Genomic DNA, 69,221 nt, shown 5'->3' with positions numbered 1-69,221 from the left:
TCTGCCTGCTCCCTCTCTCCAGCCCCAAGCCCCCCTGCTTCCCAGCTGGGCGTCTGATCTCACCGGCCCAAGCCCCTCCACCCCCCCGTCCATTGTCTCCTCTCCAGGTAAACAGGGTCCTAAACAGGGTCCCCTGGGCCTCCTCTCCTCTCTTCACAGCCCATTGTCCCCCCACTGGCCAGACTGGGCTGGGACTCCTGAGCCAGGTCACCAGTCGCTGGGGTCTCCATTCTCCACGCCTGCGGTTGGGGTCCCAAGTTCCCTCCCTGGTCCTCTGTAACAACAAACTCCCTCTCCCATCACCTCGTTAAGCCCGTAGCACCGAGGGAAACTGAGTCCCACCCCCTCTGCATGCAACCCATTCACAAAACCAAGAAAATCCCCCATAGGAAACAAGGAAAAACAAGAAACTCCCCCACTTTGTCACACCGCGTGGGCCGGGATTTCCGAGTGCAGACGGAGCTTGAATCCCAGCCGCCCCGAGCGAGAGCTGGTGGCTGCAGCGAGACAGACTCAAAGGGGCTAATTTTAACCGGGAGTAACTCCCGCTGGGATCAGCTCAGCCAGGGGCGCAGGGGATTCTCCGCAGAGGCCGGACACCCCGTTCTGGACTTAGATCGGGAGCGATGGGCTCTCTGCGGGATGCACCCGACGCCCTGTGTGAGCTGGGCCCGGTCACTCTGTATCGCTGGCCTCAGTTTCCCCATCTGTGACCCAGGGACAATGGCCCAGCCCTGTGGCAGAGGGTGATGGGATACGTGTGTTAGGGATGGGGAGGGGCTCAGGTCCTGCAGTGACTGGGACGGGCAGGGGCCGTAGATGTACTGGCACTTAGACAATATCCTGCACCGTTTTTCCTCCCTGTCTCTCCCCCAGGGATCCACACCCTGCAGCTCCACGTGAACTGTGCGCTGGACGGGGACACCCCCGTGCGAGGCCACTTTCGCTTTGCTTTCGACGGGCAGGATTTCCTCGTCCTGGAGAGAAACCAATCCACGTGGGTGCCGCTGGCGCCCGGAGCCCTCAACGAGACGCTCTACTGGGACGCCGGTCACAGCTGGACCCTGTTTGCAAAGGAGTTCCTGCAGGAGGAGTGCGTGGCCACCCTGAGGAGCCTGCTGCGGGGCGGGACGGAGGCCCTGGGACGGCAGGGTGAGTCCGAGCAGCCGGCTGCACGGGCCGGAGGGAACCGCCGGCTGATGATGGAGCTGTGAGCGCCCCTCTCTCGCTCCCGTGGCCGCGAGTCCTCAGGGCTTTGCAGACTGCTCCGCCCTGGCTCAGGGCTGATTGCACCCCACTGACGTGTTCCCCACCCTCCAGTCCCCCCAGGGATGTCGGTGACCTACAGAGACACTCCCCATGGCTCCACCACCCTCTCCTGCCACGCCAGGGGCTTTTACCCGCGTCCCATCCGCGTCTCCTGGGTGCGGGACGGGGCGGAGATCCTGCCGCCCAGGAACGCCAGCGGGATCCTGCCCAACGCTGACGGCACCTACCAGATGCAGCAGTCCCTGGAGATCCCCCCGCGGTGGGGCCACGGCTACGCCTGCCGGGTGGAGCACAGCAGCCTGGGGGAGCCGGGGCTCACCACGGGTAAGGGGGGCAAATGGCGGAACTCGGGGGGGGGGGGGGGGCAGGGATGTCCCCTGTGGGGCAGCGCCCCCCAGGAGCGGGCGCTCCACAGCGGTGTCTGTGTGGCTTGATTTGCACCAGACAGCGCCTTGCACCGGTGTGAGTAGTGCCCTTCGAAAAGCATCTCCGGGAGCCCCTAGCGTGGATGTCCTGAGACGGGGCTCCCCACCGCCGCCCCCCCTTTGGGGCTGCAGCCGAGGGCTAAGCTGGGGAAGCCCCTCGCTCCCCCGTGGGGTGTCTCCGAGCCATGCCAGGCCGAAGGTGCCTCTCCTCCTTGGCGGGTCAGTCCCCCGGGGGCAGTAACGTGGTGAAGACAAACGTCCGAGGCGTGGACGGAGTCGCTAATTGTGCCCCCTTCCGCCACGCCCGGGGTGGTGTTCGTGGCTGTGATGTTCCCTTTCGCTGCTTCCGCTCCGCGGGGCTGACAGGGCAGCTCATGGTGCTAAAACCGTGGGGCAGTCACGGCCCGAGCGCCGGTTCTGGGGGCAGCGGGGCCGCGAGGGGAGCGGGGCAGCCCGGGGCTGCAGGGCTGAACCTCCCTCGGGGTCTGGGAGCGGAGCTACATCCGTTCCCCCCTTTGCCGGCCGTTCGGCTCGGTATAAGGCCGCTGGGACGTGTCGCTCTCTAAGCCTTGGGTGTAAACACGTCCGTGTCCTGTAACCACTGAAATGGGGGGGTTGGAGGCGGCGCGTCCCCCTCGGTCCAGGCACCAAGGACTTAACAGTCAGAGCAGAACAAATTTACTGTGTGGCCTTTTCTCTCCCCCACGCCCGCCCCGCCCCACAGGTCTCCCCGAGGTCTCGGTTTCCCGCAGAGACGCCCCTGACGGCTCCGCCACCCTCTCCTGCCGCGCCAGGGGCTTTGACCCACATCCCATCCGCGTCTTCTGGGTGCGGGACGGGAAGGAGACCCCGGCGCCCCCCATCAGCGACCCGTCCCAGCTCCAGAGGTCCGTGGGGATCCCACAGCAGGGCGGGGACGGGCACAGCTACTCCTGCCGAGTGCAGCACCGCGGCCTGCAGGAGGCGCTAGCGACCACGGGTAATGGGCTCTCTCGGGGCAGGGGTGGGACCCCCGCTGGCACCACCCCCCAGCGGGTCTCCAGCGTGAGCCATTGCTGAGCACGTCCGGCTGATCTCCAGCCCGGGGCAGGTACCGGAGTGATGCCCACGGACCTGGCAGCCGGAGCCAGGCCCCCCCATCGCCCATGGCCCCCACGCTGTTCCCACCCACCTACCCCCATTGGAGGTTCCCGACAGCCGGGCCTCTCAGGGACTTGGACGCCGGCCAGGTTTGCTCCCCAGCTGGGGGAATGAGACGTCTCTCCCCGCTGCCCCAAACCGCACGGGTCTGTGCCCCCGCGAGCAGCCTGCAGCAAGCTGGGTCCAGCGTCCCACGGGTCGGAGCCTCGGGCTGCAGGGGGGCTGGGACGGCTCCTTCCCAATGAACAGGAGCCTTTCACCCCGAGATCTCCAAGCTCAGCCCCCACTGGGCAGGGCTTGGCCATTACCCTGTCTCACGTTACCCGCGGGGGGAAGGCTTTTGCCTCCAGCCTGGTCGAAACTGGAGCTCGGTGTTACGTGGTTAGCCAGGAAGGAGGGAAGCTGCAGGAGTCTCTGTCAGGCACTGGCTGGGGTTCCCTCTCCCCTCGGCCGGCACAGCTGGGGCTCCAGGGCTGGGTGCTATAGCATTTAGGGGCCCAACTCCCATTGACTTCAATACCGTTACCAATCAGGGCTCAGCCCCTTTCCCCCAAGTACACTTTGCTGGCTGGACCCACCAGCTGGGAGCTGCCAGGTGTGAGGAAAAGCCGGAGGCCCGCAGTGTCTGTCAGGGACATGTACGATCCCCCTTCTCCACCCAAGATGGGGTCACATGCTTTGTTTGGGGCTCGATCCCTGTGTCCGTTCCTGAGCTGGGGCAGGTCTCTGCAGCGCGGGGCCAGCCCTGTCCATCTCCACCTATCAGGTGCTGATTTTCTACATCGCTTTTTGATGAGACATGTTTAAGGTTCCTGGTGGTTTGAGGGAATCTCTCTCGTATTCCACACGTGGCATGGAAAGTGTCTGTCTCCCTCTCCTCTGTCCCCATGGCTGCGTGTTTGCTCCTCTCTGGGGTCGGACGAGAGCTGAGCAGGAAACCATTCTCCCAGCTTTGGGGAAAAACGCTGAGATTTCCACATACTCCAGCTTTTCATCCTGCTGCAGGATGGGAGAATCTCAAACTTTCACAAACTGAAAATCCAAAGGATCTTTCTCTTCAGGTCAATGGAAACACTTTGATTTGAGAAATTTGAAATGTTTGGTTTCAGTTTTGACCTTCGATTTTTTTTTTTTTTAAAAACATTTATTTACTGTAAATTCACTTACTTGTCTCGCTGAAAAGTTGTTTTGAGCTGAGAAAGGGGATTTCACACAAAAACACTGAAACAGGACGTCTGACAATTTCAAAACTTTTCCAAAAGGGGAAATTGGTTAAAACCGACCCTTTGCCCGGAACCGTTTCTGTTTCGCAGAAGTGACGCTTTAGGATGGAAACAGTTCCAAGCAGTTCCCATCTGTGCCTTTCAGCGGAGGGAGAAGGAAACATCACATGGATGAGGGACTCTCCCGGTGTCCCTGCAACACACATGATAGGAGCAGCAGGGAGTGGGTCCAATCCAGCCCTCAGGAACTGTCCCAGGTTCCCAGCTGGGCTCTGCCCCGGCCTGTCCTCAGTGACCCCGTTGCTGGCCCCCGAGCACCCTTGGGGCAGCCCCGTGGCCCAGCTCCCCCCGACCGGGCCCTATGACTTCGGCCCCCACCTTTTGCGGCTACTGTGCGTGGGGGGGCCGGCTGAAGTCGGACTCTGTGGGGGTGTTGCCTGCCAGGGCTGCCCGGGGCTAACGGCCCATCCTGGCTCTCCCGGGGCCAGCTCAGGGCCCTGCCAGCCATGGGTGGAGATCCTAGGCCAGGCCGTCTGGTTCCAGCGTGACCCGGACCCTGGCCCTTGTCCCCCTGCCCGGGGCGGGGGGTCACTCGGCCCCCCATGGGCAGCGACACAGAGTGGGGAGGGCCCTGAGTCAGACGCCCGGTGAATCCCCCATTCGCCCCAGTGACCATCTCTCCTTGTCCCTGCAGCGCCCGGGGAGCTGGGGGGCCTGGCCCCCGGGATCCTGGCCACCCTCAGCCTTGCTGCGCTGACTGGGGCCGGTGCCGCGGTGGCTGGTTTCGTGGTGTGGAGGAAAAAGCGCTCGGGTAAGGGAGCGACCGGGGGCGGGGGAGGAGGTTCCCATCAGGCAGAACCTGGGGAGGGGCACGGAGAGGGTGCCAATCTCCTCTGGGAGGGCGGGGCGGTGCCAGGTCACGGGGCCATGGGGTGGAGTGGGTAGCCCCAGGGCAAGGGGCTGTGGCGTGGGGTGGGGCGGGTTCCTGCCTCGGCAGAGATGGGTGATGGGCTGGGCTGGGGTAGGTGGGGTCAGGATCACCGCGGGGCGGGTGTCCTTGGCTGGCTGGGGGGTAGAGTTGGGGGTCACTAGGAAGGGGGGTTCAGGTGGGGCAGGGATTGCTGGAGGGGGGCGTCCTTGGCTGGCCGGGGGCGTGGAGATGGGGGTCACTGTGACAGGGGGTTCAGGTGGGGCTGGGATTGCTGGAGGGACGGGGGGCCCCCAACCATTTCAGCCCTCCCCCCCCCGTGCCCGGTCGTGACGCGCTCGGGCTCTCTGCTTCCATTTCAGACTCCGGCAGAAGCGGCTTCACCCCGACTGCCAGTGAGTGACCCCAGGGACACAGGGACCGATTCCTTCCCCCCACCCCCGGGGACTGCCCTGCCCCAGTGCATTGTGGGTACACCGGGGGGTGGCGGGGGTCCCTCGCTGGCTGGACCCTGCCCCTGGTCTACTGGTCCCGATCACCCGCCTCATGCAGTCACCTCCCTAGAACCCAGCAGGGGCGGCCAGTCCCTCTGTGCCCACCCGGCGCCAGGCCGGCTGGGGCTGGGCTCGGGGTTAGCAGCCGCCGGAGCCGTCGTCCGTTGGGCAGGGCCCCCAGAGACTCGGTCTGGGGCTCCGGGAGCTGGGAAACCCCACGGGGTGGTGGCGAAGGGGGGTGTCACACCGTGAAATCGGGAACACGGAATAAACCTTCCTCTGTCTCCCCAGGAGAGGACCCCGCGCCCAGCCCGGACCCTGCTTGCCAACCTCAGACCACGCCTGTGTGACGGGCCGGGCGCCCAGTCACCCCACAGCCCCTGCCGGCCCGGACCCCGCCAACCAGCGTCGGACCCTGCCGGTGTGAGAGGCCGGGCGCTGCTCAGCCGGACTGGAGATAAGGCGCCAAGTTTTGCCAGTGAGGGGGATAACAGAAGCGTGGTGGAATAGTAGTCATAACCGGAGTGCGGGTATCGAAGGGTAGGTGCTGTTTAGGAAAGACCGAAACGAAGGTAAAGGTGGTGGAGCAGCATTGTACATCAATGAGGAGGTCGAATGTAAAGCAATACAAAGCGATGGAATGGATAAGACAGAGTCCGTCTGGGCAAAAATCACATGGGGGAAGAAAACTACTCGAGCCTGCCCTGGGATAGTGCTTGGGGTGTGCTAGAGACCGCCGGGATTCGACGTGAATATGGATCGAGCCCTCTTTAATGTTTTTAATGAAGTAAATACTCATGGAAACTGCGTGATCATGGGAGACTTTACCTTCCCAGATACAGACTGGAGGGCGAGTGCTAGTAATAATAATTGGGCTCAGATGTTCCTAGATGCGATAGCTGATGAATTCCTTCACCAAGTAGTTGCTGAACCAACAAGAGGGGATGCCATTTTAGATTTGGTTTTGGTGAGCAGAGAGAACCTCGTAGAAGAAATGGTTGTAGGGGATAATCTTGGTTCGAGCGATCGTGAGCTAATTCAGTTCAAACTGAACGGAAGGATAAACAAAAATAAATCTGCGACTAGGGTTTTTGATTTCAAAAGGACTGACTTTCAAAAATTAAGGACATTAGTTAGGGAAGTAGATTGGACTGAAGAACTTATGGATCTGATGGTAGAGGAGGCCTGGGATTACTTTAAGTTAGAGCTGCAGAAGCTATCGGAAGCCTGCATCCCAAGAAAGGTGAAAAAATTCATAGGCTGGAGTTGTAGACCAAGCTGGATGAGCAAGCATCTCAGAGAGGCGATTAAGAAAAAGCAGAAAGCATACAGGGAGTGGAAGATGGGAGGGATCAGCAAGGAAAGCTACCTTACTGAGGTCAGAACATGTAGGGATAAAGTGAGACAGGCTAAAAGTCAAGTAGAGTTGGTGTGACGAAGTGGGACTGTTCTTAATGTTTCCTCCGAATATTGTGGGGGTGCCTCAGTTTCCCCTATGCAGTTCTTAAGTATCTAGGGGGTGGGGTGAGGGTGTAGGATCACTGCAGAGCCCTAGAGGGCAGGTGTGTGCAGGGGTCTGGACACAGAGGATGGCCGACACCCTGTTTCCTGGCCACTGATGGCCTGGGCCCTTCCCCCCTGCAAGGTGAGAGCTAAAGGGCTGGAGAACAAAGGAATCCGGTGACCTCCTGGCCTGGGAAAGGGACAAAGCCCAGAGGAGGAGGGGCTGGAGGGAGTTTCAGTTTGGGGCTGGCTGGGGACATGAAGTGAAGTGCAGACAAGGTTGTCTGGCTCACTGCCCCCCAAAATGGACCCAGCTGAGGGGTCCTGTTCTCTGCCCTGCAAGCTCTGTGTTAGACCATGTTCCTGTCGTCTAATAAACCTCTGTTTTACTGGCTGGCTGAGAGTCCCGTCTGACTGCGGAGTTGGGGGGCAGGACCCTCTGGCTTCCCCAGGAGCCCTGCCTGAGCGGACTGGCTGTGGGAAGCGCACGGAGGGGCAGAGGATGCTGAATGCTCCGAGGTCAGACCCAGGAAGGTGGAGCCGGGTGAGCTGTGTGTCCTGCAGACAGGCTGCTCACAGAAAGGCGACTGCCCCAGAGTCCTGACTGGCTTCATGGGGAGCAGTTCCCGAGCATCGCCCGGGGACTCCGTGACAGTTGGACTCTCCACTGGGCTACTCCGGAGGCCCGAACCGGAGCGGCTATCGCTTCCCTGGAACTGCAGCTGCCTCTGGGCTGGGGGATCTGCCCTCGCCCCCTTTGCTGCCGGCCCTAGTAAATACCCCCCCCCCCCCGAGCCCTGTGTCTGAGTGTTACTGGGACGCCCGGGGCTGGCTGCGGTGCTGGGGTACAGTGGGTGCGGCTGGCACCCCAGGGCTCGGGTTCTCCGGCACTGAGCAGCCTCAGTCGTTACACGTGTGAGGAGGGGGATGTCCCCCCTGCTCTGTCCCAGCCTGGGGGGTTCTGGGATTCATGGTAAAGCTGCATTTCATGCCCTGGAACCAGTGTGGGAAATACATAATTATTCCTGCCCCCGCCTGTGGGGAAGGAGGATGCTGCACGAGTTCCGACCAAGGGGCTTAGCTGGCCCCCAGGGCCCCATGCCCCGCATCCGTGCTGCCCCAGAGCAAACCAATGGGTACAGCTAACCCCCTGCACCCCACTCCCTGTCTGAGGGGATAGAACCCAGGAGTCCTGGCTCCCAGCCCCCCCCCCCCCCGCTCTAACCCACTAGACCCCGCTCCCCTCCCAGAGCCGGGGATAGAACCCAGGAGTCCTGGCTCCCGCCTCCCCCTTCTCTAACTCACCAGATCCCACTCCCATCCCAGGGCTGGGGGCAGGGGACATGGTCTGGATGGGTCTGATCCAGGCAGGCTGGACCTATGGGGGAAGGGGAATACTGGCCCGGCTGGACCCTTTGGGCTCTGCCTGCGATGGCCCCCTGGCCCTGGCAGAGCTGGCTGCCTTGCAGGTGCAGGGGCCCCATCCTGACCCCTCTCTCCCCGGTTATAAATTGCTCTCAGGCCTCCAGCCCAGCAGCGATCTCCCCTCCCATGGTGCCCGGTCGTGGGAGTTGGGCGGGCAAGGGTGCCAGTCTGCTGGGTGTTTAACCCTGCACCCGCCATGGGCAAGTCTGGCACTGGGGGGTGGGGGGTGTCTATGGCCTGGTTCAAAGCCCTGGGTACGTGCTGGGTTCTGGTGGCCCTGGGGTGGTCGATGGGAGGGAAGGACCCTGGTTGTGGCTGGCTGGACCCCACATGCAGCCCGTAGCCCCTTCCCTGTGACGCAGCTGGCCCCTGCCCTGAGCCCCCCAGCTGCCCCCTGTCCCCTGCTGGCAGGTAGGGGGTGAGATGGGCAGATTCTCTGCTCTGCTGTTCTCCGATCCCGCCCCCAGGCTCAGCTGCAATGCAGGGGGCACGGGGCTGGCACAGCTTCTGGGGGCAGGAGGTGCCCGGGGTGAGTGCCAGGGTGTGGGGGAGATGCAAGGGGTAGCCTGGGGGGTGGGCCCTGAGCCTGAATGACCCTCCCTCTGCCCCAGCCCCCTGTGAGCCCCCATCCTTCCCTGGAATCTGAGGGACCCCCCCATGCTGAGCCCCCAGGGAGACAGGGCCCGGGTCCTGTGTGCTGTGGGGGGCTGTTGGGGTTCCCCTGAGCAGAGCAGTGTGGGGGTGGGGTAGTGCACAGGGGGAGTCACGTGCGGGGAGCCCAGCCCTGAATTCCCCCCATCCCTCCTCTCCCTGGGCTGGTCCCTTCTGACTCCCCACCCTGACTCCAGCCGCTCTGGCCAGCAGTGGCCCTGGCTAGCGACCAGCCTGGGTGCAATTTTAATAGTGGCGTGTGGTGATTTTTTGGCCCCCTTGCGTTTGTTTTTGTGGGTTTTTTAGAACATTTGGTTTGGTGATGGCCTTTGCACTTATTTTTTAATACACATGTTTTATTCACACACAAAACAGGATTGATTTACCCGGAGCATTTGAACAGGAGCATCAAGTTGCAATGCAGGAGAAAACAATCATTCCATTCTTTTACTTCTTTCAAAATGCTAAACCTACAAGGAAGTGGTGACCCAAAAGGTCTGTCACTGCCTTGAAATCAGCTTCAGACACAAGATTCTGGCCGATGCATCTCTACCAATGGCCCATTGGGCCATTCCTTCCTGCTTTCAGAAAGGGTGGCTGGCAGGATATGATGAAATCCTACATCAATACGTTTAATACGTGCTACATTGTTATTGTTTATTTTAAATTCTCCAGAATACAAACATAACATTTTACTACTCCATGTCCCCCTTTTGACCCCCCAGGAGCAATTCTTGAGTGGGTGATATTTTAGACAACTGCTTCATCGCAATATACGGAGAGGCCATTGGAGCTGGGGTGGTAATTTAATAAACATTTCTTTTGTTTAACAGCCCGTACGCCCCGTTCCTGGCAAGCAGACCCAGGACACTATTAACACAACCAGCCATGGGTGAGACATAATAGACAATGTGCCCTTAGAGGTCGGGGACCAGCCCGTAAAAACGTGGGACCAGGGAGAGGCTGGCTGTCTTTAGCACGTCTCCATTTGCACCTGCTCTTGGAATGACACGCTTTTTGGGGTTTGTTGTAAAAACGGAGTCACTTTGGTTTTTGACAATAAGTGATTAGATCGTGCCAATCCAGGCCGAGAGTGACGGAGAAATTCACCAGGGTAGCAGTTATAATGCTCTGTGCTTTTTTAATTTTGGGCACATAGTACGTGTGATTGCTGGTCTATAATACATTGGTATTACATTCACATTCATGGTTACTTCCTGGGGGTTGGCTGATACTTGCATTTTCCCAAAACACTGGTTCCCAGGATGTAACACACACGCTGTCCGTTGTACAAAACATGTGGTACATTCTCTAATTTGTCCCACAGACGTTCCCAATGAGGTATTTTTGCTACATGGTTTTGGGTAGGGACAAGCACACCCATTTCCGAGGGCTCCACTCCCTACACCCTCAGGTCTCCGATAATTTCTCCTCTTTCCCAGCCCTGACCCATAACCCGGGGTAGCCAAAGGGACCCATGGTCAATTTGGGGAGCAGGCTCGCCTGGTATATTTTTGTTTTATAGACTGTTGGTGAGCAAATTGAACAATAATTTTACCTAATAACAAATCAGGCCTGACCATGCTGGAAAGGCATTGAGGTTTGTAGGTATTGAACAAAGACCGTTTTTGTTGTTTTAAAAGCTGCCTTAATACCCGAACGTTCCCCGACATTACCCAACCCACTCCGTGTTGCCGTGATGCTCAGCTACGAGTGCGCGTTTCAGTGCATCCTCTGGCTAAGGCACTTTTACTTTTGACCGTTACTCGTTGTTTACACAGCAGCCAGGAAGTGGAGTTTAGCTACTGCCACGTGTTCCATGTTGCTTTCAGGTTCTTTCGATTTATTTGTGCCAAGTTTATAGGAGTATTTGCCTGCTTGTGAATGAGACTATTCTGCAGTTGTGACAAGGAACTTAACTTATTGTTAATTACCTTTAGGGTGATAGCGTTTATCATTTTGGTTTTAAAACCAATATTGTTTAATATGGTGTTTACTACGTTTTGTTTTGCTGAGCGTGGATGTGGTTTCATTCAGGCCGTTACAATAGGAAGGGAGTAGGGTGAACATTTAGATTCCAATTTAGACACATTTAGCTGAGTTTAATTTATACCAATTTTTATTTTTACTAATAGGGGATTGAACAAAACTTTTACTGGATCACTTTGGGTTACAAACAATTTGTTTGGTTTTTTATTTTAATTGGGGCACCTTTTTCGAATGCCTAGTTCCTGGTCCAGGTTCTGGTCCTTGTGTCCGGGAACCATAGGTTCCATTCACTACGGGGTATGGGAAAGTACCCCCCAATAACTGGTCGTATTGGTTTTGTTTTAATCGGCTTATTTTATTGATATGGTAATTGTGGGAAGCTGGACCTTCAGGTGCTATTCCCATCGGGCTCTTCTATTTTAACCCTTATTTGTTAGTGGTTTGGTGTTTTTGTGATGTTTATAAGGTGAACTTTAAGGTCCACTTCCCCTTCCCAGGCATATACCTTGGTATTTCCTCAGGGTTTTAAGAGTTGGCTGGTGTTTTTATTAGACCATTTCATGAGGATCCCTGGATTACGGGCAGGACTCCATGACTGGCTGGCAGGGAGTGAATTAGATTGGCTTATGAGGAAGGCTGCATTTTTTCCCATGATCACGCTAATTATCTGGGCACTGAACGTTCCCAGAAGCAGGTGACGCCAGACCTGACCCTGGAGTCTCATTTCCTGGGGGTTAAGGTGGTGATGGTTAAGCAGCACCTCGTGCTCAGGTTCCGGGAAGTTCTTTTTTTGCAAAGAATTTAAACATTATTATTTCTGTAAACAGTTGAATTGGTGAAACATGGACCCCTTTCAGTTTTCCATCTTTTCCACTGCGGTATACCAACGGGCTAAGGCAGTCCACTGCGGAGGAAGGGCCTATCCATTTTGATTTTAGTGAGTGGTTTCTTTAGTTTTTTTATTTCAAGGTACATGACTTGGTCCCCTGTTTCCCATAAGGCTGCCCCTCACCGCGGTGGTGTTACCCACCCAGAGCATTATGGGTACACGAGAGAGGGGAAGGATGCTGGGCCGCGGCTCCCCGTCCCCCCCGGCTGGGGCGGGGTTACAGCACGGCTGGTACACGGACACTGTGCGCGCACTCAGCCCACGTGCGCTCACCCACGCACTCACACGCAGCTCGCACGATGGCTGTACGCGCTCCGCAGCGCGACACCTGCCCCGGCCAAGCTCACCGGGCCTTTGTCCCTTCCTCTCCATCATCAGCCGGGCAGGCTGCAGGGGACAAAGGGCAGGAAAGCCCCACCCCACAGGGAGATCTCTGCCGCGCCCGGCCTGCCGGGAGCCTGGGCCGGGACCCGGCCAGCGAGGGGGAGAGACGAGGTGTTGAACTAGAGGGACTGGAACGACGGCTCAGCACGCGGCTGGCTCCACGCAGCTCGTTGACACTGGGCGAAGGTGAAATGGGACACGGCCGAGCTCCCAGGGTCTCCAGCAGCAATGTCCCCTCCCGAGGGCGGGCCCGAGACCCCGGGTTCGATTCCCGGCTCTGCCACAGGCTCTGTGTGACCCTGGCCCCGTCACGTAACCTCTCTGCGCCTCTGTCCCCAGCTGTGCCATGGGGACATGGCCCTGCCCTGCCCCTCGGCGGGTGCGGGGTGAATGAGACCGAGGCGGGGCAGACGCAGAGACTGGTGCGGGGCCGGTAAGCACCTGAGCAATGTGAAACGTCGCCCAACGGCCAGCCGGCAGAGCGGAGCCGGCCAGGTTCCCAGCATGCACTAGGGGTGTGACTCTGACTCTGGTCCGGTCGCAGGAGGGTCCCCTGGCCAGCATGGGTCTGTTGGGCAAGGTCAGGGATGAATTCTCCCGCTCCCCTGACTGGGGTCTGCCCAGACCCCAAAACTGCCTCCCCAGCGCAGGGCTAAGAGCTGCTCCCAGCGCCGCCCTGGACCAGGCGGCTCCGTCCCTGCCCGGGGGCTCTGCAGGGGCTCTGGGGCTCAGTGCAGAGCGACCCTGCCCCTGTACGGAGCCTGCCGGGGCCTCCTGCTCCTCTGACTCGGCGTGAGCCAGCCGCTCTTGGTGTGAACGCGGCGCTCAGCCAGGCCGTCTGGACAGGCCGCAAGGAGAGAGAGATTCAGGGCGCGGGGGGCTCGGCTGCAGGGCCAAGGCGCACCCCAGCGAGTTCTGCAAACGAAGGGGGGAGCCCAGCAGTTCTAGTTGCTCCCCTTATCCCGGCACAAGGGGAAGTGGTTCGGGACCAGCCCTGGGGGATGAATGCACTAAAGATTGTGAGGTGCCCTGGTCCTGCAGGGTTAGAGATAAATGCCCAGCTCTGTCCGGCTGCTGCTACGCTCTGGGCTCCGATGATCTCCTGTGACAGGGAGTTCCACAGGGCGACCCATGGTGTCGCTCCGCAGGTCTCAGGGGAATTGCTGGGCAGCAGGGACACGGCCCAGGTACGCCGACACAGGTCTCTGGACCCGGCGGCGTTGGCCCCATCTCTCATGGCAGGCAGGGGGGGCCTCAACGGCTGGGTTTAAAGCACTGACGAGTTTTATGTAAATTGGTTGGTCGATTAAAGCTGCCTGGAGTCCCGGGCTGTTTGTTTTCAAGGTGAAGTCAGAGCAGGGCCTCTGGGAAGGGAGCTGCGGGGGGAGCAGAGGATCCCTGCCCCACAGCGCCTGGCTCAGAAGCTGTACAAGGAAATAGCTGGCTGCAGGGGGGTGGTGGGGGGCGCTGGCAGCAGGGGGTGGGGGGGCACAGGGAAAGCTGCGCCCTACGAGAAGGGGCTGAAAGCTGCATCCCACCTGGCCCTTCCTGACCCTTGGATCCAGGCCAGTGCTGTTCCCTGCAGCCTGTCCCCAGGCTCCAGCATTCACCGGCCCCAGCCCCGGGCACCCAGGAGAGAAGCTGAATTTGCATTCGGGGCAAAATTTGTCAGAGTTTGACATGAAATTTCCTAACTTTTTTGGGGGGGAAATGTTTGGGCAATGGAGCAGCCGGGGGAAGGGGCAGCCAGGGGGAACGGGCAGCCGGGGGGAAGCTGCTCTCCATTATCCCGTTACCCCCTTTTTTCTAGTGGCGAGAAAAGGTTGATAACATGAGAAAAGGTGATTTCACCCCCCCCCCCCATGAAAATGTTCGTCCAAAATAGAAATATTCACAGAAAACTCTGAACCAAAGAGAACAGGTTCATTTCCGCTCCAGCGTTTCATGAACATGAATACCCCTCCCCTGTCAATGCACCAGTCACAGCCCAGCACAGCCCCCACCCCGGGGAATGGGGGCTCCATTGCCCTGGGATGGGCCGGGGGGCTCTGGGGTCTGTGGGGGGCTCAGAGGGGCTGGGTCACCCCATTGCTCTGGGATGGCTCATGCCCTGCTGGGATTCCCCCCAGTAAAGCTGCAGTCTATTGATGAGACAACCCTTCATAACTGTCCCTGCCCCAGTGCTGCCCCGTGCCTGTGGGGCAGAGCGGCTGTTGCAGCTGAGGACACCAATAAGCCCATCTAACCTGGTCTCCCTCCTGCCCTGCTGGCCCAGGTGGGACCAACGGGCCCAGGTAGCCCCTGCCCCCTCTCAGATCCCACCCTGGGTGCAGAGACGCAGTGTGAGTGGAAATATCCCCCTCGTTGCTCTTTGAGGGCACTGGGGGCTAGGAGCCAGGACTCCTGGGTTCCGTCCCCAGCGCTGGGAGGGCAGCGGGGTTGAGTGGGTTAGAGCTTGGGGGGTCTAGGAGCCAGGACTCCTGGGTTCTGTCCCCAGCTTTGGGAGGGCAGCGGGGTGGAGTGGATTAGAGCTCGGGGAGTCTAGGAGCCAGGACTCCTGGGTTCCGTCCCCAGCTCTGGGAGGGCAGTGGGGTTGAGTGGGTTAGAGCTCGGGGAGTCTAGGAGCCAGGACTCCTGGGTTCCGTCCCCAGCGCTGGGAGGGCAGCGGGGTGGAGTGGGTTAGAGCTCGGGGGGTCTAGGAGCCAGGACTCCTGGGTTCCATCTCCAGCCCTGGGAGGGCAGCAGGGTGGAGTGGGTTAGAGCTCGGGGGGGCTAGGAGCCAGGACTCCTGGGTTGCGTCCCCTGCTCTGGGAGGGCAGCGGGGTTGAGTGGGTTAGAGCTCGGGGAGTCTAGGAGCCAGGACTCCTGGGTTCCGTCCCCAGCGCTGGGAGGGCAGCGGGGTGGAGTGGGTTGGAGCTCGGGGGGTCTAGGAGCCAGGACTCCTGGGTTCACCCTTTGTCGTTGGCTCACCGCGTTATCACTCTCCGGCTGGTGATATTTCTCCACCGCTGCCCACGCTGGCTACCTTCCCCCAGGACAATGAACCTGTCAAGGCTCAGTGACCGGCCCTGAGAGGCCTGGCTCGCCCCGCATGGAGGGCTCGTCACCCCACGGCCCGGGGCAGCTCAGCCGGGCCGACCCCCTGTATGTCCCAGGGCAGCAGAGCCGCTGAGCCCGGACCCCCGTCCCCAGCGCCCCCAGGCCGCCCCGGCCCCGGCGCCAGCTGGCTCTGGCAATGGGGGGCTTGTTTGTGCCCCCCCAGCTCCTCCGGGGGCTGCTCCAGCCTCGCCCCTCGGAGGGTCCGCAACCTTCGTCTGCTTCCCAGCCGGGGGTCGCTCCTGGGCCCCCTTTGCGCCCCATGGTGCCCGGTGCCCTGCCCCAGAGCGGGTCCAGCCCCTCCCCGAGTCCCCGAGTCCCCGCCCCGCCCGCAGCGCGGCCCCGGCCCCTCGCACCCACCCCCAAGTATGGGGCCCGCGGTCTACCCTCGCCCAGCCCGGCCTGCCCGGATACCGATGACGAACCGCCGCGGCCTGCGTCCTGATTGGACGGCCCCGGGCAGCGGCGAGGCTTGGGACCGTGCCGGGGAGCCCGCAGGTCTGCGCCCCGCTGCCCGGCTCTGCTGGCCCCGCTGGGCTGCGCCCCCCGCGGGCCGGGTGACCCCACGCCTGGATACTGGGGGCTCCGTCTTCTCGAGGCGCCCATTCCCCGCCCCCCGGCCAGGACCCATGGCCTGGGGGCTGCTCCTGGCGCTCTGCGGGGCGCTCCTGGCTCCAGCCGCGGCGGGCGGTGAGTTCCGGGGGGCTGGGGGGGCAGGGTGAGCCCCGGCTGGGGGTGCCACCGTGGCAGGCCGGGCATCGCCCTCTGACACCGGGGGGGCGCGAACTGGGGGGCGCGACCCTCGGGGTGGGATCCCGCTGCCATGAGAGCGGGCGCAGGGTGGAAACGGGGCGGGAACTGGTGTGGGAGGGGATTCGATACCGGGGCCTCCCGCGCTGGCCCGGCCAGCAGCCGCCGCTCTCCGGCCGCCCAGCTCTGAAGGCAGCACCCGCCCGCAGCCGCGCCCCGCCCGCAGCCGGCCGATAGACGGATTAATGCCGACTACCAGCAATGGGGGGCGGGCGCGACGGGGCGAGGGGGCAGCCGCCCGGGGCGCAAAGGTGCAGGAGCGGGAAAACGGGGCGGGAACTGGTGTGGGAGGGGATTCGATACAGGGGCCTCCCGCGCCGGCCCGGCCAGCAGCCGCCGCTCTCCGGCCGCCCAGCTCTGAAGGCAGCGCCCCGGCCCGCAGCCGCGCCCCGCCCGCAGCCCGGCCAATAGATGGATTAATGCCGACTACCAGCAATGGGGGGCGGGCGCGACGGGGCGAGGGGGCAGCCGCCCAGGGCCCAAAGGTGCAGGAGCGGGAAAACGGGGTGGAAATATGACGAAATAGCCAGGTAGGGGGCACAAAGACGCTTGCTGGCCACGGGGCACTAAAACGGCTAGTTTCCAGCTGGGCGTGGGGATGGCGGGGGGGCACCCCATTGGGCGGCCATTGGGGGTGGGCTCCTTGGGCTTCTGCCTTTGTACAGACCTGGGCAGCCAGGTCCTGGGCCAGGAGGCCAGGAGGCGTTGGGAGCTAGTTCAGATGATGAATGGTCCCGTCTGGCCTTGAAATCTACAGCAGTCCAGCCCCTCGGCTCTGTCTCCTCCGTGGGCCTGAGCCCACGAAGTGGGACTGTTCTTAATGTTTCCTCCGAATAGTGTGGGGGTGCCTCAGTTTCCCCTATGCAGTTCTTAAGTATCTAGGGGGTGGGGTAAGGGTGTATGATCATTGCAGAGCCCTAGAGGGCAGGTGTGTGCAGGAGTCTGGACACAGAGAATGGCCGACACCCTGTTTCCTGGCAACTGATGGCCTGAGCTCTTCCGCCCTGCAAGGTGAGAGCTAAAGGGTTGGAGAACAAAGGAATCAGGTGACCTCCTGGCCCGGGAAAGGAACAAAGCCCAGAGGAGGAGGGGCTGGAGGGACTTTCAGTTTGGGGCTGGCTGGGACATGGAGTGAAGGGCAGACGTGGTTGTCTGGCTCACTGCCCCCCCCCCCAAAATGGACCCAGCTGAGGGGTCCTGTTCTCTGCACCTGCAAGCTCTGTTTTAGACCATGTTCCTGTCATCTAATAAACCTCTGTTTTACTGGCTGGCTGAGAGTCAAGTCTGACTGCGAAGTTGGGGGGCAGGACCCTCTGGCTTCCCCAGGAGCCCTGCCTGAGCGGACTCGCTGTGGGAAGCGCACGGAGGGGCAGAGGATGCTGAATGCTCCGAGGTCAGACCCAGGAAGGTGGAAACTGGGTGAGCTGTGTGTCCTGAAGACAGGCTGCTCACAGAAAGGCGACTGCCCCAAAGTCCTGACTGGCTTCATGGGGAGCAGTTCCAGAGCATCGCCCAGGGACTCCGTGACAACTGGTGGCAGCGGTGGGATGTACTGCACCCCGTGGACGGCGCTTCCTGCAGTAAGTGACTGGGGAGCAGTAAAACGAAGGGGGATTGACGGGGCCCAGGCGTGCTGAAGATTCAGAGAGAGACGGTTTCAGGGGGTGGTTAACTCCTGGAAGTGTGTGACCAGAGAGAAGGACTTTTGCAGTAACAGGGTCCCCCGGGGGATTGCAGCGAGCGATCCCAGGGGCGGAGGAGTCTGCAGCTCGACCCTGGCAAAGAGGTGGTGACCTCGAGAAGGGCTGGCACACTAGGGGTTCTCCCTGGAAACCGTGGGGAGCTGAGAGCACACAGGCCTGTGAGTCCACAACAACTTGGGAAGAGCGGAGTGATGGCCTGTCACCGTCTCCTTAAGAAGGACATTGTAACCCTGTGCAGAAAGAGAGGGTTGAGCATTGGAAAGTTCACCAAAGCACAGTTCATCGTGCAGCTGGAGGAGGATGACCGCTCTAAGGGACAGACTCCTGACCCAAATGGGGCTATAGCAGGATCTGGGAGCAGCTGGAGTGGGAGCCAGGCATCGCCAAGACTCCTGTCCCTGACTAGACGAGGGTCTTCACGATCGGGTTCCCCATCCGGGGATCGGAGACGGATAGGATTGGAGCTGAGCCCGAGAGAGCAAGAGGACTGTGAGAGACAGCGAGAGCCCGAGAAAGAGCTGCAGAAGCAGCAGCAGCATGAACTGGCGGTGGGGGAGCAGAGAGGCCTAGGGGACCTCCCAGGGGTGAGTGGGGATAGACCCCGGGGGGCCAGTTCCGCAGGGAACCTCCAGACTAAATTGCTGCCCCTGGTTAAGGAGGGGGGGGATGTGGATGCCCGCCTCACTGCCTTTGAGCAGGCTGGAGATTTGAACCAGGGGGACCCTGCGGAAAAGCCCCGGTGTCTAGCTCCCTTGCTGGGTCCCAAGGCCGTAGACTCCGTCAGCCAGATGGGTGGGGAGGTGGACGGGCTCCCACTCCTGGTCCCAACCTATATGTCTGTGTGGAGTTTCCTGGGGTCGGGCCCCTCGGACCCCCAGGGGGAGCGGAAGGTGATGGTCAATGGGGAGACATTCCTGGGGTGGTGAGATCCTGGGACAGAGAGAACTGTTGTCAGGCCCTGGGTGGTGCAGCCTCAGATGCTGAGGGGCTGGGTGAGCTGGGTGAGGGTCCCAGGGACGAAGCCCCTCGCCCTGCCTACGGCCCAGATCCCTGTGCAGACCCAGGAGGGGTCAGGCTGGCTGGTTGTTGGGGTTCTCCGGGATATCGGCTGCGAGACCCTGTTGTGGGGTGACTGTGTCTCTTTGGGACAGGATCCAGACCCTGCTCCTGTAACTGCCAAGGGTTTGAATTTGAATCCAGGGAACCAATCGGTGGAGAGGGAAATGGTCAGTGAAAATGCAGATGACCTGGCTGGCAGCAGGGAGGAGCGGCTAGGCTCAGGCTACCTGCCTGCCTGTAACCAGACCCCTGGGGCTGGGTGGGACAGAGAGATGCTCCCTGCGCCCTTGCACACTGGAGAAGGGGCTCACGCTGGCTCTGATGCTGTGAGGAAAGCAGCGAGCTCGCTGCCTACCCCCACTGGGACAGCAAGGGCAGTGCTGAGCAAGGGGGAAGATAAGACCCCAGCTGAGTAGGGGGAGACACAGGCAGGGCAGGGGATCTGTGGGGAGTGGCAAGGTGTTGGTAAGTGTGACGAAGTGGGACTGTTCTTAATGTTTCCTCTGAATAGTGTGGGGGTGACTCAGTTCCCCTATGAAGTTCTTAAGTATTTAGGGGGTGGGGTAAGGGTGTATGATCATTGCAGAGCCCTAGAGGGCAGGTGTGTGCAGGAGTCTGGACACAGAGAATGGCCGACACCCTGTTTCCTGGCAACTGATGGCCTGAGCTCTTCTGCCCTGCAAGGTGAGAGCTAAAGGGGTGGAGAACAAAGGAATCAGGTGACCTCCTGGCCCGGGAAAGGAACAAAGCCCAGAGGAGGAGGGGCTGGAGGGACTTTCAGTTTGGGGCTGGCTGGGACATGGAGTGAAGGGCAGACGTGGTTGTCTGGCTCACTGCCCCCCAAAATGGACCCAGCTGAGGGGTCCTGTTCTCTGCACCTGCAAGCTCTGTTTTAGACCATGTTCCTGTCATCTAATAAACCTCTGTTTTACTGGCCGACTGAGAGTCAGGTCTGACTGCGAAGTTGGGGGGCAGGACCCTCTGGCTTCCCCAGGAGCCCTGCCTGAGCGGACTCGCTGTGGGAAGCACACGGAGGGGCAGAGGATGCTGAATGCTCCGAGGTCAGACCCAGGAAGGTGGAAGCCGTGTGAGCTGTGTGTCCTGCAGACAGGCTGCTCACCGGAAGGCGACCGCCCCAGAGTCCTGACTGGCTTCATGGGGAGCAGTTCCAGAGCATCGCCATTGGACTCCGTGACAACTGGTGGCAGAGGTGGGATGTACTGCACCCCGTGGATGGCGCTTCCTGCAGTAAGTGACTGGGGAGCAGTAAAACGAAGGGGGATTGACGAGGACCAGGCGTGCTGAAGGCTCAGAGAGGAGCGGTTTCAGGGGGCGGTAAACCCCTGGGAGTGTGTGACCAGCGAGAAGGACTGTGCAGTAATGGGGTCCCCCTGGGGACTGCAGTGAGCAGGCTCAGGGGTGGAGGAGCCTGCGGCTTGGCCCTGGGAGAGAGAAGGACTTTTGCAGTAACAGGGTTCCCCTGGGGATTGCAGCGAGCAGTCCAAGGGGCGGAGGAGTCTGCGGCTCGACCCTGGCAAAGAGGTGGTGACCTCGAAAAAGCTGGCATACTTGGGGTTCTTCCTGGAAACCGTGGGGAACTGAGAGCACACAGGCTTGTGAGTCCACAACAACGTGGGAAGAGTGGAGTGATGGCCTGTCACCGTCTCCTTACGAAGGACATTGTAACCCTGTGCAGAAAGCGAGGGTTGAGCATTGGAAAGTTCACCAAGGCACAGTTAATCGTGCAGCTGGAGGAGGATGACCGCTCTAGGAACAGATTCCTGACCCAAATGGGGCTATCGCAGGATCTGGGAGCAGCTGGAGTGGTAGCCAGGCATCGCCAAGACTCCTGTCCCCGACCAGACGAGGGTCTTCACGATCGGGTTCCCCATCCGGGGATCGGAGATGCATGGGTTGGAGCTGAGTCCAAGAGAGCAAGAGGACTGTGAGAGACAGCGAGAGCCCGAGAAAGAGCTGCAGAAGCAGCAGCAGCATGAACTGGCGGTGGGGGAGCGGAGAGGCCTAGGGGACCTCCCAGGGGTGAGTGGGGATAGACCCCGGGGGGCCAGTTCCGCAGGGAACCTCGAGACTAAATTGCTGCCCCTGGTTAAGGAGTGGGGGGATGTGGATGCCCACCTCACTGCCTTTGAGCAGGCTGGAGATCTGAACCAGGGGGACCCTGCGGAAAAGCCCCGGTGTCTAGCTCCCTCGCTGGGTCCCAAGGCCGTAGACTCCGTCAGCCAGATGGATGGGGAGGTGGACGGGCTCCCACTCCTGGTCCCAACCTATATGTCTGTGTGGAGTTTCCTGGGGTCGGGCCCCTCGGACCCCCAGGGGGAGCGGAAGGTGATGGTCAATGGGGAGACATTCCTGGGGTGGCGAGATCCTGGGACAGAGAGAACTGTTGTCAGGCCCTGGGTGGTGCAGCCTCAGATGCTGAGGGGCTGGGTGAGCTGGGTAAGGGTCCCAGGGATGAAGTCCCTCGCCCTGCCTACGGCCCAGATCCCTGTGCAGACCCAGGAGGGGTCAGGCTGGCTGGTTGTTGGGGTTCTCCGGGATATCGGCTGTGAGACCCTGTTGTGGGGTGACTGTGTCTCTTTGGGACAGGATCCAGACCCTGCTCCTGTAACTGCCAAGGGTTTGAATTTGAATCCAGGGAACCAATCGGTGGAGAGGGAAATGGTCAGTGAAAATGCAGATGATCTGGCTGGCAGCGGGGAGGAGCGGCTAGGCTCAGGCTACCTGCCTGCCTGTAACCAGACCCCTGGGGCTGGGTGGGACAGAGAGATGCTCCCTGCGCCCTTGCACACTGGAGAAGGGGCTCACGCTGGCTCTGATGCTGTGAGGAAAGCAGCGAGCTCGCTGCCTACCCTCACTGGGACAGCAAGGGCAGTGCTGAACAAGGGGGAAGATAAGACCCCAGCTGAGTAGGGGGAGACACAGGCAGGGCAGGGGATCTGTGGGGAGTGGCAAGGTGTTGGTAAGGAAAGTCTGGATGAGCCTAGGCAGCCTTGTGAGCCGATGGCTGTGTCTAGGCAGCAGGGTGGGAAGGCGAGGAGAGTGGAAGATGAGTGTCCCTGGACCTTACCTGTTAGCTGGGTGGAGAATTGGGACAGGGAAGGAAATGTGCCTGTGTCTGTCAGGGGTATTGACTTGCCTATGGAGGGAGCTACCCTGATCTCCAAGCAGTTGTCTGTGACCAGCCTTGTGTGCTGGGACAAGGGGAATGAGATCCCAAGCTGTGTGTCTAGGAAAGGAGAAAGTGTGTCCGGCTCTTCTTTGTCTGTGGAGCAGACAGAAGGGGCCTTTCAGCCTGTGATGGTTGAGGATAGTGCAGTTGTCTCAGAGTTGGTTCTGGATTCAGCTAAAGCCCAGGAAGGGAAGGGTCCTAAGTTTGGGTCTGCTCAGGAGAATGGCCCTGTAACTAGGTCGCATCCAGTTAGTGTCTATGTAAAATCCCAGAGCCCAGACAATTCTGGTGCTTGTATTTTGCCTGTTGCTAGTGTTTTGTTGGGAAAGGGTGTCACAACTCTGTCTAATCAGGGTGAGATCCTAGCCAGGGCACAAGGAGAGCATGAAGGTGTGTGATTGTGTTACCTACTGAGGGTGTGGAAACCTGTAGCAAGAAGGAAAAGATTCCTGAACTTGTGTGTGGCAAAGGGAAGGAGAATGCTTCTGACCTTTTCTCTAGGAAGTCTGTCAGTTTGCCTGAAAGGGGATTGTGTGGGAATCCGCCGGATGGGCCAGAGGTAATTCTGGATGTAAGGGAGACCCAGAAAGGGTCTGTTGTTGCTCAGGAAAGTGTTCCTCTAGAGCAAGCCCTAGGTAAAGAGGGTAAGGGCAGAATTTCTGTGAGGGGTGAATTGTTGCATAGAAAAGCCCTAGGGAAAGGAATCCTCATGGAGTCTTTGCAAGCAGTTTACTGCCACTGAAGGGTGTGTCACGGAGTGTCACGGAGTGTGGGGGAGTCCAGGCCCTGCACCCCTCTTCCTGGGATTCACTGAGACTCTCAGCCAGCCAGTAAAACAGAAGGTTTATTGGACAACAGGAACACAGTCCAAAACCGAGCTTGTGGGTACACCCAGGACCCCTCAGTCAAGTCCTTCTGGGGGAGCAGGGAGCTTAGACCCCAGCCCTGGGGTTCCCTGTGTTCCTCCACCCAGCCCCAACCTGAAACTAAACCCACCGAGCAGGTTCCCTGCTGCAGCCTCCGTCCACATTCCTGGGCAGAGGTGTTACCTCCCCCTCCCCCTCCTGGCTCAGGTAACAGGCTCTCAGGTCTCCCGTCCCCAGGGCACATTCCCAGGTCAACACTCCCCCCTCCCTGCTGCGTCACATCGTCACATCTCTCCCCCCTTCGAGACTGAACTGAGCGGGGTCACTGTGACCAGTGACCTGGGGAAGTTCGGGGCCCCCTCTCCGGGACAGCGCATCCGCTATCAGGTTGGCACTTCCCTTCACGTGGACCACGTCCATGTCGTAATCCTGCAGGAGCAGGCTCCACCTCAGGAGTTTGGCGTTGGCTCCTTTCATCTGGTGCAGCCAGGTCAGGGGAGAGTGGTCGGTGTAGACGGTGAAGTGTCGCCCGAAGAGATAGGGCTCTAGTTTCTTGAGGGCCCACACCATGGCCAGGCACTCCTTCTCGATGGCCGCATAGTGTTGCTCCCGGGGTAGCAACTTCTTGCTCAGATACACGTTGGGGTGTCTCTCCCCCTTTTCATCCTCCTGCATTAACACCGCCCCCAGTCCCGTGTCGGAGGCGTCGGTGAACACCACAAAGGGCTTGTCAAAGTCTGGGTTTGCCAGAACTGGGCCACTGACCAGAGCCTCCTTCAGCGCCCGGAAAGCCTCCTGGCACTGCTCGGTCCAGACCACCTTGTCTGGCTTCCCCTTCTTGCATAGCTCAGTGATGGGGGTGGCTATGGCGCTAAAGTGGGGCACAAATCTTCGGTAGTACCCTGCCATCCCAATAAAGGCTTGGACCTGCTTTTTGGTGTGGGGAGCGGGCCAGTCTCTGATCACCTCCACCTTGGCCGGTTCCGGCTTTAGGCGGCCGCTCCCCACCCGATGGCCCAGGTAAGATACTTCAGCCATCCCCACCTTGCACTTCTCCGCTTTGACAGTCAGCCCAGCCCCCTGGAGTCGGTCCAGCACTTGTCTAACCTGGGACACGTGGTCCTCCCAGGTCTGGCTAAAGACACAGATGTCGTCAATATACGCCACGGCAAAACTCTCCATCCCCCTCAGGAGCTGGTCCACCAGGCGCTGGAAGGTGGCCGGCGCTCCCTTGAGGCCGAAAGGCAGGGTCAGGAACTCATAGAGCCCCAGAGGGGTGATAAAGGCCGATTTCAGCCGGGCATCTGCATCCAGCGGCACTTGCCAGTAGCCCTTTGTAAGGTCCATGGTGGTAAGGTACCGAGCTCCTCCCAGCTTGTCTAGGAGCTCGTCCGGCCTGGGCATGGGGTAGGCATCCGATACAGTGATGGCATTGAGCTTCCGATAGTCCACACAGAACCGGACGGACCCATCCTTTTTGGGGACCAGCACCACCGGCGAGGCCCAAGGGCTGGCCGATGGCTGGATCACCCCCAAAGCCAGCATGTCCCGGACCTCTCTTTCCAGGTCCTGAGCAGTTTTCCCTGTGACTCGGAAGGGGGAGCATCTTATCGGCAGGTGCGACCCTGTCTGCACCCGGTGGACAGTCAGATTAGTGCGTCCAGGCTGGTTGGAAAACAGCTGTCGGTACGGATGCAGCACCCCCCTGACCTCAGCTTGCTGGGCAGGGGTGAGCTGATCGGAGAGGGGAATTGTTTCCAGGGGGGAACCAGCTCTGGTCCCAGGGAACAGATCTACTAAAGGGTCATCTCCCTGCTCCTCCCACTGACCACACACAGCTAACACCACATTCCCCCTGGCATAATATGGCTTCATCATATTCACATGGTACACCCGGCGGTGGTGGGCCCGGTTCGACAGCTCCACCACATAGTTTACCTCATTGAGCTGCTTGACGACCTTGAACGGGCCCTCCCAGGCGGCCTGTAGTTTGTTCTTTCTCACGGGGATGAGAACCATCACCTGATCCCCGGTGGCGTAGGCACGGGCCCGCGCCGTGCGGTCATACCAGACCTTCTGCTTCCTCTGGGCTCTGGCCAGATTCTCCCTGGCCAGGCCCATGAGTTCAGCTAGTCTCTCTCGGAAGGTCAGGACATACTCCACCACTGACTCTCCATCGGGAGTGGCCTTCCCCTCCCACTCGTCTCTCATCAGGTCCAGGGGGCCCCTCACCCTCCTTCCATATAACAGTTCGAAAGGCGAAAATCCGGTAGACTCCTGGGGCACCTCCCTGTACGCGAACAGCAGGTGAGGTAAGTACTTGTCCCAGTCCTGCGGGTGCTGGTTCATAAAGGTTTTCAGCATCATCTTTAGCGTCCCGTTAAACCTCTCCACCAGCCCATTGGACTGGGGGTGATACGCTGAGGCCCAGTCGTGCCGGACCCCACATTTCTCCCACAAGCACCGGAGCAGGGCCGACATGAAGTTGGAGCCTTGGTCTGTCAAGACTTCCCTGGGGAACCCCACTCGGCTGAAAATGGTCAGGAGCGCATCTGCCACGGTGTCTGCTTCAATGGAAGCTAAGGGCACTGCCTCGGGGTAGCGGGTGGCGAAATCTACCACCACCAGAATGTATTTCTTCCCCGACCGGGTCGTCTTGCTGAGAGGCCCCACGATGTCCATGGCCACCTTCTGGAAAGGCTCCTCTATGATGGGCAAAGGTCTCAAGGCCGCTTTCCCCTTGTCCCGGGCCTTCCCCACCCTCTGACAGGGGTCACAGGATCGGCAATACTGCCGGACGGTGGTAAAGACCCCGGGCCAGTAAAAGTTCTGTAGCAACCTCTGCCGGGTGCGCCGGATTCCCTGGTGCCCTGCGAGGGGGATGTCATGGGCCAGGGACAGGAGCTTGCGGCGGTACTTCTGGGGGACCACCAGCTGCCTCCTGATCCCACAGGACTCCCCTTCCCCTGGGGGAGCCCATTCTCGGTACAGGAACCCCTTCTCCCACAGGAACCTCTCCTGGCAGCCTCTCCTCATGGTCCGTCCCACACTGAGGTCGGCCAGGTCCCTGAGCTTCTGCAAGGAGGGATCTTTCCTCAACTCGGCCTGGAACTCAGCGGCTGGGGAAGGGATGGGGCCCGGTTCCCCCTCCGTGGCCAGGTCTGAGGCCTCAGCCTCTCTGAGCCGTGCCCCTCGGCGCTCCCTCCCCACCCGAGTAGGGTCTCGCGCCTCCAGTGTGGTACCCTCCCCAGGGTCAGGTCGCAGTGCCCCTCGCCGGCTCTGGCTACGGGTCACAACCAGGGCGGTCTGGGGGTCGCTTGGCCAGTCCTCTAGGTCTCCCCCCATCAAAACTTCAGTGGGCAAATGGTGGTGTACCCCCACATCCTTGGGGCCCTCCTTGGCCCCCCATTTCAGGTGTACCCTTGCCACGGGCACCTTAAATGGGGTCCCGCCCACCCCCGTCAGGGTCAGGTAGGTGTTGGGCACCACCCGATCTGGGGCCACCACCTCGGGCCGGGCCAGCGTCACCTCCGCCCCCGTATCCCAGTATCCATTGACCTTCCTCCCATCCACCTCCAGGGGAACAAGGCACTCTCTCCGGAGGGACAGCCCCGCACCCACCCTGTAAACTGAGCACCCTGAGTCCAGAGCCTCCAGCCCTCTGGCGGGGCTGGCCGGGGGTACTCTTCCCTCCTGAGCAGGTGGCAAACTGGTAGCCCCCCTTTCCTGGGTCGCCTGCCCCTCGTCCAGCTGAGTCCCTACCCAGTTAACCCTGGGTAGGTTGGGTCTGCTCAGTTTGTCCCTGAGCCCGGGGCACTGGGCCCGTACGTGGCCTCTCTGGCCACAGTGATAGCAGCTCAGGTCACGTTGGTCCCCTCGAGCGGGTCGGAGGGGCCCGACACCAGGCGTTCCCCTTTGGAGGGGGTTCTCCCTATTTCCCCGCTGGGAGGCCCCATGGTGACTCTCTCTCTGCATCGGGGGGGGCCTGTTCTTTTGGGATTCCTCCCGGCTACCCCCTGACCGACTGTTCACAAACTCGTCGGCCAGCTGCCCTGCGTGCTGGGGGTTCGCGAGCTTTTTGTCCACCAGCCACAGCCTCAGGTCGGAAGGGCACTGTTCATACAGGTGCTCCAGTACGAACAGGTCAAGCAGGTCCTCTTTAGTTTGGGCCCCCGCTGTCCACTTGCGGGCATATCCCTGCATCCTGTTGACCAGTTGTAGGTAGGTGACCTCAGGCGTTTTACGCTGACCCCGGAACCTTCTCCGGTACATCTCGGGGGTCAGCCCAAACTCACGGAGCAGGGCCTGTTTGAACAGTTCATAGTCCCCTGCCTCTGCCCCTGTCATCCGGCTGTAGACCTCTACGGCTTTGGGGTCCAGTAAGGGGGTGAGGAACTGGAGCCTGTCTGCAGGGTCAACCCTGTGCAGCTCGCAGGCATTCTCAAAGGCCGTCAGGAAGCTGTCTATGTCCTCCCCCTCCTTCCGCTGGGCCAGGAAGCACTTATCAAAGCTCCTTGCAGTCTTGGGTCCCCCCTCACTCACCGCAGCCGGGGCCCCACTGCTCCTCAGCCTGGCCAGCTCCAGTTCATGCTGTCTTTGTTTCTCCTTCTCCTGCTGCTCATGTTGACGTTCCCTCTCCTTCTCCTGACGCTCCCTCTCCTTCTCCTGACGCTCCCTCTCCTTCTCCTCCTGCTCATGTTGACGTTGTTTCTCCTTCTCCTCCTGCTCACGTTGACGTTGTTTCTCCTTCTCCTGACGCTCCCTCTCCTTCTCCTGACGCTCCCTCTCCTTCTCCTGACGCTCCCTCTCCTTCTCCTCCTGCTCATGTTGACGTTGTTTCTCCTCATGTTGACGTTGTTTTTCATGATCCTCCAGCTCCCTCATTTTCCTCTCCCTCTCCCATTCCAGCCGCATCCGCTCCAGGGACGGGGAGCTCCGCCGGGAGGATCCCCTGCTGGCTGCTGGGGTCAGGGTGCCCTCGGTATTCGCTGGGCTTCCCCCAACCCCTCCCCCAGGCATAGGTAGGAAGGGTCTCGGGGTGTCCTGGGCAGCAGTCTGACCCCTCCCAGCCTGGTCAGGCCCCAGGGCCCACGCTGCGTCCGCCGGGCGGCTTCCCTCCGGGACAGGGATCGGGTCATCCAAGCGATCCCTCTCCTCCAGCTGGGCAATCAGCTGTTCCTTGGTGGACCTCCCGATGCGCAGCCCCCTCTGCCTGCACAGCTCCACCAGGTCGCTCTTAAGGCGTTTAGCGTACATCTCCCGGCTGGCCACTCGCAGGCCGGGCAGCTTTCCACGGTTTCCAGGAAAAGCCCCTAGTGTGCCAGTCCTTCTTGAGGTCACCACCTCTTTGCCAGGGTCGAGCTGCAGACTCCTCCGCCCCTGGGACCGCTCGCTGCAATCCCCCGGGGGACCCTGTTACTGCAAAAGTTCTTCTCTCTGGTCACACACTCCCAGGGGTTAACCGCCCCCTGAAACCGTCTCTCTCTGAATCTTCAGCACACCTGGTCCCCGTCAATCCCCCTTCGTTTTACTGTTCCCCAGTCACTTACTGCAGGAAGCGCCGTTCACGGGGTGCAGTAGATCCCACCGCTGCCACCAGTTGTCACGGAGTGTGGGGGAGTCCAGGCCCTGCACCCCTCTTCCTGGGATTCACTGAGACTCTCAGCCAGCCAGTAAAACAGAAGGTTTATTGGACAACAGGAACACAGTCCAAAACCGAGCTTGTGGGTACACCCAGGACCCCTCAGTCAAGTCCTTCTGGGGGAGCAGGGAGCTTAGACCCCAGCCCTGGGGTTCCCTGTGTTCCTCCACCCAGCCCCAACCTGAAACTAAACCCACCGAGCAGGTTCCCTGCTGCAGCCTCCGTCCACATTCCTGGGCAGAGGTGTTACCTCCCCCTCCCCCTCCTGGCTCAGGTAACAGGCTCTCAGGTCTCCCGTCCCCAGGGCACATTCCCAGGTCAACACTCCCCCCTCCCTGCTGCGTCACATCGTCACACGGAGTCCAATGGCGATGCTCTGGAACTGCTCCCCATGAAGCCAGTCAGGACTCTGGGGCGGTCGCCTTCCGGTGAGCAGCCTGTCTGCAGGACACACAGCTCACACAGCTTCCACCTTCCTGGGTCTGACCTCGGAGCATTCAGCATCCTCTGCCCCTCCGTGTGCTTCCCACAGCGAGTCCGCTCAGGCAGGGCTCCTGGGGAAGCCAGAGGGTCCTGCACCCCAACTTCGCAGTCAGACGTGACTCTCAGTCGGCCAGTAAAACAGAGGTTTATTAGATGACAGGAACATGGTCTAAAACAGAGCTTGCAGGTGCAGAGAACAGGACCCCTCAGCTGGGTCCATTTTGGGGGGGCAGTGAGCCAGACAACCACGTCTGCCCTTCACTCCATGTCCCAGCCAGCCCCAAACTGAAAGTCCCTCCAGCCCCTCCTCCTCTGGGCTTTGTTCCTTTCCGGGGCCAGGAGGTCACCTGATTCCTTTGTTCTCCAACCCTTTAGCTCTCACCTTGCAGGGGGGAAGAGCTCAGGCCATCAGTTGCCAGGAAACAGGGTGTCGGCCATTCTCTGTGTCCAGACCCCTGCACACACCTGCCCTCTAGGGCTCTGCAATGATCATACACCCTTACCCCACCCCCTAGATACTTAAGAACTTCATAGGGGAACTGAGTCACCCCCACACTATTCAGAGGAAACATTAAGAACAGTCCCACTTCGTCACATCTCTCCCCCCTTCGAGATCGAACTGAGCGGGGTCACTTTAGCCAGTGACCTGGGGAAGTTCGAAGCCACCAACCTTCCCATGGATGCCCCAGCATCTCTCCCATTCCTTGGTAGGAGTTACACCAGGCCCTTCCAGTTTCACGCCCTCCCTTAGGTCGGGGGTGGTCGATAGCACTCACAGGCCGCATGTGGGAAGGTTTATGCGGCCCGTGCCCTTTGGCCACCCCAAAACCCCAGGGGGTCAAACTGGGATTGGGTCTTCTCCCCATCAAGCTGGCCAAACACAGCCACTTGGTTATAGGACGGTTTAACTTTCTTAACAGCTTTCACTTCACCTGAGACCTTCTCAAGGCTCTCCACACTGGATCTTTCAACAGGACAGTCAGTGGATCCATTCACAACAGAAAATTTCTGGCTGTTAGGAACTGAAACTGTCTTGATTAAATCACTTTCACACCCTTCAGTGGCAGTAAACTGCTTGCAAAGACTCCATGAGGATTCCTTTCCCTAGGGCTTTTCTATGCAACAATTCACCCCTCACAGAAATTCTGCCCTTACCCTCTTTACCTAGGGCTTGCTCTAGAGGAACACTTTCCTGAGCAACAACAGACCCTTTCTGGGTCTCCCTTACCTCCAGAATTACCTCTGGCCCATCCGGCGGATTCCTACACAATCCCCTTTCAGGCAAACTTACAGACTTCCTAGAGAAAAGGTCAGAAGCATTCTCCTTCCCTTTGCCACACACAAGTTCAGGAATCTTTTCCTTCTTGCTACAGGTTTCCACACCCTCAGTAGGTAACACAATCACACACCTTCATGCTCTCCTTGTGCCCTGGCTAGGATCTCACCCTGATTAGACAGAGTTGCGACACCCTTTCCCAACAAAACACTAGCAACAGGCAAAATACAAGCACCAGAATTGTCTGGGCTCTGGGATTTTACATAGACACTAACTGGATGCGACCTAGTTACAGGGCCATTCTCCTGAGCAGACCCAAACTTAGGACCCTTCCCTTCCTGGGCTTTAGCTGAATCCAGAACCAACTCTGAGACAACTGCACTATCCTCAACCATCACAGGCTGAAAGGCCCCTTCTGTCTGCTCCACAGACAAAGAAGAGCCGGACACACTTTCTCCTTTCCTAGACACACAGCTTGGGATCTCATTCCCCTTGTCCCAGCACACAAGGCTGGTCACAGACAACTGCTTGGAGATCAGGGTAGCTCCCTCCATAGGCAAGTCAATACCCCTGACAGACACAGGCACATTTCCTTCCCTGTCCCAATTCTCCACCCAGCTAACAGGTAAGGTCCAGGGACACTCATCTTCCACTCTCCTCGCCTTCCCACCCTGCTGCCTAGACACAGCCATCGGCTCACAAGGCTGCCTAGGCTCATCCAGACTTTCCTTACCAACACCTTGCCACTCCCCACAGATCCCCTGCCCTGCCTGTGTCTCCCCCCACTCAGCTGGGGTCTTATCTTCCCCCTTGCTCAGCACTGCCCTTGCTGTCCCAGTGAGGGTAGGCAGCGAGCTCGCTGCTTTCCTCACAGCATCAGAGCCAGCGTGAGCCCCTTCTCCAGTGTGCAAGGGGGCAGGGAGCATCTCTCTGTCCCACCCAGCCCCAGGGGTCTGGTTACAGGCAGGCAGGTAGCCTGAGCCTAGCCGCTCCTCACCCTGCCAGCCAGGTCATCTGCATTTTCACTGACCATTTCCCTCTCCACCGATTGGTTCCCTGGATTCAAATTCAAACCCTTGGCAGTTACAGGAGCAGGGTCTGGATCCTGTCCCAAAGAGACACAGTCACCCCACAACAGGGTCTCACAGCCGATATCCCGGAGAACCCCAACAACCAGCCAGCCTGACCCCTCCTGGGTCTGCACAGGGATCTGGGCAGTAGGCAGGGCGAGGGGCTTCATCCCTGGGACCCTTACCCAGCTCACACAGCCCCTCAGCATCTGAGGCTGCACCACCCAGGGCCTGACAACAGTTCTCTCTGTCCCAGGATCTCGCCACCCCAGGAATGTCTCCCCATTGACCATCACCTTCCGCTCCCCCTGGGGGTCCGAGGGGCCCGACCCCAGGAAACTCCACACAGACATATAGGTTGAGACCAGGAGTGGGAGCCCGTCCACCTCCCCACCCATCTGGCTGACGGAGTCTACGGCCTTGGGACCCAGCGAGGGAGCTAGACACCGGGGCTTTTCCGCAGGGCCCCCCTGGTTCAGATCTCCAGCCTGCTCAAAGGCAGTGAGGTGGGCATCCACATCCCCCCACTCCTTAACCAGGGGCAGCAATTTAGTCTCGAGGTTCCCTGCGGAACTGGCCCCCCGGGGTCTATCCCCACTCACCCCTGGGAGGTCCCCTAGGCCTCTCCGCTCCCCCACCGCCAGTTCATGCTGCTGCTGCTTCTGCAGCTCTTTCTCGGGCTCTCGCTGTCTCTCACAGTCCTCTTGCTCTCTCGGACTCAGCTCCAACCCATGCATCTCCGATCCCCGGATGGGGAACCCGATCGTGAAGACCCTCGTCTGGTCGGGGACAGGAGTCTTGGCGATGCCTGGCTACCACTCCAGCTGCTCCCAGATCCTGCGATAGCCCCATTTGGGTCAGGAATCTGTTCCTAGAGCGGTCATCCTCCTCCAGCTGCACGATTAACTGTGCCTTGGTGAACTTTCCAATGCTCAACCCTCGCTTTCTGCACAGGGTTACAATGTCCTTCGTAAGGAGACGGTGACAGGCCATCACTCCGCTCCTCCCACGTTGTTGTGGACTCACAAGCCTGTGTGCTCTCAGCTCCCCACGGTTTCCAGGAAGAACCCCAAGTATGCCAGCTTTTTCGAGGTCACCACCTCTTTGCCAGGGTCGAGCCGCAGACTCCTCCGCCCCTTGGACTGCTCGCTGCAATCCCCAGGGGAACCCTGTTACTGCAAAAGTCCTTCTCTCTCCCAGGGCCAAGCCGCAGGCTCCTCCACCCCTGAGCCTGCTCACTGCAGTCCCCAGGGGGACCCCATTACTGCACAGTCCTTCTCGCTGGTCACACACTCCCAGGGGTTTACCGCCCCCTGAAGCCGCTCCTCTCTGAGCCTTTAGCACGCCTGGTCCTTGTCAATCCCCCTTCGTTTTACTGCTCCCCAGTCACTTACTGCAGGAAGCGCCATCCACGGGGTGCAGTACATCCCACCTCTGCCACCAGTTGTCACGGAGTCCAATGGCGATGCTCTGGAACTGCTCCCCATGAAGCCAGTCAGGACTCTGGGGCGGTCGCCTTCCGGTGAGCAGCCTGTCTGCAGGACACACAGCTCACACAGCTTCCACCTTCCTGGGTCTGACCTCGGAGCATTCAGCATCCTCTGCCCCTCCGTGTGCTTCCCACAGCGAGTCCGCTCAGGCAGGGCTCCTGGGGAAGCCAGAGGGTCCTGCACCCCAACTTCGCAGTCAGACGTGACTCTCAGTCGGCCAGTAAAACAGAGGTTTATTAGATGACAGGAACATGGTCTAAAACAGAGCTTGCAGGTGCAGAGAACAGGACCCCTCAGCTGGGTCCATTTTGGGGGGGCAGTGAGCCAGACAACCACGTCTGCCCTTCACTCCATGTCCCAGCCAGCCCCAAACTGAAAGTCCCTCCAGCCCCTCCTCCTCTGGGCTTAGTTCCTTTCCGGGGCCAGGAGGTCACCTGATTCCTTTGTTCTCCAACCCTTTAGCTCTCACCTTGCAGGGCGGAAGAGCTCAGGCCATCAGTTGCCAGGAAACAGGGTGTCGGCCATTCTCTGTGTCCAGACCCCTGCACACACCTGCCCTCTAGGGCTCTGCAATGATCATACACCCTTACCCCACCCCCTAGATACTTAAGAACTTCATAGGGGAACTGAGTCACCCCCACACTATTCAGAGGAAACATTAAGAACAGTCCCACTTCGTCACAGGGTGTGAAAGTGATTTAATCAAGACAGTTTCAGTTCCTAACAGCCAGAAATTTTCTGTTGTGAATGGATCCACTGACTGTCCTGTTGAAAGATCCAGTGTGGAGAGCCTTGAGAAGGTCTCAGATGAAGTGAAAGCTGTTAAGAAAGTTAAACCGTCCTATAACCAAGTGGCTGTGTTTGGCAGGCTTGATGGGGAGAAGACCCAATCCCAGTTTGACCCCCTGGGGTTTTGGGGTGGCCAAAGGGCACGGGCCGCATAAACCTTCCCACATGCGGCCTGTGAGTGCTATCGACCACCCCCGACCTAAGGGAGGGCGTGAAACTGGAAGGGCCTGGTGTAACTCCTACCAAGGAATGGGAGAGATGCTGGGGCATCCATGGGAACGTTGGTGGCTTCGAACTTCCCCAGGTCACTGGCTAAAGTGACCCCGCTCAGTTCGATCTCGAAGGGGGGAGAGATGTGACGAAGTGGGACTGTTCTTAATGTTTCCTCTGAATAGTGTGGGGGTGACTCAGTTCCCCTATGAAGTTCTTAAGTATTTAGGGGGTGGGGTAAGGGTGTATGATCATTGCAGAGCCCTAGAGGGCAGGTGTGTGCAGGGGTCTGGACACAGAGAATGGCCGACACCCTGTTTCCTGGCAACTGATGGCCTGAGCTCTTCCGCCCTGCAAGGTGAGAGCTAAAGGGTTGGAGAACAAAGGAATCAGGTGACCTCCTGGCCCGGGAAAGGAACAAAGCCCAGAGGAGGAGGGGCTGGAGGGACTTTCAGTTTGGGGCTGGCTGGGACATGGAGTGAAGGGCAGACGTGGTTGTCTGGCTCACTGCCCCCCAAAATGGACCCAGCTGAGGGGTCCTGTTCTCTGCACCTGCAAGCTCTGTTTTAGACCATGTTCCTGTCATCTAATAAACCTCTGTTTTACTGGCCGACTGAGAGTCAAGTCTGACTGCGAAGTTGGGGTGCAGGACCCTCTGGCTTCCCCAGGAGCCCTGCCTGAGCGGACTCGCTGTGGGAAGCACACGGAGGGGCAGAGGATGCTGAATGCTCCGAGGTCAGACCCAGGAAGGTGGAAGCCGTGTGAGCTGTGTGTCCTGCAGACAGGCTGCTCACCGGAAGGCGACCGCCCCAGAGTCCTGACTGGCTTCATGGGGAGCAGTTCCAGAGCATCGCCATTGGACTCCGTGACAGTAAGGAAAGTCTGGATGAGCCTAGGCAGCCTTTTGAGCCGATGGCTGTGTCTAGTCAGCAGGGTGGGAAGGCGAGGAGAGTGGAAGATGAGTGTCCCTGGACCCTACCTGTTAGCTGGGTGGAGAATTGGGACAGGGAAGGAAATGTGCCTGTGTCTGTCAGGGGTATTGACTTGCCTATGGAGGGAGCTACCCTGATCTCCAAGCAGTTGTCTGTGACCAGCCTTGTGTGCTGGGACAAGGGGAATGAGATCCCAAGCTGTGTGTCTAGGAAAGGAGAAAGTGTGTCCGGCTCTTCTTTGTCTGTGGAGCAGACGGAAGGGGCCATTCAGCCTGTGATGGTTGAGGATAGTGCAGTTGTCTCAGAGTTGGTTCTGGATTCAGCTAAAGCCCAGGAAGGGAAGGGTCCTAAGTTTGTGTCTGCTCGGGAGAATGGCCCTGTAACTAGGTCGCATCCAGTTAGGGTTTATGTAAAATCCCAGAGACCAGACAATTCTGGTGCTCGTATTTTGCCTGTTGCTAGTGTGTTGTTGGAAAGGGTGGAGCAACTCTGTCTAATCAGGGTGAGATCCTAGCCAGGGCACCAGGACAGCATGAAGGTGTGTGATTGTGTTACCTACTGAGGGTGTGGAAACCTGTAGCAAGAAGGAAAAGATTCCTGAACTTGTGTGTGGCAAAGGGAAGGAGAATGCTTCTAACCTTTTATCTAGGAAGTCTGTAAGTTTGCCTGAAAAGGGATTGTGTAGGAATCCGCCTGATGGTAGGTAATTCAGAGGTAATTCTGGATGTAAGGGAGACCCAGAAAGAGTCTGTTGTTGCTCAGGAAAGTGTTCCTCTAGAGCAAGCCCTAGGTAAAGAGGGTAAGGGCAGAATTTCTGGGAGGGGTGAATTGTTGCATAGAAAAGCCCTAGGGAAAGGAATCCTCATGGAGTCTTTGCAAGCAGTTTACTGCCACTGAAGGGTGTGAAAGTGGTTTAATCAAGAAAGTTTCAGTTCCTAACAGCCAGAAATTTTCTGTTGTGAATGGAGCCACTGACTGTCCTGTTGAAAGACCCAGTGTGGATAGCTTTGAGAAGGTCTCAGATGGAGTGAAAGCTGTTAAGAAAGTTAAACAGTCCTATAACCAAGTGGCTGTGTTTGGCCAGCTTGTCGGGGAGAAGACCCAATCCCAGTTTGACCCCCTGGGGTTTTGGGGTGGCCAAAGGGCACGGGCCGCAGAAACCTTCCCACATGCGGCCTGCGAGTGCTATCGACCACCCCCAACCTAAGGGAGGGCGTGAAACTGGAAGGGCCTGGTGTAACTCCTACCAAGGAATGGGAGAGATGCTGGGGCATCCATGGGAACGTTGGTGGCTTCGAACTTCCCCAGGTCACCGGGTAAAGTGACCCCGCTCAGTTCGATCTCGAAGGGGGGAGAGATGTGACGAAGTGGGACTGTTCTTAATGTTTCCTCCGAATATTGTGGGGGTGCCTCAGTTTCCCCTATGCAGTTCTTAAGTATCTAGGTGGTGGGGTAAGGGTGTATGATCATTGCAGAGCCCTAGAGGGCAGGTGTGTGCAGGAAGCTGGATATGAGTCAGCAGTGTGCCCTTGTTGCCAAGAAGGCCAATGGCATTTTGGGATGTATAAGTAGGGGCATAGCGAGCAGATCGAGGGACGTGATCGTTACCCTCTATTCGACATTGGTGAGGCCTCATCTGGAGTACTGTGTCCAGTTTTGGGCCCCACACTACAAGAAGGATGTGGATAAATTGGAGAGAGTCCAGCGAAGGGCAACAAAAATGATTAGGGGTCTAGAGCACATGACTTATGAGGAGAGGCTGAGGGAGCTGGGATTGTTTAGTCTGCAGAAGAGAAGAATGAGGGGGGATTTGATAGCTGCTTTCAACTACCTGAAAGGGGGTTCCAAAGAGGATGGCTCTAGACTGTTCTCAATGGTAGCAGATGACAGAACAAGGAGTAATGGTCTCAAGTTGCAATGGGGGAGGTTTAGATTGGATATTAGGAAAAACTTTTTCACTAAGAGGGTGGTGAAACACTGGAATGCGTTACCTAGGGAGGTGGTAGAATCTCCTTCCTTAGAGGTTTTTAAGGTCAGGCTTGACAAAGCCCTGGCTGGGATGATTTAACTGGGAATTGGTCCTGCTTCGAGCAGGGGGTTGGACTAGATGACCTTCTGGGGTCCCTTCCAACCCTGATATTCTATGATTCTATGAAAGTAATGGAGGTTTCCAGGAGCAAAGGAGAGTCCTGCCCTCTCCTGCAGCCTGTCTGCACCAGCCATCTCCCCGCCCCAGGCCACGCTGCGTGGCAGACACCCTCAGGGAAACTCTGGGGGCTGCTTTCCCTGCAGGGTGGGGGGGCTTGTTGTCCCCTGCCTCTGGCACAAAAAAGGGGGGGGAACTGCTTGATTGGCCCCCTGAGAGCCCCACATCCCTGCAGGACTGGCCTGTTTAGTTCATGGGAAGGGGCGTGTGAACCCCACCAGCCATGGCACGTAACTGTTGATAGTGGGGGTGCACAATGTAGAGGTTCTGGTGGTATGCAGTGGGGTTCAGGGCCGGGCACATAAACCCTGGCAGAAATCTGGGGGCACTTGACCCTGTGTGCCCCCCTCCCTGCGGAATCATCACCTCTGCATACCCACATGCACGCCACACGCCCCAGGTCCTTTGTTTTCAGATTTTAATTTGTTTAAATGTTCCTGGGAATTTATCAGTGCTAATTACAAAACTTGTAAAACGTGGGTGAAAACCAGCACTGGCTATTAACTGCCCAATTTTCTGGGGCAATCTCCGGGTTAATACTGGGGGACGGGAGGGCAGAAAAAAAGCAACAAAGAGGGAAAAGTCTGAGTATTGAAAGTGAAAGCAGTTTAATATTGTGGTTTATTTCAGGAGCTGCATTTAATGGTATGTCCACACGTGTGTGTGTGTGTAACTTCCTCTCCATTGCCTTACGTTAACAGGTAGCCTTGCATTGACACTTAGACTAATTCATTATTCACACAAACACATCGACCTGCTGTCACGGGTTGGATTTTCTTACCACAATCAGTATTTCCGTGTGCCTGAGTGAGCCAAAATTGGGGTGAAAAATGAGTTAACACCAAACAACGGCTTCTGTCAAACCTGGGAATTTTTCAGTAAAAACTGACAACGAAGGGCCTTGCACACGCACGTGCCCCCCCCACAGGTACACCCGTGCAGACATCACACGCACACGCACACCACAGACAGGCACACGGGCCACAAATGCCCCAGTTCCGCTGTAGGCAGTTTGCCCATCCACCCCTCCCATCCTCAGGACATTTGCTCATGGGGGCAGTTCTTAAGGGGGCAGTTAACTCCCTGCCAATATCTGACCCCCGTAAACAAGCCGCCGGCTTTCAGAGGCGTGGGCTGAGAGATCGTCCTTCCTGATTCCCCCTCGGCTCCACGCAGTGTGAGTTACTGACACACCCCAGCTTGTCCCTTGCCCAGGATGGGGCTGAGGGGAGAGGGACATGGCGGGGGGTGGGAGGTCTCTGCTGGTCCCCACTGGGTGGCCCTGGTGTCCCGTGAGCAAGGAACGAAGTCGCTTGTTAACTCAACTTCACTCCTGTTGCTTTAGGGCGCCACAGCCTGGCCGTGCTAGTCACAGCCGTCACCCACGAAGATGGGACTCATCACTTCACCATGATCACCAAACTGGATGACATTCAGATTGCGTACTACAGAAGCGACACGCGAGAGGTCAGACCCACTCAGGAGTGGGCAGCACAGGCCGTGGGCGCTGAGTATCTCCAGGAAAAGACCCGGGAGTTCTGGGGGCACGAGGAGCGCTGTAAAGTCCATAACAGGAGGTGGATGCAGCTGTACAACCAGACGGGCGGTGAGTGTCTGAGAGTTGTTGTTATTAATAGACACACGAGAGCTGCCCGCTCAGAATCACTCTCACTGGGGATCGGGGCCTCGCTGTGCTAGGTGCGGCCCAAACCAGAGCTGGTTGGAAAATGCAGTTTTCTTCCCTCAGAAAATTTCACATTCCCAGAAGTGTTTTCATTCCCATTCAGAAAGAAGAGTCAGAAATGGGAGGTTTCCATGGGAAGGAAACTTTTTAGAAATTCCATCTCGGGAGAATCCCAGGCAGGGAGCCGGGCAGCCCTGGGATCTTCCCTTTTAATTTCCCCAATAGAAAATCAACGTTTTCTGGCCAAATTCAATTTTTCTCATGAAAAATTATAATTCTGCAGAAACAGCCTTTCCCAAGGCTAACAGAACGTCAGGAAGTTTTAGGAAAGGAATAGAAAATAAATAAATACCATAATGCCACTAAATAAATCCATAGTGCACCCTCACCTTGAATACTGCATGCAGATGTGGCTGCCCCATCTCAAAAGGGACATAGTGGATCTGGAAAAGGTTCAGAGGAAAGGGTAGCAAAGATAATCATGGGTATGGAACGGCTTCCATATGAGGAGAGACCAAGAAGATTAGGGGTGCTGAGCTTAGAAAAGAGACAACTAAAGGGGGATATGCTAGAGGTCTATAAAATCATGGCTGGTGTGGAGAAAGTGTAGAAGGAAGAGTTATTTACTCCTTCTCATAACACAAAAACTAGGGGGCACCTGATGAAATTAACAGGCAGCAGATCTAATACAGACCAAAGGAAGTACTTTTTCACACAACACACAATCAACCTGTGGACCTCATTCCTGGGGGATGTTGTGATGGCCAAAAGTATAACTGGGTTCAAAAAATAATTAGATAAGTTCCTGGAGGATAGCTCCATCAATGGCTATTAGCCAACATGGTCCGGGACACAACCCCATGCTCTGGGTGTCCTTAGACTCCGCCTGCCGGAAGCCAGGAGGGAAGACGGGTGGATCACCCCAAAATTGCCCTGTTCTGTACACTTCCCCTGAATCTCTGGTGTTGGCCACGGTCAGACCTTGGTCTCACCCCGTATGGCACCTCTCATGTGCACCGGTGGAGAGAATCGAAGAGCTCAGTAACTGTCCGGCAGGATCCCAACCCCTCAGTCCTTCCCGTGGGTCTGCTCTGACCCCTCCTGTTTCTCAGCATCCTCTGGGATTATTCGCTAGCTCAGCATCAGGCCAGGCGCATGGTCAGAGACGGTAAAGTTTCGGTGTCACCGTCCGGCCGAGCCCCCCTCTACAGACACATTTCCCAGATCTCAGTGCCCTGGTGTCACCGTCCGGCCGAGCCCCTCTGACCCCACCCGCCCTGTGACGCAGCAGGGAGCGGGGTGGACTGACCGGGGAATGGCGTCTAGTTCTGCTGGGACTGTCTGCACGGGGGATGGGAGAGCAGGGGGTGACTCCACTGAAGTGAGGAGACCTGAGCCTGTCACCGGAGCTGGGCGGGGTTGGACCCAGGTGACACCTTTGCCTGGGAAAGTGGACAAAGGCTGGAGGAGGAGCTGGGGGAAGGAGGAGTGAGACTGGGGGAGGGGGGTTTTTTGGTTTCAGTTTTGGGCTGGGTGGTGGAACGCAGAGAACCCCAGGGCTGGGGTCTAAGTGCCCTGCCCCCCAGAAGGACTTGACTGAGGGGTCCTGGTTGTACCCACAAGCTCTGTTTTAGACTGTGTTCCTGTTGTTCAATAAACCTTCTGTTTTACTGGCTGGCTGAGAGTCACAGTGAATCCCAGGAAGAGGGGTGCAGGGCCTGGACTCCCCCACACTCTGTGACAACTGGTGGCAGAGGTGGGATGTACTGCACCCCGTGAACGGCGCTTCCTGCAGTAAGTGACGGGGGAGCAGTAAAACGAAGGGGGATTGACGAGGACCAGGCATGCAGAAGGCTCAGAGAGGAGCGGTTTCGGGGGGCGGTTAACCCCTGGGAGTGTGTGACCAGAGAGAAGGACTGTGCAGTAATGGGGTCCCCCAGGGACTGCGGGGAGCAGTCTCAGGGGCGGAGGAGTCTGCGGCTTGGCCCTGGGAGAGAGAAGGACTTTTGCAGTAAAAGGGTCCCCTGGGGATTGCAGCGAGTGGTCCCGGGGCGGAGGATTCTGCAGCTCGACCCTGGCAAAGAGGTGGTGACCTCGAGAAGGACTGGCACACGAGGGGTTCTCCCTGGAAACCGTAGAAAGCTGCCCGGCCTGCGAGTGGACAGCAGGGAGATGTACGCTAAACGCCTTAAGAGCGACCTGGTGGAGCTGTGCAGGCAGAGGGGGCTGCGCATTGGGGGGTCCACCAAGGAACAGCTGATTGCCCAGCTGGAGGAGGGAGATCACTGGAACGAACCGATCCCTGTCCCTGAGGGAAGCAGCCTGGCAGATGCAGGGCAGGCACCGGTGTCTGTCCCAGCGGGGAGTGAACAGGAGGCTGCTGAGGGCTTCCCAAGACCCCTCCGACCTATACCTAGGGGAAGGGCTGGAAGGAGCCCAGCAAATACTGAGGGCACTGTGACCCCTGCGGCCAGCAGGGGACCCTCCCGGCGGAGCTCCCCATCGCTGGAGCTGAGGCGGCTGCAATGGGAGAATGAGCTAAAACTGGGAGAGTTGGAGCTCAGGCAGCGGGAACTGCAGGAGGAGCGGGAAAAGCAGCGTCAGCATGAGCTGGAGGAGAAGGAGAAGCAGAGACAGCATGAGCTGGAGCTGGCCACGCTGAGGAGCAGCGAGCCCCTGGCTGCGGTGAGTGATGGGGGATCCGGGACTGCACGGAGCTTTGAAAAGTGCCTCCTGGCCCAGCGTAAGGAGTGGGAGGACATGGATGACTTCCTGGATGCCTTTGAAACAGCCTGCGAGCTGCACCAGGTTGATCCTGCAGACAGGCTCCGGTCTCTCACCCCCTTACTGGACCCCAAAGCCGTGGCATTGTACAGCCGACTGGAAGGGGCAGAGAAAGGGAACTACGAACTGTTCAAAAAGGCCCTGCTCCGCGAGTTTGGGCCGACTCCTGAGATGTAACCGGAAAGATTCCGGAGTCAGCGTAAAACCCCTGAGGCCTCATATCTGCAACTCGCTGTCCGCATGGGTTGATACGCCACCAAGTGGGCCAAGGGGGCCCAGACAAAGGCAGACCTGGTTAAACTGATCGTACTGGAGCAACTGTATGAGCAGTGCCCATCCAACCTGAGGCTCTGGTTGGTGGACAAAAAGCCAGAGACACACAGGGCGGCTGGCCAATGACTTTGTGAACAGTCGGTCAGGGGGTGGCAGGGAGGAGTCCCAAAGGAACAGGCCCCCCTCGATGCAGAGAGAGTCACCATGGGGCCTCCCAGCGGGGAAATAGGGAGAACCCCCTCCCAAGGGGAACACCTGGCGTCGGGCCCCTCCGACCCGCTCGAGGGGACCAACGTGACCTGAGCTGCTATCACTGTGGCCAGAGAGGCCACGTACGGACCCAGTGCCCCGGACTCAGGGACAAACTGAGCAGACCCAACCTACCCAGGGTTAACTGGGAAGGGACCCAGCTGGATGAGGGGCAGGCCCAGGCAAGGCTTCCCTACCAACTGCACAGGGGGGAGGAAGGCCCCAGACCGGCTCCCCTGGGGGGGTGGATGCTCCGGACTCAAGGTTCTCCGTTTACAGGGTGGGTGTGGGGCTGTCCCTGCAGAGCGAGTGCCTTGTTCCCCTTCGTGACCTGTAGCCAGAGCCGGCGAGGGGCACTGCGCCCTGACCTTGGGGAGGATACCACACCGGAGGCGCAGGACCCTTCCCTGGTGGGGAGGGAGCACCGAGGGGCACGGCTCAGAGAGGCTGAGGCCTCAGACCTGGCCACTGAGGGGGAACCGGGCCCCATCCCTTCCCCAGCCGCTGAGTTTCAGGCCGAGTTGAGGAAAGATCCCTCTTTGCGGAAGCTCAGGGACCTGGCCGACCTCAGTGTGGGACGGACCATGAGGAGAGGCTGCCAGGAGAGGTTCCTGTGGGAGAAGGGGTTCCTGTACCGAGAATGGGCTCCCCCAGGGGAAGGGGAGTCCTGTGGGATCAGGAGGCAGCAGGTGGTCCCCCAGAAGTACCGCCGCAAGCTCCTGTCCCTGGCCCATGACATCCCCCTCGCAGGGCACCAGGGAATCCGGGGCACCCGGCAGAGGTTGCTACAGAACTTTTACTGGCCCGGGGTCTTTACCACCGTCCGGCAGTATTGCCGATCCTGTGACCCCTGTCAGAGGGTGGGGAAGGCCCGGGACAAGGGGAAAGCGGCTTTGCGACCTTTGCCCATCATAGAGGAGCCTTTCCAGAAGGTGGTCATGGACATCGTGGGGCCTCTCAGCAAGACGACCCGGTCGGGGAAGAAATACATTCTGGTGGTGGTAGATTTCGCCACCCGCTACCCCGAGGCAGTGCCCTTAGCTTCCATTGAAGCAGACACCGTGGCAGATGCGCTCCTGACCATTTTCAGCCGAGTGGGGCTCCCCAGGGAAGTCTTGACAGACCAAGGCTCCAACTTCATGTCGGCCCTGCTCCGGTGCTTGTGGGAGAAATGTGGGGTCCGGCACGACTGGGCCTCAGCGTATCACCCCCAGTCCAATGGGCTGGTGGAGAGGTTTAACGGGACGCTAAAGATGATGCTGAAAACCTTTATGAACCAGCAGCCGCAGGATTGGGACAAGTACTTACCTCACCTGCTGTTCACGTACAGGGAGGTACCCCAGGAGTCTACCGGATTTTCGCCTTTCGAACTGTTATATGGAAGGAGGGTGAGGGGCCCCCTGGACCTGATGAGAGACGAGTGGGAGGGGAAGGCCACTCCCGATGGAGAGTCAGTGGTGGAGTATGTCCTGATCTTCCGAGAGAGACTGGCTGAACTCATGGGCCTGGCCAGGGAGAATCTGGCCAGAGCCCAGAGGAAGCAGAAGGTCTGGTATGACCGCACGGCGCGGGCCCAGGCCTACGCCACCGGGGATCAGGTGATGGTTCTCATCCCCGTGAGAAAGAACAAACTACAGGCCGCCTGGGAGGGCCCTTTCACCCCCATCACTGAGCTATGCAAGAAGGGGAAGCCAGACAAGGTGGTCTGGACCGAGCAGTGCCAGGAGGCTTTCCGGGCGCTGAAGGAGGCTCTGGTCAGTGGCCCAGTTCTGGCAAACCCAGACTTTGACAAGCCCTTTGTGGTGTTCACCGACGCCTCAGATACGGGACTGGGGGCGGTGTTAATGCAGGAGGATGAAAAGGGGGAGAGACACCCCATCGTGTACCTGAGCAAGAAGTTGCTACCCCGGGAGCAACACTACGCGGCCATCGAGAAGGAGTGCCTGGCCATGGTGTGGGCCCTCAAGAAACTAGAGCCCTATCTCTTCGGGCGACACTTCACCGTCTACACCGACCACTCTCCCCTGACCTGGCTGCACCAGATGAAAGGAGCCAACGCCAAGCTCCTGAGGTGGAGCCTGCTCCTGCAGGATTACGACATGGACGTGGTCCATGTGAAGGGAAGTACCAACCTGATAACGGACGCGCTGTCCCGGAGAAGGGGCCCCGAACTTCCCCAGGTCACTGGTCACAGTGACCCCGCTCCGTTCAGTCTCGAAGGGGGGAGAGATGGGACGCAGCAGGGAGCGGGGTGGACTGACCAGGGAATGGCATCTAGTTCTGCTGGGACTGTCTGCACGGGGGATGGGAGAGCAGGGGGTGACTCCACTGGAGTGAGGAGACCTGAGCCTGTCACCGGAGCTGGGAGGGGTTGGACCCAGGTGACACCTTTGCCCGGGAAAGTGGACAAAGGCTGGAGGAGGAGCTGGGGGAAGGAGGAGTGAGACTGGGGGAGGGGGTTTTTTAGTTTCAGTTTTGGGCTGGGTGGTGGAACGCAGGGAACCCCAGGGCTGGGGTCTAAGCTCCCTGCCCCCCAGAAGGACTTGACTGAGGGGTCCTGGGTGTACCCACAAGCTCTGTTTTGGACTGTGTTCCTGTTGTCCAATAAACCTTCTGTTTTACTGGCTGGCTGAGAGTCTCAGTGAATCCCAGGAAGAGGGGTGCAGGGCCTGGACTCCCCCACACTCCGGTGTTACCTCCCCCTCCCCATCCTGGCTCAGGTAACAGGCTCTCAGGTCTCCCGTCCCCAGGGCACATTCTCAGGTCAACACTCCCCCCTCCCTGCTGCGTCACATCGTCACAGTGGGATAAGGGTGTATGATCGTTGCAGAGCCCTAGAGGGCAGGTGTGTGCAGGAGTCTGGACACAGAGAATGGCCGACACCCTGTTTCCTGGCAACTGGTGACCTGGGCCCTTCGCCCCTGCAAGGTGAGAGCTAAAGGGTTGGAGAACAAAGGAATCCCGTGACCTCCTGGCCCGGGAAAGGGAAACGCCCAGAGGAAGAGGGGCTGGAGGGAGTTTCAGTTTGGGGCTGGCTGGGGACGAGGAGTGAAGGGCAGACGGGGTTGTTTGGCTCACCGCCCCCCAAAATGGACCCGGCTGAGGGGTCCTGTTCTCTGCACCTACAAGCTCTGTGTTAGACCATGTTCCTGTCGTCTAATAAACCTTCTGTGTTACTGGCTGGCTGAGAGTCTCAGTGAATCCCAGGAAGAGGGGTGCAGGGCCCGGACTCCCCCACACTCCGTGACAACTCCGCCCTACAGACACATTTCCCAGCTCTCAGTGCAGGGTCTGAGCTCTCTCCCTCCCCCGCAGGGATTCACACTGAGCAGCTCCATGTGACCTGTGCCCTGAGCGGCCAGACCCCCGTGGACCCGAGGTTCCAGTACGCCTACGACGGGGGGGACTTCATCAGCTTTGATGCCCAGACGGAGACGTGGGTCGCGGCCGTGCAGCCGGCCTTCCTCCAGAAGCAGCGCTGGGAGACGGGCAAGACTTGGACTCTGTACGTCCAGCACTACCTGCGGTCCGAGTGCCTGGGGACCCTGCGGAGCCTGGTGCAGCGGGGAAGGGCGGTGCTGGAGCAGCAGGGTGAGTGAGCAGCAGGGATCTGTCATGAGGAGTGGGCGATGGGGTGCAGAGACACCAGTGGGACATGGGCATGTCCAGAAGGGGCAGTGTGGCCTAGTGGATAATGCACCGGACTGGGACTCAGGACACCTGGGTTTTAATCCCAGCTCTGCCACTGGCCTGCTGGGTGACATGGGTCCAGTCATGCCACCTCTCTGTGCCTCAGTTTCTCCCTCTTCATAATGAGGACAATGACCTCCTTTGTAAAGTGCTTTGAGATCAACCGATGACAAGCGCTGGACGAGAGCTACGGGTTGTTATTAGAGCAGACGGGTTATTAGCCGGTTCTGGCTGCCTGGGCATCTCCGTTCTGCAGGGCCTTTCCCGTTGGCTTCCAGCTCCTTCAGACTTCCCTTTTCGGGCTGAAACATCCCAGCTCTGGGCTGAGTTGATTAATTTTGCCAAGTTCGGTCTGGAAAAGGCCCAGCCCTTTGTGAGTGTGAAGGAGGCGGGGTGGGGGAAGGAGATGTATTGTATCATTATACAAAGAAAAAACTTGTTTTGAGGTTCTTGTGCCCAGCGCTGGCACCTCCGCAGTCGAGGGCAGAGACATGGACGGGGACAGAGACTCAGGGCCGTGTGACAAAGAGATTTAAGCACCTGACAATGCAGACAGGGGCCAGCTGGGGTTTCCGATTGGAGGTGCCTGGCTCCCCGTGAGCTCACTGGGGTTAGGCACCGAGGGGCATTTGGAAATCTGGCCCTTAGCCCCTAAATCGCACACGTGTGTTTGGGCGGCCCAGTGACAACCTGCCAGGGTGTAGCCGTGTTACAGCGCGGGATCGCGGGCAGCGAAGGAGACCCGGGCCCAGGCCTGTTCTGGCAACTACCCAGTTCAGGTATACCAATGTGAGCCGTCTGAGTGAGTCTGCAGAGGGGATTTACACCAGATTAACTGGCTCCATTTACAAATCAGTGTAAACAGGTGCAGACCAGGTCTCTCACACACCTGACTACTCAAATTCAAACTGGAACAGAGAAGGGCTACTAGGATGATCCGAGGAATGAAAAACCTGCCTTACGAGAGGACACTCAAAGGGCTTGGCTTGTTTAGCCTGACCAAATGCAGGCTGAGGGCAAATCTGATTTAACAAAGGCTGAGGGAGATATTTAAGTTAAGCGCCAATGTGGACTCAAGAACAAATGGGTACAAACTGGCCATCAACATGTTTAGGCTTGAAATTAGGCGAAGGTTTCTAACCATCAGAGGGGTGAAGTTCTGGAGCAGCCTCCCGAGGGGAGCAGTGGGAGAAAAACACCAAACTGGCTCCAGGACGGAGCTTGGTGAGTTTAGGAGGGGATGGGATGGTGAGACTGCCTACGGGGGGGGGCACATGGCCCATTGGCGACTGCTAATAGCAAAAATCCCCAAGGGCCCCAAGTGCCCCAGAGATGGGGCACTGGCTGGGGAGGGCTCTGAGTTACTACAGGGAATTCTCTCCCAGGTGTCTGGCTGGCAGGTCTCACCCACATGCTCAGGGTCTAACCAATCACCAGATTTGGGGTCGGGAAGGAATTTTCCCTTGGGTTACATTGGCAGAGACCCTGGTGGGTCTCCTCTTCGCTTCCTCTGCAGCATGGGGCACGGGTCACTTGCAGGTTTAAACTAGAGTGAATGGAGAAATGTTCTGTCACTTGACCTCTTTAACCCACGGTTCGAGGCTGTCAGTAACCCAGCCAGAGGTTCGGGTCTGTTACAGGAGTGGGTGGGTGAGGGGCTGTGGCCTGCGATGTGCAGGAGGTCGGACTAGATGATCACTGTCACGGAGTCCCCGGGCGATGCTCTGGAACTGGTCCCCATGAAGCCAGTCAGGACTCTGGGGCAGTCGCCTTTCTGTGAGCAGCCTGTCTTCAGGACACACAGCTCACACAGCTTCCACCTTCCTGGGTCTGACCTCGGAGCATTCAGCATCCTCTGCCCCTCCGTGCGCTTCCCCCAGCGAGTCTGCTCAGGCAGGGCTCCTGGGGAAGCCAGAGGGTCCTGCACCCCAACTTCGCAGTCAGACTTGACTCTCAGCCAGCCAGTAAAACAGAGGTTTATTAGATGACAGGAACATGATCTAAAACAGAGCTTGCAGGTGCAGAGAACAGGACCCCTCAGCTGGGTCCATTTTGGGGGGGGGGGGCAGTGAGCCAGACAACCACGTCTGCACTTCACTCCATGTAACAGGCAGCCCCAAACTGAAACTCCCTCCAGCCCTCCTCCTCTGGGCTTTGTTCCTTTCCCCGGGCCAGGAGGTCACCTGATTCCTTTGTTCTCCAACCCTTTAGCTCTCACCTTGCAGGGGGGAAGAGCTCAGGCCATCAGTTGCCAGGAAACAGGGTGTCGGCCATTCTCTGTGTCCAGACCCCTGTACACACCTGCCCTCTAGGGCTCTGCAATGATCATACACCCTTCTCCCACCCCCTAGATACTTAAGAACTGCATAGGGGAAACTGAGGCACCCCCACAATATTCGGAGGAAACATTAAGAACAGTCCCACTTCGTCACATCTCTCCCCCCTTCGAGATCGAACTGAGCAGGGTCACTTTACCCGGTGACCTGGGGAAGTTCGAAGCCACCAACGTTCCCATGGATGCCCCAGCATCTCTCCCATTCCTTGGTAGGAGTTACACCAGGCCCTTCCAGTTTCACGCCCTCCCTTAGGTCGGGGGGTGGTCGATAGCACTCGCAGGCCGCATGTGGGAAGGTTTCTGCGACCCGTGCCCTTTGGCCACCCCAAAACCCCAGGGGGTCAAACTGGGATTGGGTCTTCTCCCCGACAAGCTGGCCATCACCTTCCGCTCCCACTGGGGGTCCGAGGGGCCTGGCCCCAGGAAACTCCACACAGACATATAGGTTGGGGTCGGGAGTGGGAGCCTGTCCACCTCCCCACCCATCTGCCTGACGGAGTCTACGGCCTTGGGACCCAGCAAGGGAGCTAGACACCGGGGCTTTTCCGCAGGATCCCCCTGGTTCAAATCTCCAGCCTGCTCAAAGGCAGTGAGGTGGGCATCCACATCCCCCCCCTCCTTAACCAGGGGCAGCAATTTAGTCTCGAGGTTCCCTGCGGAGCTGGCCCCCCGGGGTCTATCCCCACGCACACCTGGGAGGTCCCCTAGGCCTCTCCGCTCCCCCACCGCCAGTTCATGCTGCTGCTGCTTCTGCAGCTCTTTCTCGGGCTCTCTGTCTCTCATAGTCCTCTGGCTCTCTCAGACTCAGCTCCAATCCCGTCTGTCTCCGATCCCCGGATGGGGAACCCGATCGTGAAGACCCTCGTCTAGTCAGGGACAGGAGTCTTGGCGATGCCTGGCTACCACTCCAGCTGCTCCCAGATCCTGCTATAGCCCCATTTGGGTCAGGAATCTGTCCCTTAGAGCGGTCATCCTCCTCCAGCTGCACGATTAACTCTGCTTTGTTGAACTTTCCAATGCTCAACCCTCTCTTTCTGCACAGGGTTACAACGTCCTTCTTAAGGAGATGGTGACAGGCCATCACTCTGCTCTTCCCAAGTTGTTGTGGACTCACAGGCCTGTGCGCTCTCAGCTCCCCACGGTTTCCAGGGAGAACCCCTAGTGTGCCAGCCCTTCTCAAGGTCACCACCTCTTTGCCAGGGTCGAGCTGCAGACTCCTCCGCCCCTGGGACCGCTCGCTGCAATCCCCCGGGGGACCCTGTTACTGCAAAAGTCCTCCTCTCTGGTCACACACTTCCAGGAGTTAACCACCCCCTGAAACCGTCTCTCTCTGAATCTTCAGCACGCCTGGTCCCCGTCAATCCCCCTTCGTTTTACTGTTCCCCAGTCACTTACTGCCGGAAGCGCCGTCCACGGGGTGCAGTATATCCCACCGCTGCCACCAGTTGTCACGGAGTCCCCGGGCGATGCTCTGGAACTGCTCCCCATGAAGCCAGTCAGGACTCTGGGGCAGTCGCCTTTCTGTGAGCAGCCTGTCTTCAGGACACACAGCTCACACAGCTTCCACCTTCCTGGGTCTGACCTCGGAGCATTCAGCATCCTCTGCCCCTCCGTGCGCTTCCCACAGCGAGTCTGCTCAGGCAGGGCTCCTGGGGAAGCCAGAGGGTCCTGCACCCCAACTTCGCAGTCAGACTTGACTCTCAGCCAGCCAGTAAAACAGAGGTTTATTAGATGACAGGAACATGATCTAAAACAGAGCTTGCAGGTGCAGAGAACAGGACCCCTCAGCTGGGTCCATTTTGGGGGGGGGGGGGGGGGGCAGTGAGCCAGACAACCACGTCTGCACTTCACTCCATGTAACAGGCAGCCCCAAACTGAAACTCCCTCCAGCCCTCCTCCTCTGGGCTTTGTTCCTTTCCCCGGGCCAGGAGGTCACCTGATTCCTTTGTTCTCCAACCCTTTAGCTCTCACCTTGCAGGGGGGAAGGGCTCAGGCCATCAGTTGCCAGGAAACAGGGTGTCGGCCATCCTCTGTGTCCAGACCCCTGTACACACCTGCCCTCTAGGGCTCTGCAATGATCATACACCCTTCTCCCACCCCCTAGATACTTAAGAACTGCATAGGGGAAACTGAGGCACCCCCACAATATTCGGAGGAAACATTAAGAACAGTCCCACTTCGTCACAATCACAATGGTCCCTTCTGAGCTTAAAGTCTATGAGACGCTGCAGGGCCTTTACCTGTTGTCTGTTACATGGTCCCGGCCCCTGGCATGTGGCTCACGCACTGTGTCTCCCCCACAGTGTCCCCCGATGTCTCGGTTTCCCACAAAGACTCTCCCGACGGCTCCATCACCCTCTCCTGCCATGCCAGGGGCTTTTACCCACGTCCCGTCCACATCTCCTGGGTGCGGGACGGAGAAGACATCCTGGCGGAGAAGGACTCCAGCGGGATCCTGCCCAATGCCGACGGCACCTATTACATGCAGTCGTCCCTGGAGATCTCCCCGGAGCAGGAGGACGGGCACCGCTACGCCTGCCGGGTGGAGCACAGCAGCCTGCCGGAGCCCACGCTCATCTGGGGTAAGGGTGGGGTGAATGGCAGGGCCCAGGGGTTGGGGGCACAGCCCATGGGAATTACAGAGGTGGGGTGTGACCCTGCTACAGGAAGGTCAATATCCCTGCCCATCGTCAGTGTGAACTCGTCTAGTTCTGGGCATTCATGTGACTCACAGAAATGGCCGATCCCTCAGAGAATCTCATTAAGTTTCTGGCCGTGGTGGCATCCAGTGACGGTGAGTTCCATGGACTGATGTCGTTACGAGGGAAGGGTCTGGTTGCTGCATGGCGTGTGTGGCTGGCAGTGCCCGGCAGGGTGCCCACCCTCTGTGCCCCATCCCCGTCCCCCTCCCAGCTCAGCCTTTCCCCACCCCCGGAGGCCAGGTCTCTGCAGACGCCCTTGGGGAGACGTTCAAGGCAAAGGCCTGTGGCTGCCCCAGGAGGATGCCCCAGCGGCTGCTCCCCTCGGTGACCTGGGCCCTTCTTCATCCCACAGCCCCTGGGAAGAAGGGCCCCCTGACCCCCGGGGTCCTGGCCGCCATCGTCCTGGCCTTGCTGGTTCTGGCTGGAGCCGTAGGGGCCGGCGTCATTCTGTGGAGGAGAAGATCAGCAGGTAAGAGCCGGTCCCCATGAAGCCGGGATGTGGGGAGGTCTGGGGAGTGGGGCAGCCCAGCCAGCCCAAGGGGGAATGGCTCCTCCCACTGCCCCCCAAGGAGAGGTGGGGCATGGCCATGGGGCAGGGCTGATCAACGTAGCCCAGCCCTGCTGGGGGCAGAGTGGGCTCTGTCGTGGTTGGGCGCCGTGTGCCCTGCGGGGTCAGGCCTGGGTGAGGTGCAGTTGGGGACACAGGGAGCCCTGTGTCCAGGGGAGGGAGGTCGGGGTCTCCGCGGGGGAGGGGTTACCCCTGCACTGACCCTCATTCTCTGCTTGTGTTTCAGGCCCCATGGATCTCGGCTACGCTCTGGCAGCCAGTGAGTAAATCCTGGGTACGGGGCCCAGATGCCCCAGTGCATTATGGGTATTGGGGGGTCCCCATGGGGGGAGGAGGGAGCCTAGCAGTGACTGCACATGGGCCCCAATCGCTGGTTACTCTGGGTCTGACAATTCCTCGGCGTGTGGGAATCTGCGAGGCCATCCCCAGCTGTCGCCCTTCCCCGGCTACCCGGGATTCTCTGACACACGCGCTGCCTTCGCCCAAACCAAGGGAACCCCAAAGGGCCGGAACAGCATCCACAGGTCACCCCTGAGGGCAGAGCTCAGCCAGCGTCCCAGCATGCACTGGGTACCCCTTAGCGCGGCTCTGGGGGTGGGAGTGCAGGCCGGTACCTGGGGCTGCGTAGGGGTGTTACGCTCTCTCCTGGAGGCCTGTCCATTGTCCCGCTGTCAGGGCCGGGGGGTTTTGTGCAGAGCGCAATTTGGGGTCCATAGGTGACACTGGGGGGTAGCCCAGAGCTGAATTCCCATCCCCCTTCCCTAGCTGGGATCCCCCACAGCTAAAGCTGCCTTGGAACGATTTTCTTCTCTCTCCACAGCATAGATCAGAGAAGATTCTGCCTCCAGCTCTTCATTGGGGCAGACCCCCAGAGTGTGGGACCCCGGCGTCGGGGTGACCCTGTGTTAGGGGGCTTATTCCTTCACCCACTCACTTCCCTGGTCCTTCTCGCATGAACAGAGAGCAGCAATACCCGAAGTCCAAAGGTGCAAACAATTCGATGTTTATTGGGGTGAACTTCCAGCAAGCATGATTCCAGTTTCCTTCCTTAGTATCCTCCTTCCCAGCTCTGACACCACAGAGCCTTACACCTGTGTCCCTGTTCCCATTCCTGCCCTTAGCAAAACAGGATTCCAGTTTCCCCACTCCCATTCCCTGTTCCCATCTCCCCCTTTAGCAAAACATGATTCCAATTTCCTTACCCCCATTCCCTGTTGCCATCTCCCACCCACGGCCACCCCCTCCCACCAAGGCCCCCTCCTCTACTTCCTGATTGACTGCAGACTATATAGTAAAACTTGAGTTCTGCTTAGCTATACCTTAACCAATCATTTTCCTGAAATTTAACTAACCAATCCTAACATATTGTAACATGGTTATGTAACCAATTATATCCCACCACCTTAATTAGTTTACACCCAGCAAAATTAATTATACAGCAGACAGGAACAATCACAGAACCAGACAGAGATTATACAGACAAACAATAGCAAAGTGGGAACTATAATGACAAAACAATACAGAAGTGAGGATTTCACATCTCAGTATTGATAAGTGAGTTCTTGCCAGACAGGATGCTGTTTCCTTTTACATTTTCTAGGCACTTCCCTTTCTCTGGAGGTGATAGGCATTATCAGGACAGGATTGTATTCCTAACAGCCCAATAGCACCTTCTTTCAATGTGACTAGTTTGGAATGTGAGGATGTGACCGGTCGCTTCCTAGCTTATGGCTGCCTCTGCTGCTTAGCCAAAGGCCTTAGCTTAAGCACAGGGCCTCAGACTGTCACAGTAAGAAAAGGCCCTTACACTGGCAGACAGTGATTTTGATTCTCTCTTTTATACCTCTAGAACTAGCCAAGTGATAAGAATACACCTAAATTCTTAAAGTACAGGCCTTTGCAGACAGGCCTGAATACCTATATCCTAACACTCCACCCCTTTTTTTTCTTTTTGGGATCCTCCTGCCCAGGTATCCCTGGAAAAGCATAGGACATATGGCGACACATTTCCTGATAGGGCCAGGCATCAAGGTGGAAGGTGTCGATATTCCATTTGTCCCACTGCCCCTTGTGTAGTATAGTTCCCTGCACCTTCTCTCGTACGGGCATACCACACCTATTCCAGTTAGTGTTCCAGACTTCCCATTATAGTGGGCCTGAGAAGGTTGAGTCCGGGTTGTCTAGTACACTGTAGGGTTTGGAGGGCTTATTACATTACTTATAGGTTATCTCCCTATGCAACGTAACACAAGAACAGTTAACAATACAAAATCCACAGCAGCACTGAGTCCTGACCACTGCAGTATGGTCCAACATTCGAGACACCCCCAAAACACTGCCTCTCCTCCTTCAACAGGGTTACGATCTGATGTGTGCAGTTGCTGGCAGTTGCAACACGCTGCCCCTGCAGGTTTTGCTTGCTTTTGTCCATATCATAAGTCCACTGAATGTTCACAGAGAAATGGGATATTGTCCAAACCAGTTTGACCACTTGGTATGGAATCAGGCAGTATGCCCTGGCTTGATTATTCACCGCAATAAGATTCACAAATCCATTTGTGCACCAAAGTCCATATAGCAGCATGTAGATGTGTGTAGTTTGGTTATGGGCTGGTGTAATTGTGCCCCCAGTAATATGTACATTCCCAGCAAAATACCTTATACACAGTACACCCAATTGTCCACCCCTTGCATAGGCTCCTCTATAGTCACAGGAGAGGGGCACATCCAAACATCTTCTATTGATTTACACTATTTTACACACCCCTCCATTGATTCCCAGTGAGCTCCTCCCCTTCTCATTATTTCCATAGGGCTTGTAGGGACCACCTTAGCTGCCATTCCATTTCCAGGTACCACGGTAGCTATTACACAGGTGCTGGCCTCCTAGTTGAGCATTTTGCATTCCCATACACATCTTCCCACCAAGGTCAGCCTTTTGAAGCCATCCCCCACCCATGTCATGAGATTTTCTGTTCATTAAAACACAGCAATGCTAGCAACAAGACAAACACCACAGACAAACACAAAACACAGATCCATGGTATTCTGGGTTATTTTTCCCACTGGTGCCAGTCACGGAGCAGTTCCCCCTTTTCCAGTCGCAGGAGCCGGCACAGAGTCAGACGAGCTGGCAGAGGCTGGGGCAAGTGGGGCACTATGGGATCCCACTCCCCTCCGTGGGGCAGATGGGCCGACCTGGCAAACCGACCCCCAGCTTGTGACCAGCAGGAGGATACGTCTCTGTGCTCTGAGTTCAGCTCGGAGCTTTCGCCCGGATTGTGTGGGTCAGACTCCCCACGCCCCCCAAGCTGCTCGGGGCCGAGCCGCTGAGTCTCCCAGTGTCAGAGCCGGGCCCCCAGCACAGGAACAGTCCAGACCCGGAGCCCTACAGCCCCTCACACCGCCTTGCCGGAGAGTTTGAAACGACGCCAAGTGGCTGCTCCCTGCAGCCGGGGACCAGGCGCTCACAGGGAGCTGACAGCAAGGGGCAGCGATTCATTCGGCTTTACCCCGATAAATCCCTCTCGCAATCACACACGTAGCTACGTCCTTGTTACACCCCGCGCCCACCCAGACACTGCCCTGCGCTGTCCGTCCGTGTCCTTGTGTCTGACACACTCAGCTGCCTGCTCCTCTTTTCCCTCCCTCCCTCCTCTGCTGCGTCCGTCTCTTCCCCTTCGCTCGCGTCTTCTTCACCTCCGTCCCCCCCTCGCCTCCTTCGGCCCCCCTCTGCCTTCTGCTCCCGCTCCCCTGTCAGTCACTGCGTAGGACCCTTACGTCTGTTATCTGTCAATCGTTGTTTACCACCTTCTTCTTCCCGCCAACTCTCCCCCGTTCCCGTTAGCCCACATTCGATTTACCTCACAGCGTTACGTCCCTTTACCCCCTTTTCCCGCCAACTCTCCCCCGTGCCCGTTAGCCCACATTCGATTTACCTCACAGCGTTACGTCCCTTTACCCCCTTTTCCCCCCAACTCTCCCCCGTGCCCGTTAGCCCACATTCGATTTACCTCACAGCGTTACGTCCCTTTACCCCCTTTTCCCGCCAACTCTCCCCCGTTCCCGTTAGCCCACATTCGATTTACCTCACAGCGTTACGTCCCTTTACCCCCTTTTCCCGCCAACTCTCCCCCGTGCCCGTTAGCCCACATTCGATTTACCTCACAGCGTTACGTCCCTTTACCCCCTTTTCCCGCCAACTCTCCCCCGTGCCTGTTAGCCCACATTCGATTTACCTCACAGCGTTACGTCCCTTTACCCCCTTTTCCCGCCAACTCTCCCCCGTTCCCGTTAGCCCACATTCGATTTACCTCACAGCGTTACGTCCCTTTACCCCCTTTTCCCCCCAACTCTCCCCCGTTCCCGTTAGCCCACATTCGATTTACCTCACAGCGTTACGTCCCTTTACCCCCTTTTCCCCCCAACTCTCCCCCGTTCCCGTTAGCCCACATTCGATTTACCTCACAGCGTTACGTCCCTTTACCCCCTTTTCCCGCCAACTCTCCCCTGTGCCCGTTAGCCCACATTCAATTTACCTCACAGTGTTATGTCCATTTACCCCCTTTTCCCCCCAATTTGGTCTGGAGCACTGGGTGCCCTGTACCCACCATTTAATGGGGGAGGGACTCTATATTATTTAAGATGGACATATTCAATGAAGTGGGTTTTAGCCCACGAAAGCTTATGCTCTAATAAGTTTATTAGTCTCTAAGGTGCCACAAGTCCTCCTGTTCTTTTTGCGAATACAGACTAACACGGCTGCTACTCTGAAACAGGACACAAGATGGAGTTTCTCTGGTATCAGTGGGACTCACCCAGCAGTTCTGCAGGAACTCAGATATGAAATTGCAGAACTATTAAATATGGCTTGTGAGCTGTCACTTCCCTCAGCCTCTGGAGCAGATAACTGGCGGGTAGCGAATGTAATACGGATTTTTAAAAAGGCTCCAGAGGTGTTCCTGGCGATGACAGGCCGGGAAGCCGAACTTCAGTACCAGACAAATTGGTTGAAAGTGTCGTAAAGACCAGAATGATCAGACACATCGATGATGAACGCAGTATTTGGGGGACGAGTCAGCAGGGTTTTGTAAAGGGAAATCATGGCTCACCAATCTAGTAGAATTCTTTGTGGGGGGTCAATGAACGTGTGGACAAGGGTGATCCCGTGCATAGAGTGTACTTGGTCTTTCAGAAAGCCTTTGACAAGGTCCCTCCCCAAAGGAGCTGTTAGGAAAGGGATAGGTAATCAGACAGAAAATATCATAATGCCACTCTATAAATCCATGGTGCACCCACACCTTGAATACTGAGTGCAGAGCTGGTCACCAACCTCAAAAAATATATATTAGAAAGGGAAAAGCTGCAGAGAAGGACAACAGAAATGATGAGGCGTGTGGAACGGCTGCCTTATGAGGAGAGATTCAAAAGACTGGTCACCTTAGACAAGAGACGACCGCTGGGGATGCGATGGGGTGTACAAACCCCACAGTGGGCAGCCTGGGGTTAAGGAGCTGCTCTGGCCCCAGCCAGCCCTGCCCTGCCACACCTGCAGGAAATGCGCCAGCTGCAGGAGGAGTTCACAGGCAGGGCAGCGGCTGGTTTGGGGCAGCCCAGGGAAGAGAGCAGACTGCGACCTGCAGCTCCGGCAGAGGAGAGCGGAGGGAAAGGCAGAATCTCTGCCCACGACAGCCGAGGGAAGGGAGGGCCTGCCACAGACACAGCCTGAGGGGGAAGCGTCCCCCTCTCCCTCTCATCTGGACTCTGCGTTCTGTTCATTCCCCTGTACTGTGGACTGCCCTGGCGGATGGAGCCCGAGGATGGAGCTGGCCCAGGAGGTCATCCTACAGGAGGAGATGGTGGCCTGGCCGCCTGAGAAGGGACGAGAACTGCCCTGCTGCACGCAGATGCGGGAAGGTGTCTGTTGCTGAGCAGACACCCATCACAGGGCCTAGACCCTGACAGCGACTGTGGGACAATTGCGGGGGGTGGTAGGATGTGGCCCAGGGAGGGCAGCCTTACGTATCCCCTGGCTGCCACATCCCTGATAGCCCTCAAAGGGCCGCGGGTCAGAGCTCGGTGGAGTGGGTGAGCCTGGGCTCCCCTACCAACAACCTCCCCTGCAAGTCATGGGCCTCCATCCTGACCACGAGCCAACACTACCTGACCAACCAACCCCCGAGCGAGGACCGTCACAGGGGGATATGACAGAGGTCTGTAAAAACATGAAAGGTGTGGAGAAAGTGAATAGGGAAGTATTATTTACTCCTTCTCATAACACAAGAACCAGAGTAACCCAATGAAATTAACAGGCAGCAGGTTTAAAACAAACCAAAGGCTGTAGTTCTTTACACAATGCACAGTCAACCTGTGGAACTCCTTGCTAGGGGATGTTGTGAAGGCCCAAAATATAACTGAGTTCTAAAAAGAAATAGATACGTCCCTGGAGGATAGGTCCTCAATGGGCTCAAGGACCAGCCAGCCACGCAGATGAGTGGGAGAATGCTGGGTGCCCCCTCAGCACCCTGGTCCTCCCCACCCTGGCCACATCTCCAGCTGTGGCCATCCCTGATGCTGCAGAGGGAGGAGATGAAACAAATCCCAGAACACATTTTTCTGCGGGGGAAGGAATGTCTAGCAAGCTGTGACAGAGCAATCAAGGGACATTGACATTGAATGGTTGTACCCTAGTGAAACAAAGATTTGCTACCAGAAGACCAATGACTTTGAATGAGACTCTACCCAGAAGCCATGAGGGGGACAGGCATAGCTTAGAGCAGGGATCGGCAACCTTTGGCATGCAGCCCACCAGGGTAAGTCCCCTGGCGGGCCGGGCCAGTTTGTTTACCTGTCACATCCACAGGTTCGGCCGATCGCAACTCTCACTGGCCGCGGTTCGCCACTCTGGTTCCATAAACCAGAAGTGAGCCCTGCCCCGACCATCACAAGCAACCGTCACGCAGTCCCATGGATACATTTGTTGAGCTCTGTCTGAAAATGAATTAATTGTTCACCCCCACCCCCCCCAGCTCCTATGGGGGCTGCTCCAGCCTCGCCCCTCGGAGGGTCAGAAACCTTCTTCTCCTTGCCAGCCGGGATTTGTTCCTGGACCATTTAGCCCCATTTATTCTTCTGCCCACATTGTCCTTCAGCGCCAGCCACTTGTCTCCCTCCCTGGCACCTGTGCCCTGGTGTCCTGACCCAGAGCAATTCTATCCCCTCCCCGACTGCGCTTTGCTGGGCTAAACCAGCCCAGCTCCCCCGTAGGGTTGCCAGGCCTCTGGTTTTCCTCCGGAATGCCCAGCCAAAAAGGGACCCGGCGCTCCAGTCAGCACTGCCGACCGGGCTGTTAAAAGGCTGGTTGGCGGTGCAGGCAGGTTCCCCACCTTACCTGGTTCTGGGCAGCTCCCCGGAAGTGGCGACATGTCCCTCACCTCCTAGGCATAGGGATGGCTGGGGGGGGGGGCTCCGTGCGCCCCCCCCAGCCTGAGCACCGGCTCCGCAGCTCCCATTGGCTGGGAACTGGCTCCTCACCTGCTTCCACGCCCCAACCCTTGCCCCAGGTCAGACCTCCCCCCCCCCCGCACCCAAACTCCCTCCCAGAGCCGGCACCCTATCCCCTGCCCCAGCCCTGATCCCCCTCCTGCACCCCAAACCCCTCATCCCTGTCCCCATCCCAGAGCCCGCACCCCAGCTTGAGCCCTCACCCCCTCCCGCACCCCAAATCCCTGCTCCAGTCGGAGCCCCCTCCCACACTCCAATCCCCTTGGTCCCACCCCCAGCCCGGACCCCCCTCCTGCACCCCAAACCCCTCATCCTTGGCCCCACCCCAGAGCCTGAACCCCCAGCCGAACCCCGAACCCCCACCCATACCCCAACCCCCAGCACGGTGAAAATGCGTGAGGGAGGGAGGGTGGGGGAGAGCAAGCGATGGAGGGAGGGGAGATGGAGTGAGCGGGTGCAGGGCCTCGGAGAAGGGGTGGGGCAGGGGTGGGGCCTCTGGGAAGGGGTGGGGCAGGGGTGGGGCCTCTGGGAAGGGGCGGGGCAAGGGTGTTCGGTTTTCTGCAATTAAGAAGTGGGCAACCCTCTGTGCGCTACAGGTTTAACAAATGGTTTCAGAGTAACAGCCGTGTTAGTCTGTATTCGTAAAAAGAAAAGGAGTACTTGTGGCACCTTAGAGACTAACCAGTTTATTTGAGCATGAGCTTTCGTGAGCTACAGCTCACTTCATCGGACGCATAGCATATCGTGGAAACTGCAGAAGACATTATATACACACAGAGACCATGAAACAAAACTTCCTCCCACCTCACTCCCCCGCTGGCAACAGCTTATCTAAAGTGATTCTCAAGTAGAGCCATTTCCAGCACAAATCCAGGTTTTCTCACCCTTCCCCCCCCGCCCCCACACACATACAAATTCACTCTCCTGCTGGCAACAGCCCATCCCCCTTTGAAACCCCTCTTTATAATGCGCATGATAATCAAGGTGGGTCACCTCCAGCACTAATCCAGGTTTTCTCACCCCCCCCCCCACACCCCCCCCTTTTCCAAAAACCACACACACAAACTCACTCTCCTGCTGGCAACAGCTCATCTTACAATGTGCACAGCAATAATCCAAGTTTAACCAGAACGTCTTGGGGGGGGTTTTGCAGGAAAAAAAACAAGGGGAGACAGGCTACCTTGCATAATGACTTAGCCACTCCCAGTCTCTATTCAAGCCCAAATTAATAGTATCCAATTTGCAAATGAATTCCAATTCAGCAGTTTCTCGCTGGAGTCTGGATTTGAAGTTTTTTTGCTTTAAGATAGCGACCCTCATGTCTGTGATTGCGTGACCAGAGAGATTGAAGTGTTCTCCGACTGGTTTATGAATGTTATAATTCTTGACATCTGATTTGTGTCCATTTACTCTTTTACGTAGAGACTGTCCAGTTTGACCAATGTACATGGCAGAGGGGCATTGCTGGCACATGATGGCATATATCACATTGGTGGATGTGCAGGTGAACGAGCCTCTGATAGTGTGGCTGATGTTGTTAGGCTTAACAAAGCCTGCTAAGAAGGAAGAGGTGGGCGGAAAGGAAGGAAAAACCTCCGCCGGTGTACAGATCTGTGGTTCTGCTTGCCTGTTAGCCCCAATGAACATCACATTGCCTGCACTCCGAACGCTGCCTTCCGCTTGCTGCCTGCATGACAAGAACCAAGGGAGGGCGAGGGAAGCTCTGATAGGGCGCACGGGGACGCTGGCTGGTCAGGTGCCAGGGTTCGCTGTGCACAAAGCAGGCAGGTCACACCCTGCAGGGAGCTGCACCTGACGCACCCCTAGGACCCAGGGTGTAGAAGATGGTGTCTGCTGCTGGTGCATCTGGATTCTCCCTGCTCTGGATGCACAGAGATGGGGGAGGGCTGGGCTGGAGGGAGGAGGGCACAAGAGACAGAACAGGCAGGCAGGAGAAAAGGGGAGAGGGAATCATAGAAAGCAGCAGGAGCTGCAGGGAGAGAGAAGAGGAGGAGGAGGAGCCTCTTATGTACCCCTCGAGCACCCCCAGGAGCCTGGACTGGTTAACCCCAGCTCCTCAGGGAGCTTCCTGTGTCCTGCTGCTTCCCTGAACCCACTTGAGGAGAACAGGCCGTCAACTGAAGTAGTAGGAGCCAGTTAGGCCCTAAGACGCTGATCTCTTCCCTCACTCAGGCCCTGCTACCAGCCTGCTTATTTGTCCCCTTCAATTGAGTGTTGAGAGCCACTTTAGCTGGCCCAGAACAGCAGCCATGAGTGAAAGAAGAAAACGCCCCTCAGGGGCAGCATTCAGAAAAAGAAAGCAAGCAAAGGAAGCTTTTCTATCTAAGCAGGAAGGAGCTTGTGACATTATTGACTTGAACTGGGACCGTATAGAACATTGTTGCAACCAAGCTCCTGTAGTGGCACCAAATCTTGTATAAAGGGGGTCAAATAAGGTGTCTCAGACGAGGTTATGGTTTGCTGGTTAGGATTATGCTGTCTATCTGTGTGCATGTATCATTTTTGTATTTAAAGATATAAGTATGGGCTCTATACTGTCTGTATTCCAAACTTGTGCTCTGCTTCTGGGAGACACCCCAGCCAAGTTGGTGTCGGCTCTGCCCAGCCTGCTGGATGGCCCATTAAGGACCATCAGCGATACAAGTGACCCACTGAGAGAAGGCAGACACGCCTTGGGACTCAGCCAGGCAGGCAGGGACCTGCCTATGGAGAGAACTCTGAGGTGTTTCCAGGCCATGGGATGGGCAGTCCTTGGGACACAGAAAGCAGAGGCCACATGGCAAGAGACTATAAAAACCTGCTGCAGCTCCTCCAGCTGGTCTTCAGACCTGCTTCCGACCTCTGGAGGGACTTGGCTACAAACGGAAGCTCTAAACAAAGGACGGAAAGACCCCTCCCAGCTGGGGATGTTCTCCAGAGACTTGATTTGAACCTGCTGTTTATTCCATCCCTGCTACAAGCCTGAACGCTTGGCCATGACTGTGTGTCATTAATTCCATTTCTCCAATTCTAGCTCTCATCTCTTATCTTTTCCTTTTATGAATAAACCTTTAGATTTTAGATTCTAAAGGATTGGCACATTGGATTTATCTCACAGCGTTACGTCCCTTTACCCCCTTTTCCCGCCAATTTGGTCTGGAGAACTGGGTGGCCTGTACCCGCCATTTAATGGGGGAGGGACTCTGGGTTATTTAAGATGGACGCTAGGGACACAAGATGGAGTTTCTCTGGTATCAGTGGGACTCACCCAGCAGTTCTGCAGGAACTCAGCTATGAAATTGCAGAACTACTAAATATGGCTTGTGACCTGTCACTTCCCTCAGCCTCTGGAGCAGATAACTGGCGGGTAGCGAATGTAATACGGATTTTTAAAAAGGCTCCAGAGGTGATCATGGCGGTGACAGGCCGGGAAGCCGAACTTCAGTACCAGACAAATTGGTTGAAAGTGTCGTAAAGACCAGAATGATCAGACACATCGATGATGAACGCAGTATTTGGGGGACGAGTCAGCAGGGTTTTGTAAAGGGAAATCATGGCTCACCAATCTAGTAGAATTCTTTGTGGGGGGTCAATGAACGTGTGGACAGGGGGGATCCAGTGGATATAGTGTACTTGGACTTTCAGAAGGCCTTTGACAAGGTCCCTCCCCAAAGGCTTTTAAGCAAAGTAAGAAGTCATGGGATAAGAGGGTCTTCTCATGGATCAGTAACTGGTTAAACAAAGGCAGGGCTGTCCCTAGGCATATACAGAATATGCAGCTGCATAGGGCACCATGAAATTTGGGGCACCAATGGTGCCCTAGGCCAGTGATCTCCAAACTTTTTTGATCACGCACCCCTATCAGTAAAAAATTTTTGAGCACGCACTCCCAATATATTGACAGGTTTCAGAGTAACAGCTGTGTTAGTCTGTATTCGCAAAAAGAAAAGGAGTACTTGTGGCACCTTAGAGACTAATCAATTTATTTGAGCATAAGCTTTTGTGAGCTACAGCTCACTTCATCGGATGCATACTGTGGAAAGTGTAGAAGATCTTTTATACACACAAAGCATGAAAAAATACCTCCCCCCACCCCACTCTCCTGCTGGCAATAGCTTATCTAAAGTGATCACTCTCCTTACAATGTGTATGATAATCAAGTTGGGCCATTTCCAGCACAAATCCAGGTTTTCTCACACACACCCCCCCCCACCCCACACGCACACAAACCCACTCTCCTGCTGGTAATAGCTTATCTAAAGTGACCACTCTCCTTACAATGTGTATGATAATCAAGGTGGGCCATTTCCAGCACAAATCCAGGGTTTAACAAGAACGTCTGGGGGGGGGGGGTAGGAAAAGACAAGGGGAAATAGGTTACCTTGCATAATGACTTAGCCACTCCCAGTCTCTATTCAAGCCTAAGTTAATTGTATCCAATTTGCAAATGAATTCCAATTCAGCAGTTTCTCGCTGGAGTCTGGATTTGAAGGTTTTTGTTGAAGAATTGCAACTTTCATGTCTGTAATCGCGTGACCAGAGAGATTGAAGTGTTCTCCGGCTGGTTTTTGAATGTTATAATTCTTGACATCTGATTTGTGTCCATTTACTCTTTTACGTAGAGACTGTCCAGTTTGACCAATGTACATGGCAGAGGGGCATTGCTGGCACATGATGGCATAGATCACATTGGTGGATGTGCAGGTGAACGAGCCTCTGATAGTGTGGCTGATGTTATTAGGCCCTGTGATGGTGTCCCCTGAATAGATATGTGGACACAGTTGGCAACGGGCTTTGTTGCAAGGATAGGTTCCTGGGTTAGCGGTTCTGCTGTGTGGTGTGTGGTTGCTGGTGAGTATTTGCTTCAGGTTGGGGGGCTGTCTGTAGGCAAGGACTGGCCTGTCTCCCAAGATCTGTGAGAGTGTTGGGTCATCCTTCAGGATAGGTTGTAGATCCTTAATAATGCGTTGGAGGGGTTTTAGTTGGGGGCTGAAGGTGACGGCTAGTGGCGTTCTGTTATTTTCTTTGTTAGGCCTGTCCTGTAGTAGGTGACTTTTGGGAACTCTTCTGGTTCTATCAATCTGTTTCTTCACTTCCACAGGTGGGTATTGTAGTTGTAAGAATGCTTGATAGAGATCTTGTAGGTGTTTGTCTCTGTCTGAGGGGTTGGAGCAAATGCGGTTGTATCGCAGAGCTTGGCTGTAGACGATGGATCGTGTGGTGTGGTCAGGGTGAAAGCTGGAGGCATGTAGGTAGGAATAGCGGTCAGTAGGTTTCCAGTATAGGGTGGTGTTTATGTGACCATCGTTTATTAGCACTGTAGTGTCCAGGAAGTGGATCTCTTGTGTGGACTGGACCAGGCTGAGGTTGATGGTGGGATGGAAATAGTTGAAATCATGGTGGAATTCCTCAAGGGCTTCTTTTCCATGGGTCCAGATGATGAAGACGTCATCAATATAGCGCAAGTAGAGTAGGGGCGTTAGGGGACGAGAGCTGAGGAAGCGTTGTTCTAAGTCAGCCATAAAAATGTTGGCATACTGTGGGGCCATGCGGGTACCCATAGCAGTGCCGCTGATCTGAAGGTATACATTGTCCCCAAATGTAAAATAGTTATGGGTAAGGACAAAGTCACAAAGTTCAGCCACCAGGTTAGCCGTGACATTATCGGGGATAGTGTTCTTGACGGCTTGTAGTCCATCTTTGTGGGGAATGTTGGTGTAGAGGGCTTCTGCATCCATAGTGGCCAGGATGGTGTTATCAGGAAGATCACCGATGGATTGTAGTTTCCTCAGGAAGTCAGTGGTGTCTCGAAGGTAGCTGGGAGTGCTGGTAGCGTAGGGCCTGAGGAGGGAGTCTACATAGCCAGACAATCCTGCTGTCAGGGTGCCAATGCCTGAGATGATGGGGCGCCCAGGATTTCCAGGTTTATGGATCTTGGGTAGCAGATAGAATATCCCAGGTTGGGGTTCCAGGGGTGTGTCTGTGCGGATTTGATCTTGTGCTTTTTCAGGGAGTTTCTTGAGCAAATGCTGTAGTTTCTTTTGGTAACTCTCAGTGGGATCAGAGGGTATATTTATTTATGTATAAATTATATACATGTGCTACTGTACTAATATATTTTGTAAATTATAAAACATACACAAAAAAAGAAATTAAAAAACGATGAGATAAAGATGAAATAAACAATATTTTAAATTTTTTTTTATTTTATTTTATTTATTAATGGTACAAAAACCCTTTTTGCTCTCACTAAAAAAAATCATTATTAATAATAATATTTTTAGTGAGAGCAATGTGATTGAATATGCTTCATTATTTTTGAAAATCTTGGTTTAACACTTTGTGATACAGCGGGTGCTCAGGGTAGGGTGTGGGGTCTGGGAGGGAGTTAGGGTGCGGGAGGGTGCTCAGGATGGGGGTGTGGGAGGAGACTCAGGCTGGGGCAGGCAGGAGGTGCAGAGCACTTACCTGGGGCAGCTTCTGTTTGGTGCAGGGGGTGTGCAGATGGCTCCACGCAGCGCAGCACCACCCCCATGGCCACAATTCTGGGAGCTGTCCCCCTCCCCCGGCAGGGAGGGCCACCCGGAACGCAGGGGCTTTAGGGGCTTCAGGGCCCTGGCTAAGGGGGCCCCGGGGCCCTGGCCTGCAGCTCTAAAGCCCCGTTCGGAATGCGGCCCTGCGAGCACAGGACGGAGGACTCGGGAGGAGCAGGGGCAGCCAGCGGCCAGAGAGAAGCGGCGCTTTCCCCTTTGTTGCCGGCACCCAGTGCCCAGAGGCAAACAACAGCAGGGGTTTGTTACCCAGTGTGCGTCACCCAATAAACACAATGGGGTGGAGAAGCAGAAAAGTTTATTTGGAATTTTAAAGAAAGGTACAGGGAGAGAAATTTTAAATTTTGCACATTAGAGCAGGTTATTATATATACTTTTATATTTTTTAATGCTACTGCACTATACATTAGCTAATTAAAGCTTTGCACAAATACTTTGCTTTTTTTATATGGGTTATAATAATGTTTATTTTTTGTAACTTTTAACAAGCATTTTTAGCAACTTAAACAACCAGCACATTCTGTCTGGCCTTGTAGCTGTCCCTCCTGTTATCTTTAACTTGGCGTCAGCAAACCTTACACTATGAGGCATTATCTGCGGCTGCAACATTGTTTTAAGAGCAAAAGAGCTTACTCAAACCAGCCAGGCCTGAGTTCTATTAAGGGGGGTTGAGAAGAAGCCCTTAGGCCTTCAGCAGGGAGACCTCCTCGACCCTTATGGCCTTCCATCCCCTCGACTTAACTAGTGGCCATGCCCTGGGGTCTCCAACACCTTCAAAGCGCCGCTTCTGTCTGGCCGCTGGCTGCGCCATTGTCCCTGCTCCTCCACGGGCCGGAGGACTCAGGGCCGCCCCTGCTTCCCCCCCCCCCCCCCCGCGGCGGTGCTCCTCCTGCCGCGCCCCCAATCAATCGTCTTGCGCACCCCCCTGGGGTGCGCTCACCCCGCTTCGGAAACCACTGCCCTAGGCAGCTGCGTGCTGCATACGCAGCAGCACCAGCTCCAGCGACCAGCCCTATCCCCTGGCACCCACTGCAAGGGGCAGGGCCGTCCCTAGCGCGGGGTGTGGGGCCTGGGACAACTCCCTCCGCCCCACCTCTTCGCCTTCCCCTCTGCTCCGCCCCCGGCCCGCCCCCACCTTGCACTTGCTGGCAACAGCAGGAAGCGGAGCACCCTGGCCCCAGCCCAGAGTAGGAATAAACGGTCCGTTTTCAGAATGGAGACAGATGAATAGCAGAGTCCCCCCCAGGGGTCTGTACTGGGGCCAGGACCATTCAACATATTCATAAATGATCTGGAAAAAGGGGTGAACAGTGAGGTGGCAAAATTTGCAGATGATACAAAACTACACAAGACAGTTAAATCCAAAGCAGACTGCAAAAAATTACAAAGAGATCTCTCAAAACTGGGTGACTGGGCAACAAACTGGCAGATGAAATTCAGCGTTGATAAATGCAAAGTAATGCACGTTGGAAAACATAATTCCAGCCATGTATACAAAATGATGGGGTCTAAATTAGCTGTTACCACTCAGGAAGGAGATCCCTGAATCACTGTTCTCTGAAAACATCCACTCGATGTGTAGCAGCAATCAAAAAAAAGTTAACAGAATGTTAGGAGCTGTTAGGAAGGGGATAGGTAATCAGACAGAAAATATTATAATGCCACTATATAAATCCATGGTACGCACACACCCCCGGCTCCGCCCCAACTCCGCCCCCACCCTGCCCCACTGGACCCCTCCCCAAATCCCCGCCTTGGCCCTGCCTCTTCCCCAAGCGCGCCGCATTCCTCCTCCTCCCCCCTCCCTCCCAGGCTTGCCACGCAAATCAGTTTGACTTTTTGATACTCTTATACTAATACGTGTAAACAAAGGACAAAGACACTGTGATGTTGCTTCGGCCTAGTCAGCTGGATTCGTTAGTACAATGGAAACAGATAAGAGCAGTTAAAGTGTTACTCAGAGCACACTTTAATATTGCCTCAACCCCTATCTCAAGGCAAAATCAAGCAACCAGTCGGGAGGGGCAAAGGGGTTTGGGGGGAGGTATAAAACACTAAAAGACCAAAGAAATGCCCATCCCTGACAGAGCACAACCTCACTCCTTACTCCTCCCATGGGGCACAAAAGGGGTGGGATGAAGACCCCAGACCCAAAATGGAACATGACCCTAAGTTGTAAGGGGTGGGACTGTGGGCCTGCATTGCAGGTGTATTTGGGCCTACTAAAAAGGAGGAGGTGGGAATAGGGGAAATGAGAATGGGGAATTGGGATTAGGGAATGGGGAACAGGGACACAGGCAAGGCTCTGTGGTGTCAGAGCTGGGAACAGAGCACTGGGAAGCACATTCTGCTGGTTTCAAATACTTTCAAAGCTGGAGGGGGGGGAGAAACAAAGGGTCTGTGTCTGTCTGTGTGATGCTTTGGCCGGGGACAGAACAGGAATGGAGTCTTAGAACTTAGTAAGTAGTCTAGCTAGATATGCGTTAGATTATGATTTCTCTAAATGGCTGAGAAATTAAGTTGTGCTGAATAGAATGAATATTCCTGTCTGTGTGTCTTTTTGTAACTTAAGGTTTTCATAGAATCATAGAATCATAGAAGATCAGGGTTGGAAGGGACCTCAGGAGGTCATCTAGTCCAACCCCCTGCTCAAAGCAGGACCAATCCCCAACTAAATCATCCCAGCCAGGGCTTTGTCAAGCCGGGCCTTAAAAACCTCTAAGGAAGGAGATTCCACCCCCTCCCTAGGTAACGCATTCCAGTGTTTCACCACCCTCCTAGTGAAAAAGTTTTTCCTAATATCCAACCTAAATCTCCCCCACTGCAACTTGAGACCATTACTCCTTGTTCTGTCATCAGCTACCACTGAGAACAGTCTAGAGCCATCCTCTTTGGAACCCCCTTTCAGGGAGTTGAAAGCAGCTATCAAATCCCCCCCTCATTCTTCTCTTCTGCAGACTAAACATCCCCAGTTCCCTCAGCCTCTCCTAAGTCATGTGTTCCAGTCCCCTCATCATTTTTGTTGCCTTCCGCTGGACTCTCTCCAATTTTTCCACATCCTTCTTGTAGTGTGGGGCCCAAAACTGGACACAGTACTCCAGATGAGGCCTCACCAATGTCGAATAGAAGGGAACAATCACGTCCCTCGATCTGCTGGCAATGCCCCTACTTATACACCCCAAAATGCCATTGGCCTTCTTGGCAACAAGGGCACACTGTTGACTCATATCCAGCTTCTCATCCACCGTAACCCCTAGGTCCTTTTCTGCAGAACTGCTGCCGAGCCATTCGGTCCCTAGTCTGTAGCGGTGCATGGGATTCTTCCGTCCTAAGTGCAGGACTCTGCACTTGTCCTTGTTGAACCTCATCAGATTTCTTTTGGCCCAATCCTCTAATTTGTCTAGGTCCCTCTGTATCCTATCCCTACCCTCCAGTGTATCTACCTCTCCTCCCAGTTTAGTGTCATCTGCAAACTTGCTGAGGGTGCAATCCACACCATCCTCCAGATCATTTATGAAGATATTGAACAAAACCGGCCCCAGGACCGACCCTCTGGGCACTCCACTTGATACCGGCTGCCAACTAGACATGGAGCCATTGATCACTCCCCGCTGAGCCCGACAATCTAGCCAACTTTCTATCCACCTTATAGTCCATTCATCCAGCCCAGACTTCTTTAATTTGCTGACAAGAATACTGTGGGATACCATGTCAAAAGCTTTGCTAAAGTCAAGGAACAAC

At 57.0% G+C, this 69,221-nt stretch overlaps 2 protein-coding genes across 3 annotated transcripts in view; both read left to right on the top strand.

The window, feature by feature from the left end:
• LOC102931955 (class I histocompatibility antigen, F10 alpha chain) overlaps positions 1–6,124 on the top strand; it is a 10,451-nt gene extending 4,327 nt beyond the window's left edge. Inside the window, exons 3-8 of the mRNA XM_037913741.2 lie at positions 877–1,152; positions 1,321–1,593; positions 2,419–2,673; positions 4,752–4,868; positions 5,348–5,380; positions 5,771–6,124. Of these exons, the coding sequence (XP_037769669.1) occupies positions 877–1,152; positions 1,321–1,593; positions 2,419–2,673; positions 4,752–4,868; positions 5,348–5,380; positions 5,771–5,829 (1,013 nt within the window). The 3' untranslated portion in view covers positions 5,830–6,124. The remainder of the gene's footprint in view (positions 1–876; positions 1,153–1,320; positions 1,594–2,418; positions 2,674–4,751; positions 4,869–5,347; positions 5,381–5,770) is intronic.
• Positions 6,125–15,876: 9,752 nt separating this feature from the next.
• Positions 15,877–52,353, top strand: LOC102937624 (class I histocompatibility antigen, F10 alpha chain). Of its 2 annotated transcripts, XM_037913748.2 has the most exons (8): positions 15,877–16,106; positions 37,772–37,786; positions 38,487–38,747; positions 45,447–45,722; positions 50,460–50,738; positions 51,211–51,327; positions 51,653–51,685; positions 52,247–52,353. In XM_037913748.2, exons 1-8 carry the CDS (start codon positions 16,046–16,048, stop codon positions 52,249–52,251), a joined length of 1,047 nt encoding a protein of 348 aa, XP_037769676.1. In that variant the 5' UTR covers positions 15,877–16,045; the 3' UTR covers positions 52,252–52,353. The 2 variants fall into 2 exon arrangements, with proteins under 2 accessions (XP_037769676.1, XP_043383853.1); XM_043527918.1 differs by lacking the exon at positions 51,653–51,685 and having other exon boundaries at positions 15,878–16,106; positions 52,247–52,266.
• Positions 52,354–69,221: the final 16,868 nt, after the last annotated feature.

The sequence above is a fragment of the Chelonia mydas genome, chromosome 14 (genome assembly GCF_015237465.2).
Source record: "Chelonia mydas isolate rCheMyd1 chromosome 14, rCheMyd1.pri.v2, whole genome shotgun sequence".
Lineage (NCBI taxonomy): Eukaryota > Metazoa > Chordata > Testudines > Cheloniidae > Chelonia > Chelonia mydas.
The sequence above is the reverse complement of the archived record's forward strand: the minus strand, read 5'-3'. Positions and strand labels throughout refer to the sequence as shown.

Bases quoted from the DNA above. Each gene is read 5' to 3' on its own strand.
- LOC102937624 (XM_037913748.2), top strand. From the start codon at position 16,046: ATGGCCTGGGGGCTGCTCCTGGCGCTCTGCGGGGCGCTCCTGGCTCCA. The intron at 38,748-45,446 runs GTGAGTGTCTGA...CCTCCCCCGCAG, and splicing joins GCTGTACAACCAGACGGGCG to GGATTCACACTGAGCAGCTC. The intron at 45,723-50,459 runs GTGAGTGAGCAG...TCTCCCCCACAG, and splicing joins GGCGGTGCTGGAGCAGCAGG to TGTCCCCCGATGTCTCGGTT.